Raw genomic sequence first — 60,770 nt, forward strand, 5'->3', positions numbered from 1 at the left:
GCTCATTGTATTCAGCCTGTGCCAAGTGAGGAGTTCTGGACAAGGACTGAGTACACAAGGCCGGATCCTCCAATCATAAAGAGGCCAATTGGCAGGCCAAAAGTGCATAATAGACAAAAGGATCCAGCAGAGCCAATGACGCAACAAGGAGATAAGTTGAAGAGGTCATTCAAAGTGACTTGTAGTAAGTGTGGTTCAACGGGACATAACTACAAGACATGCAAGGGCGCTCCATCTAATCCCAATTGGAAACCTATGGCAAAGAAGCCCAAGAAATGTTCCACATCTCAGTCATTGGCAGTCATCCCATTGTCACAGTCAGCCCCAAATGATAGTGTAAGTAATTTGCTTTAGGAGTAATCTGTTTGATTTCTTAACTATGCTAGGAGTATATGTGTTTACTTCAATGTTTGATTTCTTTAGGAGTTTATGTGATTTCTTAACTATGCTAGGAGTAATTATCTGTTTGCATTGTTATCTATTATGATCAGGATGCTCCATCTACTCAAGATGCTCCACCTACTCATGATGCTCCATCTGGTCATGATCATGACAAAGCTACTCAGCAATCCACACCTGCTGTAACTTACTAACTGTTCAATTGATTAATTAATGTCTACTATGTCTAATTGGTTTGACTAATTACAATGCTTTTCAACCCAGCTCTCAACACAGGGGTCAAGTGGTGTCATCCCAGGTCCTTCCAACCCTGTGGCAGCAACACAAGCAGCACTCCAAGTCAGGCCAGGACCAGCAACCAGGAGGACACCTTTTCGACCTCCACTCCAAGTACCATCCACAGCGGCCCAAAAAAGTCAAGCAACTCCACCGAAGATGAGGCCCAAGCAGAAGATATTCAGGCCACCAGCTCCGCTATGCCCTAGTCCACAACCACCTCAAAGTCAGCCAAACGCCGCTAACCCACAACAACCTCAAGTCCTACCAGGAACAAGTGCAGCAGCTACCCAGGAGACATTAGCGGCAGCAGGCACGACCACAAGCAGATTATTCAAATTCATCCCTAATCCACCTACCATTGTGCCAAAGAAGTGAAGAACTGTCTAGATTATAGTTATGCTCATTTTGGAGTTTAGGTTTCTACTTATTTCTGAACAGTTTGGCTTATGCCTTGTATTTTGTGTTTGAGGCTTACTTTTGACATCTTAAGCTTCAACAAACTACTCATTTTTTGAGACTTGTTCATTTTGGAAATATTTAGTAGACAATGGTTATGAGACTTGTTCATTTTGAGACTTGTTTATTTTGGAAAAATTTATGAGAACTGTTTAGCAATATAACATCATCTTTCTAAATTATGTATGCAACTACAGCCTTTAATTCCTCAATGTTTCCATGTTTATTTACATACTCAAAATATAAGTTCAACATACTGATATTATAACTCCAGTTCCATTTAGATTACAGGACCCATAACTTGCCAAAATGGCATATTTCAATACATAAGATGAACCTACAACATACCATTCTCTATCATGATTGTTATAGTTCATCTCTCAAGCAATAGCTACATAAAAGGCAACAACAACAGCAAATATAATTACACAAATACACAAGGCTAATGGATTTTTCTTCTTCTCCAAAGCAATAATCTTCTCCTCCAAAACAGCCATTCTATGATCCAATTCATCTTCCTTTTCCTCTTCTTCTTCTACAACTTCAACATGTTTCCCAACGAAATGTCTGCTCTCACATATGCAACAATTGCTTCCTATTTTGGCAAGATGCTCATCGACCCAAACAAAAAATTTGCAATGAGGTTCATTTCCCTGTCAAAATCACCAAAATCATCTACTGTCAGCATCCATCTCAGATCAAACCAAAGGCAGAATTTTTAAATTTACCTTATAGAATGGACAACCCAAGAAGATTCTGTTAGGGTTGCTGCTGGTCCTCGACATGTACATTATTGCATAAACTCCACAAAAGCACCTACGGGCGACGGCGTCGTTTGGATGGTCAGCATGAACACCACATGGAATTGAGCTTGAAACGGATTTTTCTTCTCTTACTCCACTAACGCTTCTTCTTGAGGTTGATGATGCCCCCTTCGTCGCCATTACCAAAATCTGAACAAGTCTTCTCCTCAACACCAGCTGCCACCATGAAGGAACGACCCATACGAATTTTAATATTAAGGCAGGATTCAAAACGGCGTCGTATTGTGTTAGAGGGACTAATGTGTCCCGTTTTCAAAACCTCCAACCCACTTACTTGCCACGTGGGCACGCTGATGAGCCATGTCAGCATAGGGGGAGCCAGCTCAGCGTTTTCCGTCCGTTCTGAGGGTGGCTCATGGACGGGGGGACTGATCGGTCTTATTTTAAGGAACGTCAGGGATTTAAATGTATTTTCCAATGCTCAAGGACGAAAATGTCCGCGGGTTAAAAGGTCAGGGACTAAATTGTCCTTTTCTCAAAATTTTATACAACTACTCATTTTGCATGAGGGTAGTGAGAAACCTTTTTTCTTTGAAAAAAAAAAGCTAAACTCATAAGAGACATACAAAATGAGATTACCCGAGTTCAAAAAAAAAAGTGTTCATAGGTATTACCCGAGTTGTTGGAGGAGGTTGGGCTTCAGCCAGTATGGTCCAAAACTTTCAGACGGTTGGAGGTATTTGCAATGACTCTGACGCCAAAGTTAACAAATTTTTTAGTAAAATGTGTGTAATTTAAAATGAAAAATTACTTAAGAGGGTATTTATAGATTAGTAAAAAAGAGTTGTTAATGGGATCTATGAAGTAGGTTGCATGTTAGCATGATTCTTCATATAGTAGGTGGTTATTTTCCATTCTGTGTGACACAAACCTAGCAACTACACTAGGATTCAAACCTGATGTGGCTTCATTTGAGACAAATATCTTTGCCATTACTTCACATGCCTCAGCCACAATTTAGAACCTGTATTTTTTTTTTGGTCAAATAAATTGCACAACTCCCAGTTTTAAGTACACAGATAGATTGGATAATCCCCAATCCAATGCAATTCTAGGACTTAAATTGGGACTTTTCAACTTTGACTTTTTGGTGGTGTTTGTAATGATTCAGTGAGATTTGTAAAGTTTTGGGCTAGTAATGTGTGGGCCCATTTCAGAACACGACATTTTCCACTAGGAGTATTCTTAGCCTGATTTGACTCGAAGACATGATTTGAATTCAATAGTTTGGATCAAATTTAGTTAGATTTTATTTGGACTTGGCCAAACTAGAAAAAAAGTTTGATCAAACTAAACACTCCATCTGATTAGGGTTAAGACTCGGATCTTTAATCCATTTCAGAGCCATTCAATATTAACTAATTCTTCCAAGAGTTTATTGATGATCAGAATTGGAAAGCAGTCTTTCAAGAGTTAATATATTGACTCTCGAAATTTATATTTAACTTGGCTTTTAAAATTTTAATTGCGTCAATCTAAAACCTGAATTTTGATTTTGTAACTCATTTTATCCCTTTAAATAATTTCCATTAATGTCTTGCTAACATGACATGCTAAAATAAATACTTAGTGTCATACTAACTTGACTTTAACTATTTACGTCAGTATGCCACATTAGTATGGCATTTTAATTTGAGGGACTAACGTAAATTATAAATTAAAATTTAAAGTCTAAAATAAGGCAAATTAAAATTTTAAAGATCAATTTGATGCTTAAAAAAATTTTCAAAGATTAATTTGAGTATTAACTCATTTTTCATAGTAAGAGTTCAAGGCTCCATAATCTACATCGAAATGCCAAGACTAGGGAGGAGAAGGCGTTGGAACTTCTTTGCATGACCGCAGTCTTTGTTAAACCATCTCTCTAACTTTGCCTATCGCATTGTGGTAGGATTTCGAATTAATACTCAATTTAGTTTTTGAAATTTGAGGTTGGATACAAATTGATTCTTAAAATTATAATTGACTCAATTTAGTCTTAAAATTTATAATAGTAACACATGTTAGCTTTTGAACTGATTTCTGTAAATAGTAGGTTAATTTTGTGCGTTAACTTGTTAGGATTTGGACTCCTTATCTAAATTCTATGTGACTAAAATCTACTAGACTTCTTAGAAGTTTGATTGGCTCCCAACATTCTCACGAAGACGGTAATAATAAGCTTAATTTAAAAATTTTGCGACTCTGGGAGTAACAATCCAGTATTTAGGACTCTAATAATTCTTGAATACATTAAATTTGGACGAGAAATCAAAATCGTGACAAATTAATGTACTAAATCAACTCGTTAAAAAAAATTAGTTCAAAGATTAATGTAAATTATGATTAAAAATTTAAAAATCTAATTTAAATCCATTAAAATTTTAAGGATAAAATTAAATCTAACTTTAAATTTTATGAACCAAATTGAGTATTAACTCCTAGATTCCACATTAACGGGTGTAGCTTTAAAACCATATGTATAATTCTACATTTCTACTAGTTTAAATGTTTAATGACCCAGAGTTCAAATCACATAATAATTCAAAGGTATAATTTATTTTAATGAATACTGCTTAATTTTTTGTAAAATGAAGTTTCGACAATGCAACTTCGATGATTTCTAAAACATAAAGCAAAATAATTGGAGATAGTCACACTTTCATTAACTATTGAACGAAAGGTAAAGGCTAATATAATAAACTCAAGAATGTAAATCTAAAGAAAAATTGAAAAAAATAATGGGTTGAAATTAAACCAAAATTCTTAAATAAAAAATAACATTAATAAACTAAGTAATGAAAAATACATTTAGATAAAGAATAACAAATTTATGAGTCAAAGTCATCCATTGGAATATAAAAAAAAATATTCTTAAAAACATAATTGAAGGCTAAACTTTTCAATACCCAAAAAAAAAAAAGTTTAAGAACCAAGTTTTCATTTAAACGAAAACTAAAATGTTATAGATACCATAATTCAAAATAAAAATAAAAAATAATGTATTTTAATTATTAAGAAAAAAATTTCATAACCAAGATTTGATACACAAAATATATATATATATATATATATATATATATATATATATATATATATATATATATATATATATATATATATAAACTTGGTCAAGATATTGACAATAAAATAAGGAAAGCCATAAAGAATAAAGCTTAAGAGACAAATATATATTTTAGTAGAAAATTAAAATGAAGAAAAATTTTGACCACCAGAACAATTATATTCAATGGTAACAAAATCTACAAAACAGATGATAAGAGCAAAAAAGTTCAAATACTATGAAATATTCAAAGAGTTAGATTAGTTAAAAATATATAAAATAATAGAAAAAATACAATTTTAATTCTTTAACATAAAAATAAATAAATAACAAAGAAACTCATATTTGACAACTAATAATAATAATTTAAAAGTACAATCCTAATTAAAAAATAAAAAACGATTATCACAATTAAAATAAAAACAAAAAACTCAAAAGCACAAAAGGCTATAACCAAGAACACTAAATGTGAGCTTAAAGACCATAAATCATAAAATAAAAATTTCAAACCATAAAGACTAAACCTAAAATCATGAAGACAAACCTAAACCACGAACATTAAACCACAAACACTAAAGACCCGACTAAAAAACAAAAATGATAAAAAAAAAATTCATAAAGATTAATAAGTCAAACATAAACTGAAAAAGAATCCATAAGTCATAAAGAAATTATGCCTCAACAATAAATAAATTAAATAAAATAATCAGAAAATATTTCTTTTGTTTTAGTTTAGTTTAATTTTATTTAATACGTAATCATTTCTTTCTTTTCAATCTTGGTTTTAATATAATAACATAATTAATTATTTATGATCAATTTTTTTCTTTTAGATTTTATTTATCACGTAATTAATTGCTTAAATAAAATTGTTTTATTAAACTATTCTTCCATCTTAACCCATGACAACAATAAAAAAGTCTCGTGACCCATAAATTTAGCCCAACAGAATACATAAATTCAAGAGCAATGCTAGGGGGCCAGCAGTTTTATTGAATTTTGGCCAGCATGTAACCAGCAGAGTAAGGTGAGCCATTGGATAAAATCTCACACTAATCTCACACCATCAAATCATCATTGATGGCTAGGTGATGGCTAACAATCACAAAAATTGCTGGCCCCCTAGACTTTTCCTAAATTCAATTATAATTTTAGGCTTTATTATTTTATCTTCTTTTTTTTTATTTTATCTTTAATTGTTCTTATCTTATCTTTATTTGTTTTTATCTTTTTTAAGTAAATGTTCTATATATATTTAGTTTTACTTTCATAATTTACAATTCAATTCAATCAATCAACAATCAATCAAAGTTTCGTATTCTTTTCTTTTCTTATTCTTTCACAATTTTATCATTTTTTTATGGCTAAAACAGATTTTTTTTTCTATTATGCTGCTGAAGAAATACTAACTAATATTGTTTCTGTTACAATAAAATAACAATGGATTGAAACTGTCGCTATAAATAATTATTGTTACAAGTTACAACACAACTTGCTACAATATTTTCAAGGCATAAACAATTTAGTTTTTACTTTAATCAGTTGATAATAAAAATGAAAAAGAAGTTTGCACCAATTAAACATTGTTCTTGATACAAATTCACATGTGAGTTTCTTCTTCTTAGATCATCATCTATACTCCTGGAAGTTAACATGACCGGTTGCTTGTGCATGCTCCACAGCTTCCTTCTGACCAACAACTCCTATTTGACATACACCACAGCGCAAGGTGAAGTTGGCGGTGTCGGTGAATCTCCTCTTCCTCTGTTGGTCCTTAACAAAATTAAGAGCAAGTCCCTCAACAGGTCTAATGCTTCTGTCTTTCTGTACGGCAAATATCGTCTGATCGAAGTCATCGGGAGCACCCTCAAAGGGCGACACAGCTAAAGCATCATAGTGGAGACCATCATAAATAAGCATCACCCTTTCTGAATAACCCATTTCCTGACCATACAAGTCACATCTTGATGTTTGGATATCATATGCAGCAATCTGGCGTCCATAATAATCCGCCAATATTGAAAGTTCAATGGCACCTCCCCATTTCTGTGTGTCAAGAATCCAGTTACAGTACTCTGCATTCGGCTTCCCAAGAAATGCTTCAGAATATTTCTGCGGATCACTTGCTACTGTTGCAGCTATAACCTGTCTCAGCTCAGCTGCTTTCGTTTGCTCACGATCCATCACATATCCAACTGCATTAAAGAGGCAACTGTTATCCGACGGAATGACCCTTCTCACAACAATACCTTCCATGCTGTAGATTGTAAATAAATATCAACCCTTCTGGGGATGCCACCGTCTTTCTCAAGTGGTATCTGCTTTCGTTTCTTTTTTAATAAAGAACTTTGATTGATTGTCGATTAATTGAATTGAATCGTAAATTATAAACGTAAAACTAAATATATATAGAATATTGGCTTAAAAAAGATAAAAACAAATAAAAATAAGATAACAACAATTAAAGATAAAATAAAGATAAAATAATAAAGTCTAAAATTATAATTGAATTTATGTATTTTATTGGGCTGAATTTGTGGATCACAAAACTTCTTTATTGTTGTCATGGTTTAAGGTGGAATAGTAGTTTAATATATTTTTTATACCATATAAGAATTTTTTGTTTACTCATGCAATTGTTAACCTTTTGTTGAGTTTAATTTGTAAGCATTCAGCCATTCATTATAAATTAATTAAGTTTCATTTATTATTATCTTACCTTTATTTGTTGACTAATTAAATCTTTTCATAAAGTTGCATTTTTTTCGCAATGTAGACAATCCTTAAATTGTATAAATAATAAAATTGATCTAAACACGATTTCAATCTAAAAAAGTAATTTCTTTAACAAAACAAAAATAACTAAATGTTTTAACAAAGCTAAGTATTAATACAGAAATTCAAAATATATTAACTAAAGCACAATAATGGAATAATGCACACTACTTTTTAGAATACAAACCAAATTAGTTTTTCTAATAAGAGTTGAAAATTTAAAATACTATTAAATATAAGGAGGTTTAAATTTATGATAAAAGACAAAATAATAGAAAATTAGAGATTTCATCGATTAACATAAAACAAAATAAATAATTGATAAACACGTGTTTCATAAGAAATTAAAGAAGATCAATGTAAATCAATTTAATAAGGGATAAGTATTGTTTTGGTCCTAATATTGAGGGTCAGAATCGAAACCGTCCCTAATATAATTTTTGATTTAGAATCATCCTTAATGTTATATTTCATTTTAAAATTGTCCTTTCTAATAAATTTTTTTTATAAATAACAAAACTACTCTTTTTTTATAAATAGTTTTTTTAATAAAAAATATATAAAATTTAAAAAAAGAAGTAAAGACATGAGAGGAGAGGGGAGACACGAGGGGGAAGGGGAAAGGGGAAAGGGACGGGGAAAGGGGGGAGGGGGACGACGCCGGCGAAGTTTGGAGCTGCCGTCGCCGTCGCGAGCTAGGGAGAGAGCCTCGGCTTCTGCACTGTTGCTCCTCACCGTCGCGTTCTCGCCACTGCTTCTCGCCGTCTCGCCGCTTCTGCTTCTTGCTTCGATCTCTGTTTCTGCTTCGTCTTCTGCTTCTTCTGGATCTACTTGAGTGCTTCTGCTTCTGCATCTTCTGCTTCGTCTTCTACTTTCTGCTTCTGCTTGAGTGCTTCTGCTTCTACATCTTCTGCTTCGTGTACTTTCTGCTTCTGTTCGAGTGCTTCTGATTTTATCATTGTTGTATGTTGATTTGTTGAATCTGAATTTGAATAATGGATTTGTTCATCATAATCCCTAATTTCCTAATTTTTATTGTTGGTTTTGTTCTTGTTTTAATTTCTGAATTGCTGTTGCTTTTTTTTTGTTTTTGGATTTATTGAATTTCTGATTTTGAGTTGTGTGTTCTTTTTTTTTTTTGTTGAATCTGTATTTTTAATTTGTTAATGGAAGAAGAATTTGTTCTTCTGGAAGAAGAAGAACAAGAAGAATGAAATGGTAAAAAAGGGTATTTTTGTTATTTAAAAAAAATTATTAGAAAGGACGATTTTAAAATGAAATGCAACATTAAGAATGATTCTAAATAAAAAGTTACTGACTCTCCCACTCCAGTCGTTGCTTTTCTTTCTGTTACTCCGAAAGTAGCTGCTTCAGCTTTAACCACTCGAATTTTCGATATTCCTTTTTATTTCTCATCAAACGAATGGCATCTTCTTCTGGAAATCTAGCTATTCTTAGCATGACATTAGGGAATTTCATTGCTATTACCCAAACAAGCATGAAACGTGGACGATTTTAATTCTGATCTTCAACGTTAGGGACCAAAATAATACTTATCCCATTTAATAACTAATCAAAATAGAATATACATGAAAAAAATTGTTTTAAAGTATATATATATATATATATATATATATAGATCAATTGGGGTTTTCATTATTGATGAATTATAAATAACAGTGTGATAATAAAACACTAAAAACACAAACACTAAACCGTAAACCTTAATTAAAAAAATTTGGAAGAATTAAACATTTGTACACCAAATATAAAAAATTTTTAAATAAACCTAAAAAAATTATAAAATACAAATATTAATAACTATATAAAATAAAAATACTGAGTCACTGAAAATTGTACTTTGGATGAATAATAATATTTTTCATATAAACATGATTTGAATGTAAAAAGTAAATTATTTCATACAATAAAAAATAACTGCATATTTTAAACCAGTTGAAAATATTAATTAAAGGATAACATATACGATATATCTCTTTTACGATATAAACCAATAGAGTTTTTTTTAATAAAAATAAAGTTAAAGAAAACAAAGTTATAATAATAAAAAGTAAACTCATAAAATACACAATAAATCCAAGATAATAAACCCTAAAAAATTAATACTAAATTATAACAATGAAACCCTAAAACATAAACCAAAATTTTTAAATCCTAAACCATCATAAACAATGAATAATAAAAAATAATTACTTAACCGTAAATCTTAAACCTAAACACAAAAATTTAAACCCTAAATTAAAAAATTATTAAAAAATAATTATACATTTTATTATATAAATTCGTAGACCATGAATCCTAAACTATAAACAATAAGCTATATATAAATCCTAAACACTAAATCATAATTATGAGAAATTAAAGTAAAACCTCACATCCTCACCAATAAAAACTAATCCTAAATTCCAAATAAACTCTAAACATTGAACTGTAGACACTAAGCTTTGAACATAAAATCTAAACCCTAACCTATAGATCCTAAGACATAAACAAAAAAATTTTAAACACTAATAAATCCTAACCCTAAATCTCAAACCGCAAATCATGGTTAGTTAAATACTCAAATCTGCTCTTTTTCTTTTTATTTTTTTCCTTTTAGATTATGCTTCTCATTCTATTTATGTAATTCTTAGTGATTTTGGTGGCAGCCTAAAAAATTACATTTCTAGGAATATAACAAAAGTCATTTTGAGACAGTAATCAAGAATTCGTATGACAATCAGCTATAGAAAACAACATTTACCGTACTAAGATGTGTCTAGCAGCATCCATTATGTTATTTGTAGTCTTGAAATCAAGAAGGAACATGAAGGAAAAAGACTTAGGTAAACTACATTTCACACCAGTGTTGTGCAAAATGAATTTCAGACAATGAACCTATAGTTGAGCTCCTTTAAAAAAATGAATGAATAAAACAAAAACCTTTAAGAGAATCAGAAATTGAAGTGAACAACAGATCATTTTGACAAAACAAAAAATTATGGCAACAACAAAAAGTAAATAGTAAATAATCAAAAAACTCAACATATTCCTATATCACAATGAACAAAAATTTATATCAACATTAGAAATCCAAATTAAACAGAAAAAAAGGACCCTAAAACAATAGAAAATTGCTTCTAAGACAATTTTGACAATAAATAGGACTCTAATTTTGACAATAAACAATAGGGTAATCTTCTTTCAAAAATAAAACAGCCATGGTTTATTAAATAAAAATTATTCCTATGTCCTAAACTCTAAACGTCCTAAATCCTAAGCACACTACATAAAATCTAAACCGTAATCTATAGATTCTAAAACCAAAACAAAAATTCTAAACACTAAATTCTAAACCTTAAATATTCTAAATTCTAAACACTAAAACATAAACCTTAAAACCTAATGCTTAAATCCTAAACTTGAAAATGCAAAAACTACAATCTTAAACCCTAGATATAAAAATCCCAAACCGAAATTCGGATCTATAATAACCCCATAAATAATAAACGATAAAACATAAAATCAAACCCCAAAATAAAAAACCATATGACTGGATCTATAATGACCCCATAAATAATAAACGATAAAACATAAAATCAAACCCCAAAATAAAAAACCATATGACTAAAACCCAAAACACTAAATCATTAAACCCAAAATCCTAAACACTAAACCATAAAATTCAAAACTATAAACTATAAACTCAGACCCCAAAATCCTAAAACCTAAATCATAGACATAAACACTAAACCTTTAATACTCAATTACTAAAGAATAAATTTATATAAGATAAAAAAATGAATTTAAATTCCAATAATATAATTAAAAGGAAAAAATTCATACTATTTTAATTTATTTCAATTTTTTAGCTACTGGATTTTAATTGTTTAAGTTTCCAAAATTTGATACTTGACTATGATTTTAATTCTGTCTATAAATAATATAGATGACATAAAAATTTAAAACCGATTAACATAAAACATCAAGATAATTAACCGATTAATGTAATGGGAAATTGATTTTTATGGATAATGAAAACATTTGTATGAACACTATTATTAAAAATATATAGAATATAATTTAAATTTAAATACAGATGAAGAATTTAATAATAGCTATCTAATGAGATAATAATAACAAAAAAAATTATATTATCAATATTTAATTTTAGCTAATTTACTTAAAAAATTGTTGAAAAATAATTATATATTTTATCACATAAATTTTAGATTGTAAACCTTAGCTTAAACTATAAACAATTAAACACTAAATTCTAAACTCTAAATCTTAACTATGTAAAAATAAAATTCCAAACCCTCACCAATAAAAACTAACCCCAAATTCTAAACTCTAAATACTAAATCCTGAATCTAAAATCTAAATAAAAAAAATTAAGCACTAAATTCTAACCCTAAACTCTAAACTGTAAATCCGATTCTAATACTCTAAGTCATAAATACTAAAATCTAAAGACTTAACACCAAATCCTAAACACTCATAAATATTAAACAATAAAAATATAGGTAGACAATGAAAATATTATGAGAGTAGAGAGAATGAAAGAACGAGAGAGAGAGCGAGAGCGAGCGTGGGTGGGAAACACAGAGAGGGGTAGATCTAGGAACCATGGCAATGATCCCAGGATTTGGAACAGAAAAGAGTATCGGCGGCTTGAGTACGAGTCCTACTCGGTACTTGTGAGCAACCTCCCTACAGACATATCAAAGAGAGAGTTATTTCATCTGTTCAATTGGACAGGACGCATTAATGACATATACTTATCCCAAAAATAGAGGAATGGAAACATATACATGTTTGCTTTCATTTGCTATACGACGAAAGGAGGGGTGTTAAAAGCTATAGCGGAAATGAATCCACTGAGACTGAGAGGGAAGAATATATTTGTCGGAGAGGCTAGATACAGAAGAAAGGCGAAACCAGCACACAAACCGCTAAGACCAGGAGGAGTTGACTTGCAACAACACACCGCTCAGAAGACGCATAAAGAGGTAGTGCCGATTGATGCTGTGCCAGATGGGCATGCTTCAAGAGCGGAGAAGGATAGAAAGGACCCACATGGCAATGGTTGGACGAAGAAGGTGAAAGTCGAAGTGGCAAAGGAAAATTTTGAATGGTTGCAGCGAAGTCTTGTTGGGGGCACGACGAAACCTTTTAATTTTGAATCCCTGAAGGAAGTTGTGGGAAAGAATCTGCCTAATCTTGTCCAGGTTAGGGAAATGGGAGCATACAAAGCTTTGCTGCCTTTTGATAGCGCTATACATGCTGAAGAAGCGTACACCTTAAACATGAACGACCTCCTACGCTTATTCCACAGTGTATGGCGATGGGAGGAGTCGGAATATACTGAAACGCGTAGGGTATGGCTTGAATGTTTTGGGGTTGCGTTACACGCATGGTCTGCGGAAACCTTCACCACGATAGAAGGCCAGTGGGGGGAAGTAGTCAGTTGTGATAGAGAGACAGAATTGTGCAACTCTTTTGCGGTAGGTCGCATCTAGATTGATACGTGTATAATGGACGCAATTCAGGAATGGATCCATATAACAGTGGGCTCAGGGGGCTTTGATGTGTTGGTAAAAGAAGTTGGACATGAGGGATGCAGCCTGAAGTGTACAGAGAAACCGGATAAAGAAGTCATCATAACCGGTGAAAAAAATGATAACGACATAGTCACAAGCGTAGGAGTGGATATGGTGCAGCAGCTTCAAGCAGCACCGGCACATGAGGTCGCTCACGACGAGGACATGATCATACAGGTTCACCAGGAAGAGGAAGGAGACAAGGGTAGGGTGGTAAATCCAATAACAAATTTGAATGAATGGTTTAATGATAGTAATTATCAAAATCGTTTGAATTTCGGAACAGATCACTTAGCCAAAGGTGAGAATCAAGGGCTGGCTAATTTAGGGGGAGGGACAGTTATAAGTGATACGGCTGACTCAGAAATGACATTGTCGTATGATTATAATGGGCCAAATGGGGGAGGCAATAAGGGAAAACAAAAACAGGTTTGCCAAAACCTATATTGGGCCTGCAAAAATAATAACATGAAAGAAGGAAACCAATTCCTACTGGGCCTAGACTCTAATGTGGATAGTGATGGGGATAATGGGCTTCTAGAGAGACCAGGTCGAGCTAGACGCGAGTCGCTGACCAGCAGAGTCGAGGAGGAGCGCAGCCATCAAAACAACGCTACTGCTCTTCTCGATGATGAGGACGCTGTGCCTGATGGGACTGGCCTAGTGGAAGCTCGCCGATATGCAGGTGAAGGAAGCCGACTGCGCTAGGACGGCAAACCCCACACGCGAACTCGTGAAAGCGATAAGGTTGGGGCGACTGGGAACGTCTCTGCCTCAGCACTTATTGGTGGGGCGGGGAGTCTTGGAGGAGGCTCTTCAGATGCGGGCGACGGCGTGATAGGACTGACGTGGATGGGACAATTTCATACTGCCGATTTCAAAAGCGTGGGTGCGGCGGGAGAGGATATGAGGGCTGGTCATAGCCCCAAAGGTATGAAAGCGGACTCGACTGTGGCCGAGACACCGCATGCCTACCCTGATGTGAGTCTGGGTAGTGGAGGCCTGATTCATTCTCAACGTGCTTTGAGGAAGGATTCCATGCAGGATGAGGGGCGCTCTGGAGGGAATGAGTTTGGGGATGAGGAAGGTGGGAATGCGGCAGAGGATGGTAGCACACAGAGCTTAAAGCTGAATGAACAGATGATGGAGAACCGAAGGACATGGGAGTTGGCAAAGGAGTCGGGCGTTCTGCTGGTCGACGAGGAAGATGACATTATGGCAATACTCCAATCGCAGAACAAAGAAATTGAACGCAAAAGGAAGTTGGCAAAGCAGAAGGAAAAGCTGAGACGTTGCAGGCCTATACATAAAAACAGGTGTGTAAAGAAAATTTTAAATGATATTTAGCTCTTGGAATGTTAGGGGATTACGGGGTGATGGCAAAGTAAGAATGGTGAAGGAGTTAAAGAAAAAATATAGATTAGATATGTTGAGTTTGATTGAGACTAAAAAATAGGTTGTGACCAAATTTGATGTTGTAAGACTTTGGGGGCAAGATGGTGCAGGTTGGGACTTTGTAGGGTCGGATGGGACAGCGGGTGGACTATTGTTGATATGGGATGAATCGGTGTTTAAAAAGAATAACTGTTATAAGGGGGAGAGATGGTTGTGTGTGGAAGGGGTCCTGGTAAGAAATAATTACAATTGTGCTATTTTCTTAGTCTATGGGGCACATAATAAGGAGGCGAAGCTTCAAGTGTGGGAAGAGTTGAGTTATATGGCTGGGTTATGTCAGGTTCTTAGCTGCTACATGGGAGATTTTAATGAAATAATGCATGTGGAAGAAAGGCAAGGTACTGATGTTCTACCTAGGTCGCAGAAGAGTTCAGGAGTTGGATACAGGATATGCATCTAGTGGATCTACCGCTAACAGATCACAAGTTCATATGGTTTAGGGGACGTTCGTGCAGTTGGATAGATAGAGCTCTGGTTAGCGTGGAGTGGTTGAAAGAGTTCCCAGAGACTAGGATATACGGTGGACCAAGGGGTTTATCAGATCACTGTCCAGTGATATTGGAGCACACGAGAAAGAGGGTAGGGCCACGGCCGTTCCGAAGCCTAGATTCATGGTTTACATCTGAGAGTTTCCTTAGCTTTGTGAAGGAGGAGTGGAGAGGCTTGGGAGAGATGCAGTTCACAGACAAATTGAAGGCGTTGACGATCCCGCTAGGGAATTGGCACAAGACTAACTTTGGGGATATGGACAAGAAGATTACGAGGTTTGAGGAAGAAATTAAGAAGATTGATGACTTGGTAAGCAATGGGGTGTATGATGGGACGATGAAGGCTAGAAGAAAGGCGCTGGTTACCTGTTGTGAGAGGTGGCATGTCAGGAAAGAAGTCCATTGGAAATAGATGTCCCGGTCTCGACAAGAAAAAGAGATGGACAAAAATACAAGATACTTCCACAACTTGGCGTCAGCGAGACGGCAAAATAACAGGATCGATACACTATTAATCAACAGCAGGCTGGTAAGGAATCAAGCTAGAATAAAGATTGCTATTAATGTAACACCCTAACTACCAAAGCTCACGCTTCCGGCTGCGCAACTCTGATAGCTCGGACATTACGACAACGCTTATACTATTTAATACTAAAATATGAACCTGTTTAAAACTTTAAACCGCAATACCGCTCCAAAAATTACTTTCGTTCGATAACATACACCCATAGATATCATACAACTTACAAAAGCTCATCAAGAGTACATCCATATATATATACATACATATATATAAATAATACTACAAACATTACCCAATACAATTCCTATCCCTCTTATAGAATATATCAAGATAAAGGCGATGGTACAAAAATAATAATCTAAAGCCATACAGAGCATCTCAACAACAATTAAATAAACTCTTCGTGACTTCTGCGCCCATATCCTGAAAGGGGAAAAATGTAGGGGGTGAGAACATCATCCTCGAAAGGGTTCTCAGTAGGGGGTTTTTGGAAATTACTGTAATAGGATACGTGAAGATAAATCGTACCAGTGATTAATAACCGTCTTATGCCTCTTTTCAAAAACAACGGTTTTAAATAAAAGTAAAGTCGGAAATCTTTTCTGAAAGAGGAACCGTTCAATTCTCAAAAACATCAAAGCCTTTCAAAAAGGTTTATCTATACTGCACCAAAATAGCCATTCATATTTTATTCCAAACCAGAAACACAAAACCAAAATCAACCATCGGTCCATCTCATTCAACCACGGCTCTAGGCCCAAACAATCCAACCACAACCAATCCACCACAATCCAACAGAGTTCCAGATGCAAACATAAACAAACAGTTATTGCAAGTAGAACAATTAGCAGTTAATCACATAGGCAAACCAAGTACAATATGCACACCCAAACAATGTCACATAGATGCATATGATGCATGCCTGTCCCTAGTGGCTGATGATATCATCTGTCGGTTATAGAGCCAACCCGACAAGTCCTGGTAGCTAACCATTGGACTGTCCCTCTGTCGCGCATCCCCAACTTGAGTTGTACTCATCATAAACTTGATCATAATCATGATCCATATCCATCACCTTCACTGGTGAATATTTACGGGGGCGAGCTCATCCGGGACTTTCACAGTGCCCGGCCACACTTACGACATAGGGTCAAAAGAGCTTCGAGTCTCAACCTGGAGCACGTGGTGGCTAGCCACTGCTTTCTCCCAGGGAAACTCTTATCTCCAATAGTGGAAGTACAAATCACAATTATCAATAATTCAGCATATACATGCATTAATTCTCATCCATGGATCAACATCCATATCTGCCATCCGGCTCACGGTTCAGTCCAGAACCAGCCAATATTCATATCATACACAGCCATTCCGGCTCACGGTTCAATCCAGAACCAACCAATATTTATAATCATACACAGCCATTCCGGCTCACAACAAAACAACACTTCCACATTCAATATCATCAATTCATAAAATCGACATTTAAGCCATAAATCACTTTTTCTCAAATCATCTCACTTTGAAATCAAGTTTCAACTCTTTTCAGCCTTGGCTTTGAAGATCTCATTTTAAAATCATCTCAGGCTCATAAGCCAAATTTACTCGAAGTAAGTTCCCTTTTTAAAACCAAGCCACTCTCGGCATTCTCTTTCCAAAACTTCCAAAACCATGGCAAGTTAAGGATTTATTTCAAAGCATTCAAAATTACCCATCCAACAATGGGATTTTATAACAAAAGTTTCTCGGCAGAGTCCCAAGTCTTTAGGGAAGGTCAACCTATATCAATTCCTTAAAATTCATTGAAACTCTTAAAATCAAAGATTCTCGGTTCAAGTAAATAAAACTGAATTTACTATAAAACCGGCCATACAAAATCACAAGTTCCAACCCAGTCCAAAAATCAACTCATTTGAAACGAAACCGGTTCATTTGAATCAAACCACTTTCAGGTTTCTTTTTAGAACCCATTTTTCTAACTCTTCCAAAATGCCTCAAACTTAATTACTCAATCAAAAGTCTAGATTCCTTTGAAATCACTAAAAGCTCCTTTTTATATTGAAGTCAATACTAGAGCATCATTCTTTCCTTCAGTGATTCAAACGGTAAAAATAGTTCATTTCTAAATAAGTCGAACTCAAGGCATAAAGCTAACTAAATAAATTAAGCTTGAAAACATCAATATTCTCTTAATAAACCAAATAATACAACTTCTCAAATCCAACCCTTTTTAAATAACTTTTCAAACAAGACTAGGATCTTGTAGAAATTTCGGCAGCACCTCCCCTAAAACTTGGACTTTTGCCACCCGGTTTAGGTCCCAACTAAACCGTTTCTCATTCCTTTTCAACAGCTCAAAACCAAAAATCAATTCAAAAGCAAGCTAAATCCAACAGCCGCCTCAGTGGCATATCTCAAGGAAACCATTTCAAAATCAACTCAATATCAACCGATTTAACTTATTTCTAAAGCTTTAAAGAAATAGCTCAATAACATATCATTTGTCCAAAACCAAGTCAATTAAAATAAACAGGCTGAACTCAAAAGTACATTCGACTTTTCACATCATTGAAATAATTAGCTCAATCCAACCAATCCTCAACGGTTTAAACTCAGATTTCAAATCTTTAAAGAATCAACTTTAAAACATTACATTTCACAGAGCCGCACAACAATTCAGCCAAACCAACATCCATAATCATTCGAGTCAATCAAATAATACATAAGGCAATTACAATCACAAAATACACAATATCTCACATCAGTATCCATATGTAATAATTCCAATACATAAAACATAGTTTTTGGAAAGCGCCCCTACCTCAAAATGCAATTCCATAACCCAACGTCTCTCAGAGTCCTTTTCGCCTCAGCTCGAAATCATAATCAAAATCTTGGCTCCGTGTGTTTTTCTTAATATAAGAAATAGCCTCAGCACCACGTATAAGCTCAGCTACTACTTCCTAACACATCAATATCGCAGAAATCTTAAAACTCATAACTGAAAACAAATGGCGAGGATTTCTGAGATAAAACACTTACTGAAATAAAAGGAATGACACGGCAGCCTCCGCAACACTTATGCGACACGAAATCACCGAAACTCAAACCTACATTACCAAGCCTCAAGGTCTTTAGCCAAACATAACCGAACGCTAAAGCAGGGGTTTTCGAAACGCGAAATACTTACTATACTAACAAGAGAAGCAGCTACGACTTCGAATTGCCCCAACAAAAGATCCGTGAGCGGCCAGAAGCTCCGGTGGCCCAACAGCAGCTTTAATTCCGATGCACAAATACCGGGGCTCAACCTTGTGTAACCAACGTCTCAGAATTTCTAACGGATTATAATAGAGTACTCAATTGAAGGGGTTTCGGAAGCAAAATGCTTACCAAGAAAGACTGGTTCCGGCGGCCATGATACTGCTCCCGGCAGCCAAAGGTGCGGCGGCCATGACAACAACGGCAACTGAGCTCCAACAGTGGCAGAAACCCTCCTACTTACCCATTCTGGTCTCCTTCTCCCCAGCAGCAACAAGGCAGTGGCGGAGCCTTCACAGCGGCGGTGGCAGCTCAGCAACAGCAGAGGGGTGGCAGAACCTCCTACCACCATCGCGCCTCATCTTCCACGTAACCTCCTTCTCTCTCCTCGAAGCTCGACGGCGGCAGCAGTCCAACGCAACGGCGACAGCACACAGCGGCGCAGCTCCGCGCGGTGGTTCGCGCTCCTCCTCGCGCGACCTTCCTTCCTTCTCGTGCTCCCTTCGCGCATGAGCTCTCCCTCTCGTCGTCGCGATTCTCTTCAGGTGATGGAACGGGGTGATGGGTGGCAGAACCACGACTGGGTAGGAACGACGACATGGCTTTGGCAGCGACGCTCCTCGTGGTTCCGGCGACAAGGAGGACGGCGTCTCCCTCCCTCTAAGCCCTTCGTCTCTCAGACCTCCCTTTAACTTCTCTTCTTTCTCATTGCAGCATTGCTGCTGCTTCTGATTGTGTTGTGTTTGTGTGAATGGAAGGAGGAAGGCAAGCAGGTTGAGTGCGGCGGCTGGGTTGGGAAGGATTAGGATTTCATGTCTGTGATAGGGGTGTTCAAAACCGATCCGGACCAAACTAAACCGCAGAACCGAACCGAAGAAACTGAAAACCGAATTAACCGAAAACCGAACAAACCGAAAAAAACAATGTTTTACTATTTTTTTGCGGTTTGGTTTGGTTTTCGGTTCTTGCCACTAAAACCCTAACCGAACCGAACCGAACCGGTTCTTTCCAAAACCCTAAAAAATAAAAACTACCTAGCCGGCTAGCCCACCCCCCAGACCCCCACCTCCCCCCCAAACGCGTTAGTGCGTTACCTTGCTGCGCAGTCCCTCCCCAAAATCCCCAAATCCCTAACCCCCAAATCCCAGATCGGAGCCAGCCGCCTGAGCCACCAGCCCACCACATCTCGCCCTCTGGGTAGCACACCTACTCACCCAGACCCAGCCACGGAGCCAGCCTGAGCCACCCAGTCACCCACTGAACCAAAAGCCACAGGGGACCCCTAGCAGACAGCACCGATCTCGCCACCTCCGACCTCGCCACCTCCACCTAGCAGCATTTCTGGGTTCTGTAGGGTCACCCACGATCAAGACAGCACCGATCTCGCCAGGCGCCACCTCCGACCTCGCCAGTCGCCACCTCCGATCAAGTGCATATGGAGCCCAAGCCATCTATTCAGGTAAACTTTACTGATGTTTTGTTGGTTATTGATTTGAACTTCAGTTGCTGCTGCCTACTTGCTGGTTTCTGTCCCCCAAATGTTTTGCTTGCTGATTTACTGGTTTAGGGTTTTGTTCAGTTTATTGCTTGTTTATTGATTTAAACTTCAGTAGACTCTGTGAGTTTGCTGAGGGTGAAAGGGGGTAGGGTCTGCTACTGCGGCTGTGTGTGTGAGTAAAAGGAATCGGGTCGGGTACGGGTCATTGGGTTAGGGTTTCCTCATTTTGAAAATTAAGGTTAGGGACATTTTAGTAATTTCAAATAAAAGTAGGGATAACATAGTAATTAGGAACAAATTTTAATCCAACAAAATTAATGTATAAAAATACTATTTGCGCATCAATTTTTACAAATTATTTTCAATAAAATGTCCAAATAAAATAATTAGAAATAATATACTTAATTTCTTCATTTTCCAAAATAGTAGTATTAATATTTAAAATATTACTTATCTAATCCAAATCATATAAAATCCTTATTATTTTATAACTATCAACTTTATAATTTAAATATAAAAAATAATTCAATAATTATAAAATTGGATAATAATCAAAACTCGTCTCAAATTCAATAAATCAAAACTTGCCTTAGTTATCTTTAATAAAATAATTTCTGAAATTAAGGCTATAAATAACTATATGATTTGAGACTTGATCATAATAAGACTTTTCAAAGGTTTTGGGTCTTACAATTAAGGGTTACTACAAGGAGCTATATCACCAGGATAAGCCACCTATGATGAGCTTCAGAGATGGTCTGGTAAACAGGTTAGAGCATGAAGATTATGTAACTCTGGAGCGCTGTCGACAGCTGAGGAGATCAGAGAAGTTGTGTGGGATTGTGAGTCATCTAAGGCACCAGGATGCGATGGGTACAACATGAATTTTGTCAAGAAGTGTTGGGGTGAGATTGGGCCTGAACTCACGACTGCAGTGTTAGGGTTCTTTCAGACGTCAAGGCTGCCGGCAAACTCTAACATCACTTGGGTGGCGCTGGCACCAAAGTTTATTGGAGCTAAAGAGATTAAAGACCTGCGACCTATCAGCATGGTTGGATGCGTTTACATGGTTATCTCCAAGGTTTTGGTTTGGAGGATGAGACTTGTGATGCCAGCTTTGGTAGGAGAAACCCAAAGTGCGTTCGTAAGGGGTAGGAAAATCCATGACAGGGCACTCATCGCATGTGAAACGATAAACTGGCTCAAAATGAGGAAAAAGGAGGCGGCAGTAATCAAGTTAGATTTCCAAAAGGCATATGACAGAGTCAGGTGGAGCTTTGTGGACATAGTGCTGCAAAAGATGGGGTTTGGTAATAAATGGAGAGCGTGGGTGATGGAGTGTATTTCCACAGCTTCTATGTCGATTTTGATAAATGGGTCGCCATCTAAGCCATTCAAGATGGAAAGAGGCCTGAGACAAGGTGATTTGCTATCTCCGTTTTTATTTGTACTGGTTGTGGATGTTTTACATCGATTGGTGGGTGAGGCAGTCAGGAATGGGCGTATATTACCTCTGGCAATTGGCAGAGATCGTATAGTGTTATCCCACCTTCAGTTTGCGGATGACACAATTTTGTTCTGTCCACCAGAGGCGGACACTATCAAGAATATAGGCGACTATTGAGGTGCTTTGAGTTGATGTCAGGTCTCAGCATTAATTTTGACAAATCGAGCTTGATTATGATAAATTGTGAAGAACAGTGGACTCAGAATATGTGCCAGCTGTTGGGGTGTAAGGGTGAGTCCCTTCTAGTCAAATACCTGGGTATTCCCTTAGGTGCAAATCCAAGGTTAGTGAAGACCTAGAAGCCTATAATAGACAAAGTGGAGGAGAAGTTAAGTATGTGGAAGACTAAAATCCTGAATAAAGCTGGAAGGTTGGTGCTGATTAAATCAGTATTAAACAGTTTGCCTGTGTATTATTTGAGTCTGTTTAAGCTGTCGAAAACTGTTGCTGAGAAATTGATCTCATTGCAAAGAAGGTTCTTGTGGAGTAAAGATGATGGCAGCAATGGGATGGCATTGGTAAAATGGGACGTGGTGCAGGCCCCGAAAAAACTAGGCTGACTGGGGGTTGGGGATGCTATGGTTCGAAATACGGCTATGTTGTTTAAGTGGTGGTGGCGATTTGCGAAGGAGGATTGCCCGTTGTGGAAGAAGGTGGTTTGTTCCTGTTATGATCTGAATCCTCATGAGTTGTTGTCAACCCAAGTGCTACCTACCAGGGGAGGACCATGGAAGGATATATGCCAGCTACAAATAACCAATGATCATATAAGGGGTAAGATGGTTACAGGGCTGTCTATGGAGGTTGGTGATGGGCAGCATTCGCGGTTTTGGGAGGATACGTGGCTGCTTGGTGGGCCTCTAAAAGACCGATTTTCCAGACTTTTCTCTGTTTCAAACCAATGTGGGTCTGTTATAGGGGACTGTGGGTTTTGGGATGGGCTAGACTGGATTTGGAATTTTCAGTGGAGGAGAGAGCTCTTTCAATGAGAGTTGGGACTGCTGGGTCAACTACATGAGGCACTAAGACCTGTGCATCTAGTTCTTAACAGATAGGATAGGGTAGTATGGAAATATGATAGCCAAGGAGTTTATTCAACTAACTCATTTGTTCAGGTTTTGCAGGAGGCAACACTCCGGAAGGAGGTGACAAGCTACAGCTTCACAAAGACCATCTGGAAAGGATTGGTTCCGCCTAGAGTAGAATTATTTGCATGGTTTGTCCTGGTAGGTCGGGTGAATACAAAAGAATGGTTAAGCCGGCTAGGAATTATTAACCAGGAAGATAACGTCTGTGTGCTATGTAATAAACATGTGAAACTTGTGCCCCATTTGTTTCTATGCTGTGAATTTGTTTGGCAGGTCTGGAGTGCTTGGTTATCAAAGATTGAACAACAATGATCTATTCCAGGGACAATAAGGGAACACTTTCTGAGTTGGACGGAGGGGTCAAGGAGGAGGGAGGATAGAGAGAAACGATTGAGATGCTTCTGTATGGTGGTTTGGAATATATGGCTGGAGAGGAATAGAAGGATTTTCCAGAATAAAAGTAAAGGTGTTGAAAAAATCACTAATATGACAGTGTTGAGTTACAACGAGTGGAGATGTAATGTGGACCCCTTTAGTTGTTGATGGCAATGCCAGAGATGACAAGGGGACTTCTTTTGATGGTACTGTGTTATTATATTTGTTTGTTTATTTGTTTCTATTAGACTGCTCCACTGTACTGTGTTGAGCTTCTTGCGTTAAAAAAAAATTCCTTAATATTCATATAGCATTATTATTAATCTAAAATAAAAGTTATAAACAAATATAAAATATGAGCAAACTAAAGTAACTGATTTGTGTATTAATTTAGTAATTCTAACCATTATCTTTTATTTTTCAAACATGAAGGTTAAAATAATTTTTTTTTGTGTAATTTAATACAAATCATTCATCTCAGTTTGTGAACCCTAAACTTTATATGATTAAGATAAACACCCTAAACACTAAACCCAAGGTGACTCTTATTTTTTTATTATTAAGCTTCTTATGTCTAAAAAACAAATTTCTTCTATCAATTCATGAATATCGCTAATCAATTTTAAGTTTTAACTTCTAACCTTAGTGGCATCACCTGGTGAACCTTTGGAAAATGCAAGCTCAACCTGGTCCAACATGGAGGGATACACACAAGTAAGTGCAATTTTATCAAAATGATAATTACTTTGAACTAATTTAAGATGATTCCTTATAGACTAGAAAATTAGAAACAAAAAATTTCAACATATTCATAATCACAAGTTCATCATAAGAAAATTTCCATAGCATTTTCATAATTTAGTGTATTGATCAAGTAAAGTTTGTTAATTAATAGTTTTCATTTAGAGGCTCTTACCCAATCCATCAAATCTATGTCAGATTATACGGATGTGAACTTGCATTGCTTAAGACAACTTTCATGTTTATGTCTGTTTATGAAAGTAGCTTTCCAATGTTCACAAACATAGAAAAACAGAATTTGGAGATACATATTACAAAACTCCGTATCATATAAGATTATTAGCTCCATTGAGTTTCACGATGTTAAACATCTTGTTCTTGTTCATTTTATCCATAGTCAAAACTCAACTCTAAAAAACCATAAACATCTTTTCTTAGACCTACCTCTTTCCTTTTATTTTGTTACTATAGCAGGAAGACCCGTGCAAACTGCACGGGATTACCATTTTATGAACATACCTAAAAACTGAATTATTCAATAATGATCTCCCCAAATCAATAGCAAATAGTCCAAATCATTAAATTGCACAGTAATTCAAATATGATGGCACAATTGAGCTCGAAAGGAAATTTACTCACAAATACCTCAATAACACAACAAAATACTTCCTCAAGAGTCCTGCATTCTGCACTCTGATATCAACCTAATAACAATGAAACAAACTATTAAAAAATTATACAGGAAATTATAAAACTTAAAATTAACCAAAATAAAAAACTCTAACGATGTTGAAACACAAAATACTGGAACCCAACAGCTAATAAGTGTCCACCCAAACCTTAACTACCAATAGAGATGTTGAAGACCCATTCAACATGAAATTGAACATGAAATTGTTCAGTAAGCTAGGTAAGCAATAACCAAAATCAGTAGCAAATTAACAAACAGCAGTATTGACATGTACAACATCAAATCAGTGGCAAATAGTCCAAATCAATCAGTTGCACATTAATTAAAAAATGATGGCATAATTGAGCTAAAAAGAAAACTTAGTCACCAATACCTCAATAACACAACAAAAAATTTTCCCAAGACCTTTGCACTCTGCACTCTTGTCTCAACCTAATAACAATGAAACAAACTATTAAAAAACTAAGTAGGAAATTATAAAACTCAAAATTAACCAAAATAAAAAACTCCAACAATTTCCAAACAGAAAAAATAAAATAGAAATATCATAAAACATGAAGAATCAAAATAGTGATTTAAAATAAAAAACCTCTTCCAAACAGAGACAAGAAAGAATAAGAAAAAAACGAAAGAAGGGATACCACCTCTTCTGTGACATATAGTTCTTGTGCGAGCTGAAAAAAGGGACCAGAACCCCTCGCCGATCGACTACTGTTGACATCCCTTGAATCCGTGGCGCCATCGAGATCCAAAACAACCCCAACGAATTAACTTCCATCTTCAGTGGAAAAACAGAATCGCCAAGGAGTCAATCGACTACCATTGACAGCCCTTGAATTGCTGGCGCCATCGAGATCCAAAACAACCCCAACGAATTAACTTCCATCTTCATTGCAAAAACGGAATCGCCAAGGAGTCCGAGCGGCCGAGCGAGAGACTAACGCTCCATGAGGTTGTGGATACCACGGACAGAAGAAGCGTCGCCGGTGATAGAGAAACCATTGGACGAAGAGGAGGAAGGATAAGAAACAACAGAGATAAAACGAAAGAGAAAAAAAACACAAGAAAGATCCCGGAGCTCGATACACCGATCCGGACAAACAGAGAAAGAAGAGGCAAACAAACGTTAATCTGGGGAATAGAGAGGAGCGGAGTTGGAGTTTCAATGAGAGAGAAGAAGAAGATAGAGAAAAGGCAAGAGATAACATTTCATAGAAGAAGAAGATAGGGAAGAGTCAAACAAACGTTAATCTGGAGAATACAGAGGAGCGGAATTGGGGTTTCAATGAGGGAGAAGAAGATAGGAAAAAGGCAAGAGATAACATGTCACAGAACAACCCATCGTGAGCTGTCTGCGGGGCCCACAGAAAATGAAAAATTTCCTATTTTAAAAAAAATTCAAAATTCTCACAAAATGCCATGTCGGAAATGATTCCACGGGAATACTATTGGTATATATATATATTAAGAGTTTTGTTAGGCAGACAATAATTTTTCTAAACAATGTGAATAATAAGCTTTAGAATTGACCCAAATAAAGTAAATTAAAAAAGTACTCTACTTCCAAATTACTTTCATTGTCTACCCATACTTTTCCATAACATTAGAATAATCATCCGCACACCTAGTGAATTGAACATCCGACATATTTATTGTTCACATTATTTAGTATTTTCATTGTCTACCTATACTTTTCCATATATTAAAACTCCAAAGAAAAAAAATCCTAAACCATAAATTTAAAAATCTAAAGAGAAAAGTCCTAAACCATAAATTTACAAAGTCACTTTTATTGTTTTCTTCGTGCATCCAAATTTAAAATAATTAGATATATTCTCTAAATAAATAATATTTAAAAAGCATAATTGAGCATAATAATCACATTTAATTTTCATTAGTTCTTGGATAACTTAAAGTTCTTAATTTAGCGTAATTTTCTTGGGAAACATATTGCAAGAAAACAATTATTGTAGGATATAATGTATGACACAGTTATGTAAATCTCGTGTTTTGTAAGCTCTAAATAAAATGGCTATTTAATTTCGTGCAATTGCAACCATGAAATACTAGAAAAATAAACAATTATAAATAATAAACAAGTAACCCAGAGAGAGTGAATAAAGAAATCTCTTCATACCAAGTTTCATCAATCACTAAATCCAATCGAAGTATTGATTACAATTTAACCAAGCCAGTTAATACCCCTCTTTTCATTTTTAAAACAGCGAACGGCCCGACCTTCCTGCATAATACAAAGAAAAGCGTTAAACATCACATGCAATCACCGATAATAACAACAAAAAATATTTGATAACAAAAGAAAATCAGCCAAAAGCAGTCATAATTTATCTTATTTAACATTTATTAATTGTTGCGATAATAATAAATGTTAAATAAAACAAGCTTTTACTGGTTTTTTTTACCTTCCTAGTATATCGAATAACAACATATAACGTTAAAATAGTATATATTAGAGGATTCAAATAGCAAAAACACTTAATAAAAACAACCCAAAGCGTATGGAAGCAGGCTAGGGCAGAAAAACAAAAACCCCTGCGTAATTTAATCTCTTTGATCAATTTGGTTGCTTGAAATAATAAAGCAATATAAGAAAATTAAAATGTTAAGTAGCTGTGTAATATTTAGGTATCCATAGCTGAAATTGAAATATCAGAGAAACTAAAAAGGACTAAATAATGAAGTATAAATAGATAATTATCTTTGTCAGTCCAAAAATCACCCAGCTTGACAGATCCATTTGCATCCACCAATAAATTTGAATATTTAATATCCCTTTGGATTAGGAAAACATAATTAGAATATAGTTAGAGAGACTGCTTCAGTGCTTCATGATAATTAAATAACTAAACTAGAGAATATGAATGTAAAACTCAAAGTGAGATCAACCTCGGTTATATATAAAAAGAAAATTGATAGAAAATTTCTAATGTAACCCCTGCAATAATGAAGAAACTTAAAATAATAAATATGAATAATTATTTTAGAAATATAATATTCCAAGGTAAAATGAAAAATCATTATCCTAAAACGATAATGCGAGTCTTAACTTTAGTGGATACAATTATTTATATACCAAGGTCATGAAATATTTTAAAAAAATATATTTAAACAAAGACTAAATTTAAAATTACAAATACAAAGTTTTATTTCCTAACTTAATAAATTGTTTTGGAAACCAGCCACTTAAGTAGTACCTTTTTTGCAATGCGCTAGGCGGTATAAGTATAACAATTTCATAGTATTTTTTGTTCTACATTAGTTTCTAATGCATAAAACAAATATATATCTATATAATAAATTAAATAAATACCTGTATACAGTAATTCATTTAAAACATGTGCGTTGTATAAAAATTATTTAAAAATTGTATTTTGTTTATTAATTATTGTATATGAACGATAATAATCTTATATACACTATTAACTATTTAAAAGGGTAAAACACACAAATAACATAAATATAACTTAATATTATAGAATTGTCCCAAGTAAAAAATAGTTACATGCATGTCTAAATTCAGATTCAATTCTATATAAAGAAATATATTTTTTTCGATTTAATGACGACCAAACAAGTACTTAATTATTAAGCTAACGTATGTGTATTTGATATAATTAGTTTTTAACCTGATTAGAAGTTATTTAACAAAAAAAATTGTATCAAAAGTTTTAAATTTATATTTATTATAAAATCAAAATAAGTAACTATTTTTGTATGTTTATCCGTAATAGATTTATCTCATCAAAAAATAAATAGTTAAATAAAATATTTTAATCATAAATTTTGAAATACCAACAAAAATTTTTAAAGTTCACATTCCCTAATCAAATCATATTTTTTTAAATAGTTTAAAATACTATTTGTATGTTTGATATTAAATAAAAAAGCAAATATATATTTAAAACTGAAACTCAGGTATTTTACAATCCTGGAGTTCTAAAACTACTCATTAAATGTAAGTAGATTATATTAAAAATATAATAATGTGTTTTTGCACCCTATTCTAATAGTACTATCTATTTATTTAAATAAATATCTTTTAATTATTTAAATTTCTAATTAAATATACAATGTAAATTTTATTAACAAAAAAGTATTAAATTAATTTAAATTTTAATATTATTCACAAAATATTTAAAATCTTAAAAATTAGATTATATAGTTAAATTGAATACTATTATCAGAGTATAAAAAAATTAAAATTATCAAAAGTATTACATTTATCTATCATTCTTATAATAGATAATTTTTTAAATAATTAAATATACTGGCATCGGAGTACAAATAAAATTAACTTTTTGCAAATATTACGAATATTGAAAACAGCTTGAGATAATGCAATCTAACTAAATTTCATGATCTAATTTCATTACCTATTACAAATATTACTAACTCACATAACTAAACACATAATAATAATCTCACTTCATGTTGTTTTAAATATACAAGTTAACACATTTTTAAGAAGTCATTCTATTGTACTCCACTGTACTTTTTTCTTTTGTTGTATTTATAGTACTCTTAGTTATAGAGAAATTGATTAGAAATTTCTGAGTTAAAATTCTGTTCTAAACTAATAATAAATCCCACAATAACTCTCTTGGTTGGAATTTCATTCTTGAAGTTGATAAAAAATTTAATAAAATACAACAGTCAAATAAACAAAATAAACATCAAGTAATAATGTATTGCACTCATAGGGAGTTAAGGAATTATATTAAGGTGAGAGCACTGCAATGTGAATTTGTGAGGTTAGAAACTAGAGAGAGAAATGCATACGCGAAAGCGTCAATCTTAAAATGCATTATAAAAGAAGTGCGGGAACTTTGCGCGCCTTTATTATATACATATATTTTCACTCTTTATATTTCCAATTTATTGTTTTTACTATAAATAAAAGATTAGTTTTTTTAATTTTGCGAAATAAGATTGATTTTGAATTTATATTGATAGGATTTAAATTTTACTTTTTTTTTCATCTTTGACTTTTTTTTGGTAATTATAGTCATCAAGCTAAGGTTCACCAAATTAATTGTCATTTGAAAATAATATAGTTTAATTATAAGGATACATATTAATATTATTAATTATAAAATCATAAAAAATTTATAAACTTAAGTTAATAATATATTTTATATATTTATTAAAAAATATTTTAAAAATAAAAAATATATAATAATAATTTTAATATGTATTTTTAAAATACATATTAGTTAACTTAAATCTCATTACTAAATAAGCATCGACTAATTCAGAAAGAAACTGATAGAATTGTTTTTAAACCTTTGTATGTTAAGGATATAATTAACAATTTAGTTATAACAAATAAAACTATTACATAAAATTGTAAAATATTGTGAAATATAAACTAATAAATAAATATTTGATTATAAACTTGATTCTATTATATGTATTATCCATTAATAAATAAATTATTTCAAATTTTGATATAAATAGTAATTTCACTCATTTGAAACTCATTTATATACCATTAGTATTTTCAAATTAAATTATATTAATTTTTTTAACAGGATGCTACACATAACACATCTATGTAACCATGTAACCAAGTTGGCCTAACACCAAAACAACGCAATACCATTAAATGAAAGGTGAAATACACGTGCCCAACACACACGAAATCACTCTTGCCTAACGTTTTTTCTCTTCTTCTCTTCTCCCCCACGCTCATGCTCGTTTACGCATGGAGCTTCTTCTTCGCCTTCTTTTTTGCGTTCCTCCTCCTTCTCCTCCTTTTTGGCGTTCCTTCTTTTTCTTCACGTGTTTTCTCCTCATCGTCATTCTTTTGTTGTTGTTGCTGCTGTATTTTTTTATCTTTTCCTTCTTCTCTCGGGTGAAGAAGCAGTAGCAGAAGAATTTTGAATAGTGCAGAATGAACTGAACACAGTACTCCTCATAGTGAACCGAACAAAGTACTCATAGTGGACCAAAAACAGACAATGAGAATTTACACAGCAGCAATGTAAAACATCAGTCTCAGCAATTTTTATTAACCAACCCTAATCCTAACAACTCAAGAACAATTGAACAAACTAAATATAATGAACTACAAACAGTGATTGCACAGACCTAATGTAACTAACTAACTAACTAATTCACTAAGCAAGCAAGACCTAATCCACTATTCACGCCAGATTCTCTAACAACCTAATGTAACTAACTAATCTAACCTAATTGAAATTAGCTAAACAAAACTAACTAAACAATATTAATTAACTAATTGCAATAACAGAGTGAATTAAACAGAGAGAAAGAAGACCTGGGAAGCACAGGGGTGGTAATGAGATAGAGAGAAAATGATGGTTCGGCCTTAGTAGCGACGATGGTGCGCCGGTAGAGAGGCGGCGGCAGTGGGTCGCCGAGAAGGTTGTTGTAGACGAACGGTGGGTGGAAGGAGGGTGAGAAGAGAGAGAGAGATTAATGGGAGTAAGGGAGTGAGAAAGGGAAGACTACTCAAAAGAGAGGAAGGAGGAGGTTGCCGGCGTTGATGGTGGCTGACGGAGGCGCAGCTATGCGGCGGTGATGGAGGAAGGAGCCGAGGAAGAAGAATGGAAGGGAAAAAGGACGAAGGAAGAAGAAAAGGGTAGAGAAATTTAAGAGATTGGAGGAGGTTACAAAAATGGCGTCGTTTTCGTTGCGGGGATTTATATGTCGTGTTTCGAAATAATCACTGCCACATGGCCTCCGTAACGGCCAAGTCAGCGCTACTTCTGCGAGGTCAGACTTTTCCGTCCAGTCCAAACGCCTGAACTCAATGGAAGGATTGAAATGTCTACATTTTTCGGAGATGAGGGACTTAAATGTATTTTTCATTTGTTGATGACGAAAATGTCCGCAAAAAAAGGTCAGGGACCTATTTATCTTTTACTCAAAAATAAATATCTTATTCCCGGTAATTGAAGATGATTTGAAGCTGTTTGAAAGGAGGTTGATGTAATCACTTGAAATCAGCCATACCACTATTATTTCTTCTGCCAACTTAGCTCACCTCACTTTTGGCCAAAAACAGAAACAGATTAAATATAAATAAATAATTTTCTATAATTTAAAAAAAATATAAAATAAATTTGTGCTTAAGAAAGATCTCAGATCTATCCATTCTCTTCATGGCGTCACCAACTTTCTGTCAGCTGCTTTTTTTTTACTGTCGGCAGTAACACCACTCACCACTGCGGCTGTTATTTCTCCTTACATCTGATTTATGTAAAGTTTAAAAAAATGCATTTAATTTTAAACTAATCAAACTTTTAAAAAATAAGACTAAAAAATTCTCTTTCCTAATATAATGTCAATAAATCATGCAACAACATCTATGCATCCTACACAGAAAAAATATTTACGAAACATATTTACTAATATTAATCACCACACACCCCATCAGAGTATCTTTGAGTAGCTAGTGCCTCTATTTGTTCTGCTCGTTTATATAAATAAAAATATGATAAACATCAAGAAAAGTTCCATTTGTCGTACATAGAAGCAAGGGAAATAGAAAAAATAAAAAATAAAAAATTTCTCAAAGTTTTTCAACAACAACCAAGTCTGAGTCTATGTTGATATCCCAAGTTACTTATTACAACTGAATTGCTAGAATAAATTAAGTGATTAATTAAACAAGCTAATTGCTTTTTAAATAAAGAACTTAATCACAAAATCCTCAAAGATCTTCGTTAATAGTCTACCAAGTAGTATAATCATATGTTAGGCTGATCGAAATAACTTGTCTCAGGGGTTTTTCCTAAAACAATGAGGGGATATATAATGTTGATTACAAAAGAGAACCATATAAATTTTAAAAATATATTGGAAGTATATATAAATTTCAATTTAATTAAACCAAAACCCTTTTTAGTTCTTATCAACGGTTTTAAATGATAGAGTATATATTCTCCTAATTTATTAAATGATAAAAAAATATCAGCAATTGACATTTTAATCAAAAGGGATGCATTAGACTTAAAAAATTCTAAAAACCAAAAAAGGTCTAGGTAAGAACTGCATGCACCTTACTCAAACCACTACTATACCAACTCAAAAGCTTTAAAGAGTAATAAAATGAGTTTTAAGAAGTCAATTTGCAAGTAAAACAGAATTTTTTTTCAAGAAAATTCATTTGAATAAAGTCATAACATATTAACATACGAAGGTATAAGAATTATTTTAGAAAATATTATACCATAAATCCATAATTGACAACTTCTTGACCTTAGCTTTAGCTGTCAAAGCAGCAACATTCTTATTTTCCTGTAAGAACCTCATAACAATCCTTGCCAAAATTCAAGGGATGCTTTTGGTGCTGAAACACTCCTTCCTCTCATACCCTCCCTGCCAAAATCAATTATCCGATTAACTTTTTCTATTTCGAGTAACTTAAGATTATTCTTTTTCTCAACTTCATTTTTTTCCACTATCAAAAAGATACAAACTTCTTTCAAAAGTTATTAAATTTTTAAATTATAGTTGTCAACTATTTATCTTTTAGTGATTTATAGTTGAAAAGACAAAAAATGTTTGTTATTAAAACAAAAGAGCACTGATCTTTTAGTAGAAATTTAGATGCTAACTAATGAAGTGCGTTGTCATAATTCATAGATTCATCAATTGAAATGTTTGAAAATTTCTCTCCCTATATTATCTGTTAATTCTTGAAGGGCACATTCATTTATAATAAATTATCATTGGTATGTTTCCAAGAGATGAAGCTTCGTGCAAAAAAAAAAAAAAAATTGTAAGAGACAAAAGTTCAAATTATTTAAGAAGATTATAATCTCTCTCTATATATATAAAAGAAGTATTTTAAATATTCTAGTGTTTTAACTTTTAAGTATATTATTGCTTCTAACTATTAATTTTAAATAGAAAATTTATATATAATTAAAAATAAGGACTAAAATTATAAAAGCAGTTGAAATACTATAATACTTAAAATATTTTTTATACTCTGATATCTTTATAAAGAAAGTATCACCCCTCTTAACACATTGAAAGGTCTCTCATCTAGATTTGAGGCTAACATTATCGAAATAGAAATTTCGCCCCTCTAAAGCTCATGGGACAAAAGACAGAATAATACATCAAAATAAACAAAACATAGATGAGGAAGTGAAAAATTAGATTATTGATAGTTTCACAATTTTTGTAGGTTGGTTTTATTTTATAACTGATAAGTCTAAATATAATTTAATAATGTTATTAAATTAGTATGTAGTATATTAAGAAATGTTGTCTTGAGCAATGTAAATAAATTAGGTAAAATGTAAATTTAATAACGTGTTAAAATAATATCAAAAATTATATTTGAGTAAATAGATTATCTTAAAACCAAGGTTGCGAGAATCGGACCGGTCAATAAACTGGTGAGGTCACTGATTCAATAGCTCATTGGTTCGACCGGGGTTCAACCGGTTTAATTAAATATTAAATAAAATCATTAAAAAACTTAAAATAATCTTAAGTATATAAATATTCAATAATTTCTAATTTAATAAAATTTAAAATTTCACATAATAAATTATCCATTACTTAATATTAGAGGTTCACAAACAACTTCAAACATCAAAGTTTATAACTAAAAAAAAAAAACGCACATAATGACAAACCCATAATGTTCTACATTCAAAAGAAATAATTACTAGCAAGCTTTCAACTAATCAAAGGTGCAACTCATCAAAAATCATAATTATCATTAAGTGTTCCAACATCTCCATCATAAACAGGTAATCCAAAGCTACCATCATCAGAAGTACCACCAAAAGAAGCTGCATTTGAAGAATCAGCAACATTAGGCAAATCCACATCAGATTTACCTCTAGATGAACCAGTTTGAGAATCTTGAACAGCATTATCTTGTGGCTGTAGGTTACTTTGTGATTGTTCCATTTGTAACAATCAGAAAATCAAAGACCAGAAAATAATTTCAGAAAACCATGAACAAATAAATAATTCATCATGAATCAGCAAACATATTCATCATGAAGCAGCAAACATATTCAGAAGCAGCAAAACATATTTAAAATCATGAATAAATAAATAATTCATCATGAAGCAGCAAACAAAAATCATAAAGCAGCAAACATATTCAGAAGCAACAAAACATATTCAAAATCATGAATAAATAACCTCAGAAAATCAAAATAAAAAATCATGAAGCAGCAAAATAAATCGAAATCAGTAATTCAAGCAGGCAGCAAATAAATCGAAATCACAAATTCAAGAAGGCAGCAAAATAAATTGAAATCAGTAAATCAAGCAGGCAGCAAATAAATCGAAATCACAAATTCAAGAAGGCAGCAAAATAAATCGAAATCAGTAAAAAATCAAGCACAGAACTCATAATCAGAACTCAGAAGGCAGCAAGTTCAGAAGGAGGCGAGATCAGAAAATCAAAATCAAGAAGCATAGAACTCATAAATCATAATCAGAACTCAGAAGGCAGCAACTTCAAGCATAGAACCTCAGAAGCAGGAAGAACCCAGAAGACAGCAAATAAATCAAGAACAAAGTCTTACCGGTGGCGAGTGAGGACGCGGTGTCGGCGACGCCCCAACGAGTAGGCGAGCTCGGCGACGGCAATGAGGAGGCGGGCTCGGCGAGAAGCAGGACGCGGTGGTGGTTGTGGCCCTCAACGTCGGCGCTGCTGTGGATGGGTGTGGTTGGCTCGGTGGCTGCTTGCTTGGGTGGCTCGGTGGTGAATCTGGAGCTTGGTGGGTGAATGCACTGGAAAGGGAAAACTGTAAAGTGGAATGGAAACTGATTAGGGTTGCTATGGGTTACGCGATCTCCCTTTTTTTAAAAAAAAAAAAGCCAAAACGACGTCGTTTAGCATCTCATATTACAAATCATAAAACTGTCAAAAAACCAAACGGTTCTTTCGGTTCACCAGTTAATTACCGGTTTGATCGATTTTTTTACCGATGATTTTCAACGTTATTCGAACCGGTTAGATGACCGATTTCCGATTATTCCAGTTGAACTGGCCAGTTCGATTCGGTTTTCAGAACCATGCTTAAAACAGTGTTTATGTGATAGCACATTTTAGATGTAAGGTCTATATGTTTTGTATGCGAAAAAATTTAACACCACAAAAATGATCATTTCAAAAAACCCACAACGTAAAACATACATTTTAACATTTGTTTTAAGACATGCTTGTCTAACAAGTATTTGGTTTCAGGCTTTCAGCTAAGAAAAAAAATTCCAACTTAACTTAATGAGATAAAAGTTAGTTGTTGACTTGTTGTACATTCTTCTAATTAATAACTAACTTTTGTGTTATCAACGGAGTTTTGCATTAAAAGATGCCTTGATGCCCTATAAACTATAATCATAAAAGAAAAAGATTGGAATTAACGTTTTCCAATCAATAATCAATCAATATTTTTTTCATTATTACAAAAATATTTAAAAGACAAAAAAAAGTAGTCCAAAACTGAAGTTATTTAATTTTATCATCTTTAATTATCGATTACACTATTTGTATTTATTTATTACTGCTAAAAGAATCAAGTAATATTAGATTTAATAAGTAAAAAATTAAAAATATTATATATATAAAATTATAGATATTAAGTTAAGTAAGATAATTTTAGTTTATTGTCTTATTGTATTGTTATGATTCTACTATTTTCAAAAATTTAAGTTGATAGAAAGAGGCAATATGAATGGTTATATCTCCAACATTTTTCCTCACCAACAATCGAAGTTTAGATTTTTCGGACATAAAGCTCTGATATCATATCATAAAACTACTCATATCAAAAACCTAATATGATAAAAGAAGGTAATATAAATAGTTATTATATTTCTAATAACATGTATCCAATTTGTTGGTTGATTTTTGTTAAAGAAAAGTTAATTCTATAATAAAATTGTATGATAAATTAAATCTAATAAATCATTAGAATTTTATTTTATTCTTAAAAAATATTTGAGAATAGAACTCATTTATTTGTGCAACTATCATTATTTGTTAATAGAGTGAAATTTAGGCTTTGAAAAATAATAATGCTATATGAACAATCATGCTTGTACAACTATTCTTGGCAGGAGAAAGAAACGCAGATCATGAGTTTGGTTCTTCCTTTGGTTGGCAGATGAGTATTCAATTCTTGAACTTATAATAAAATGGAAAAAAAAAAAGTGAGAGTAATTTGTTCTAGCAGCTTTGACAGCAATGATGAATCACATAAAGGTATATTGATTGCAATTGGTGATTCGAGAACAAAAAATTATAGTCTAAAATACATTATCCAGCACATTTGACATATGCATTGGCCTTCTTGTTCTTTCTATTTTTTGCTATTTGCTTTTCCTTCGTTATCCACAAAAGATTTTCCTATAATCGTTATATACATCTATCTGGATTCATTCATCAAAGACAACAATAATAAAATAGTGAATAGTGCCTTTCTGAAAGCCGTGTTAGCATTTGGCAAGGAAAATTCATCAAAATTACTTTATTTTGGCAAATGACTAATGGTATAAGTAATAGGGTTCATTTCTTCAGAGTTATTTTTTGTGTTTATTAAGGTTAATTACGATAATTATTTGTAAAATAACCAAATCTCTAAATTAGATTGTTATGTTCAGTTGGATGTAGTAATATCTTAATTTTTTTTTTGAAATATTGCTCCAAAATAAAATTAAAAATTGTTATTCTTAAAATCTCTAGTTTTTTCACAAATAAAATAAAAATATAAAACATTTCGTATTTGTTTTAAAATGAAAATGTTAGATCCATAATTTTTTTTTAATAGAGTAAATGCTCATTTTGATTCTTAACTATTTATTTGATACATCAAACGTATCTAACATTTTAAAAAGATATACCAACTCTTATCCAAAACAATCGTTAGACGTGTTGCACCATAAATCAATAAAACATGGCGATGATGAATTTTTTTTTGAAACTTTCAATCTTAAGATTATCAATATTAAATTGTTCGTTGGTCGGGTTCCGAACAGGTCGGGTGGACAGAAGATGCTAGGGTGAGGACGCCTTGACTTGGGTCGCGCTGCTTTACGGGTAGTCGAGTAGCCGAGCACTTGTATTGTAGAGATGATGGGGGGTGCCACCTGCAAAGACACTCCGACGCTCAAGTCAGCAATGTGCAGGCGAGCAGAATGAAGAGTTGAAAAGATCTGACGTACCTCGGGGGAAGAGCCAATCTTCCCCTTTTATACATGTCAGTAGTGGGCCCCGTGTGAGGTCAGGCCCAATTCTCCAAGGACGCTGCCCCGCAGCCGTGTGTGAGTCGTGCAGGACGCGTGTCCGGGTCGGTTGGAGTGCAGGCATCCGGGTCGGGTAGAACTCGGGTCAGTTCGACCCGTGTGGACCTTGGGCCGGGCCGTAACAGTGCCCCCACGCGCCAATGGTGGTCGTGGGAGCTACCAATGGCGTGTAGTTTCACATGTCGTCTGGTCGGCCGCTCGTGGGGAGGATGCGCTCCCAACGCGCGTGCCCCTTGGTTTGCGTAGGCAACCGTTTCGTCGTTCCGTTTTTCGTGCCGAGCATTGAATGCTCATAATGGGGTGGGAAAAAACCTCGTTTGAAAAGACTATTCTGCCCCCAGGCGTTTTCGCGCTTTGGGGGAGCAGTTTTTAAACAGTCGGTTTTGTTCTTCTGTGTTTTATCACACTTCCCATTTCTTTTCTTCTTTTTCCCTGTTACAAGATCTCAGAGCATTATTGTGGCACCTTCGTTCATCTATCCTGCATTTTCCCAGACTTGCAACTCCATCTCCTTTCCATCAATTTAGGTAACTTTCTAATCAACCTCCCTTTTATGCATTATTTCTGTATGCTTGTTATTTGGTCTTTTGACGTTACTGCGTAGCCTTTAAGTTGCGAGTAGATGTGTTAGGGGGGAAAGTACCATTCCAGGGTAGGCTTTTTATCGTTCTTTTAGCCATTTAGTCTTGTTTGGCCTTAGTCGGGAAGTCGTGGGGGTGGTGTTTGTGTTCGGCCTGAGCAACCGATCTCTTAGACTAACTGGATGGTACCCCCATGTAGGTATGGCTCGAACGGTCTCCCGGGCATCCGTTAACCCTGCGGCGTACGACCAATATGCTTGGGTCGTCTCTGATATAAGGGATTCACCCAATCAAATGGGCGAGGAGGAGCTCACCGAGTTCCGACAAGCCGGGTATTTGTGCGGCGGGACCGACGAGGAGGCCAATTACGATGTCTTCGTCCCGGCTCCTCACGAGCGATTGTACGAAATCAACTTCCAACCCCGCCAGGTCGCCGACTGGATTTGGTTCTACAAAGCCATGTTCACTCAAGTCGGAGTTCGCATTCCGTTCTCAGCCTTTCAAATGGCGCTTTTAAACCGAATTTCCGTGTCACCGTCGCAGTTGCATCCGAACAGTTGGGCTTCGATCCGCTGTTTCGAGATGGTCTGTGAATATCTCGAACTGCCGGTGTCCGTGGATGTTTTCCTCTTTTTCTTCACCCTCACAAACCCTTCCAAGGAGGGGAAACATAGAAAAGGGTTCATGTCCTTCCGGGCTGCCCAGGGTCGGAAGATTTTCGGTTTGTTCGAAGATTCTTACCATGGGTTTAAGGACAAGTATTTTAAGGTCCGCCCGGCCAAAGATCGTCACCCCTTTTGGTTGTCTTTGGAGGGGGTACGGCTCATCCCGACTTATTGGAGCTTCGGGGCAGGGGCCAATAGTTTTATTAAGGTAAATTATAGAAGCATGTCGGCAGTAGATAAGCAGATTGCCGAGGTGCTAAACGCAGTTTTTGGGAAGAACCCAGTAAATCCCCATCTCCTCATGGGTGACCGGGAGTCCGGCCGTAATTATATTTGTGAGAAGCTTTTCACTTTTCCCTTTGTCTTTTTCCCTTTTGTTGATATTGCGTGACGATTAACCGACCTCCTTTGTTTTCCTGCAGTGGATATGTCTGCGTCGGTGACGGGTCTTCCCGACTTGTTTCAGACTTTCCTTGGCGGCGGTGATGAGGAGGAGGATAATGACCAATCTGCTGCTGAGACGTCTACAGTTCCCCCAGAGGACAATACTACTTCAGGGCAGGAGGTCGTGGTTGGGGGAACTGGTGCCTCGACCCAAGCTGCCCAGGTCGAGGTCGAGAAAACGGTTCATGCCTCTCCTCCTCGCGAAGTGGTAGGCCAAGGGGGTTCGACGTCTGCCCCTGACGATGACGTGGAGGTGGTCCCCACCCCTAAAAGGAAAAGGAAGGCGTCTTCTAGTCCCGAGGGGGTCCTCACCGTCATGGAGAGGAATTTCGATGCAAGCAACTTTATAGATACCCAACTGATCCCTGGCACCGAGGAGTACTTCCACGAGTCATCCCTTGCCGGGCAAGCGAGGTGGATGTACCGAACACTTCTGCGGGGTGCTGTGATAGCCCGGAAGGCTGAGTTTGAGCTGTCCGGGATGGAGTCCCTTCGCAGGAGGTTGGAAGCTAGTGGGAAGGCCAACAATGAATTAAAAAGTGAAGTGGAAACTCTCCGGGAGCAGTTGACTCAATCTTCGGAAAAGTTGGATGCCGCCGAGAAGAAAGCCACCACCGCTGAGCAGAAAGCTACCGCCGCTGAACAGAAGTTAACAGCTGCCGAGAAGAAACAGAAAGAGTCGGACGCGACGATTGAACGTTTGGTCGAGCGTGAGATGGCTCTGGAAGGTCAGGTCGGCGCGGCGCAAAAGCGTGTGGCCGAAGTTGAGGAAGAGAAGCGGGCCGTGGAGGCCGAACTGTCGACATGGAAGGCGAAGTACAAGGACGTCGTCAAACAGGGCAGGGGTGCGATCCTGGCTACCGAGGAAGCCCTTAAAGCTCAAATTAAGATTGTTGCCCCTGAGGTCGACACGTCGGCGATCGGTGTCCGCAAGGTTATCCATGACGGCAAGGTTGTCGATGCCCCCATGAAATGATCCTTCTGTTTACAGTTCCTGTTTAGCCGCTTTGTTTTGACTTGTAAACTTTTTTAGTTTTTTGCCGTTTTTGGCTTGTGAACTATTTGATGTTAGCCGTTTTAATTTTGGCTTGTGAACAATGACCTTTTTTGGTCGCTTGCTCGTGTTGTCGCGGTAAACCTTTTCTTATTTGTCTGAGTGCGTTGTCGTTTCTAACCGTTTTGGTTTATAGTTGTCGTTTATTCGTCTGATCGTGTTATTGTTCCTATTAACCGTTTTTGGTTTGAAGTCGTTTAGACCGGCGGCCCGTGGCCTTTCGTGTAGTTATTTGTTACAACGGTGGTAGATGACTTCCCGGGGTGATCAGTCCCGGGTCGCATGTCGTTGTTAGTCATGACGGGATGTTTTATCTGAAAAGTGGAGATAAAATATGGTGGAGAATTTGCACAAGTATATCTTATTCGGTAACCACATAAAGGACTTGAAAGTTACTATAAGTGACAAATTGACTACTTAGCTAGATTAGCCGGCATGTCGTTCCGTCCTCTAGGGGTAGAATCTTCTAAGGTTGTCCGCGTTCCATGTCCTCGGGACCTCCTTGCCATCGAGCCTTTCTAACTTAAAGGCTCCTTTTCCCATCACCTTTTTGACTCTGTAGGGACCTTCCCAGTTTGCCGCTAGCTTGCCCTCTCCGGGGGTCGGCGGGCCGATATCATTCCGCCTTAGGACGAGGTCGTCAGGCTCAAATTCCCTCTTGAGCACTTTGGTGTTGTATCGCAGAGCTATTCTTTGTTTTAGTGCCGTTTCCGTCAAATGGGCCATTTCCCGGGCTTCATCTATCAGGTCCTTTTCTACAGTTTCCTCCACTCCTTTCAAAAGCAATCGCGGACTCGGTTCACCGATCTCTACGGGTATTACCGCATCCACCCCGTACGTTAACCGAAAAGGTGTTTCCTTGGTGGAGGATTGCTCGGTTGTTCGGTAAGACCAGAGGACCGACGCTAGCTCGTCGGCCCAAGCACCCTTCTTGTTGTCCAACCTCTTTTTCAACCCTGAAAGGATAACCTTGTTGGCGGACTCCACTTGTCCATTCGTCTGCGGGTGTTCTACCGAAGAGAACCTTTGCCTTATACCCAGGCCGCTGAGAAATTCCGTGAACTTCTTGTCAGTGAACTGTGTGCCATTGTCCGAGATGACGACTTCTGGTATCCCGAATCGTGTTATCACCTGCCTCCACATGAATTTTCTGCAATTGGCCGAGGATATGCTAGCCAGTGGTTCGGCTTCTATCCATTTGGTATAGTAATCAATCGCTACTATGAGATATTTGACCTGCCCAGGGCCGACCGGGAAGGGCCCTAAGAGGTCGACTCCCCACTGAGCGAACGGCCAGGAGATCGTTAGCAAACTTAACTCAGAGGCCGGTGCCTTGGCAAAGTTGGCGTTCTGTTGGCACTTTATGCACTTTTTGACAAACTCTTTGGAATCTGCCATCATCGACGGCCAGTAGTACCCAGCTCGGATTAACTTCCTTGCTAGGGCTTTGCCTCCGATGTGGTGCCCACAGCAGCCCTCATGGACTTCCTTGAGGACATAGTCCGTCCGGTCGGGGTGTAGGCACTTCAGTAGGGGTTGGCTAAGCCCCTTTCTGAACAGCTGTCCTTGGATGACGGCGTATTTTGCCGCTTCTCTTCTTAATTTTGCCGCATCCTTTTCATCACCAGGGACTTGGCCGTGTTCTAGGAAGTTGGTGATGGGGTCTAGCCATGAAGAACTTAGGGTTGTTATGTGTAGTGCAATTGCTGGTTCCCTTGTCATGCCTTGGATGAGAGACCGGTTCCCCTCCCCTGGCTTCGTGCTGGCCAATTTTGATAGGAGGTCTGCCCGTGTGTTCCTTTCTCTGGGTACATGCTGGACCGTGACCTCTTCGAACTTTTGGCTCAAGCTTTTAACCTTTTCCAAGTACTTCTGCAACAAGGGGTCCTTGGCTTGGTAGCTGCCGTTTACTTGGGAAGTGACGACTTGGGAATCGCTGCATACTTCCAGTCTTCTTGCGCCGACCTCCGCCGCTAGGGTCAAGCCTCCTATGAAGGCTTCGTATTCCGCTTGGTTGTTTGAGATGGGAAATTCGAATCTAACCGACTGTTCGTATACAACCCCAATCGGGCTTTCCAGGATGATCCCGGCACCTCCGAAGGTCTGGTTGGGGGCTCCGTCCACATAGAGCTTCCACCGTGTACCCATGTCTTCGCCTGGATCTCCCGTTACTTCAACCAAGACATCCGCCATGGCCTGCGCCTTGATGGCTTGCCGGGGCTCGTACCGTATGTCATATTGAGAGAGTTCGATGGACCAAGTCATCATTCTTCCCGCTAGGTCGGGTTTTTGGAGAACTTGCCGGATCCCCTGGTCCGTTCTGACGACCACTTGGTGACTTTGGAAGTATTGTTTTAACCTTCTCGAGGAAGTTAGGAGTGCCAAGGCTAGCTTTTCCAACTTGCTATATCTTAATTCTGCTCCTTGTAGGGCCCTGCTTATGAAGTAGACTGGTTGTTGGGCTTTCCCGTCCTCCCGTATCAGTACTGCGGCTAGGGCTTCGCTTGTTATAGCGAGGTATAGGTATAGTGGTTCCCCGTCCCTTGGCTTCCCGAGAACGGGAGGTGCCGCCAGGATTTCCTTGAAGTGTTGAAAGGCTTCTTCGCACGCGGGTGTCCACTCAAACGTCATCCCTTTCTTCATGAGGTTAAAAAATGGCAGGGCCTTTGTCGCCGAGGCTCCGAGAAACCGGGAAAGTGATGTCAATCGCCCTGCCAACCTCTGGACGTCCTTGATATAGCCCGGGCTCTTCATCTGAAGTATTGCCTGGCATTTCTCTGGGTTAGCTTCTACCCCTCTCTGAGTTATCATAAATCCCAGGAACTTGCCGGCTTCCATGGCGAAGGCGCACTTGAGGGGGTTCAGCCTCATACCGTGTTGACGGAGGGACGCAAATACACTTGCCAGGTCGTTTAGGAGGTCGTCAGGTCGTGTTGTTTTTGCCAGGATGTCGTCCACGTAAACTTCAACCGTTTTCCCTATGAGGTCGTGGAATATCCTGTTCATCAGCCTTTGATATGTCGCCCCCGCATTTTTCAAGCCGAATGGCATTACCTTATAGCAGAAAGTTCCTCCTGGCGTTATGAACGCCGTTTTGTCTTCGTCTGGTCGGTGCATCGGTATCTGATTGTAACCGGAGTAGGCGTCCATGAAACTCAAATACCGGTATCCCGCCGCGGCGTCGACGAGTGCATCTATGTTGGGGAGGGGGAAGCAATCTTTGGGGCATGCTTTGTTAAGGTCAGAGTAGTCCACGCACATTCTCCACCTGCCATTGTGTTTTTTCACCAGTACCACATTTGAGAGCCACGTCGAGTAGTCCACTTCCCGTATGAAGCCTGCTTCTAGGAGGCCGGCCGTTTGCTTGGCTACCTCCTCCGCTCTTTCCGCCGACATCTTTCTCCTCCGTTGAGCCACTGGGCGTGCTTCTGGCTTGACGGCTAGGTGATGTGAGATGATTTGTGGATCTATGCCCGGCATATCGGCTGGTGTCCATGCGAACAAGTCCCTGTTGGCCCTTATCATTTCAATCAAAGGCTCCTTCAGCTCATGTGGGAGGTTCTTGTTAACGAATGTGAACTTTTCCCCTTCGTCACCGATGCTAAATTTCTCCAGGTCCCCTTCTGGTTCCGGCCTCGGCTTGTCCTCTACTCTGGCATCAAGGTCGGCTAGGAATACGCCAGATGCTTCCTTGGACTTTTTTCTGAGGGAAAGGCTGGCGTTGTCACAAGTGACCGCTGTCTCGAGGTCTCCTCTTATGGTCCCTATGGATCCATCATCGGTGACAAACTTCATAACTAGCAGCTTGGTGTTGATTATGGCTTCAAAATCATTGATTGTTTTTCTTCCCAAGATGATGTTGTAGGCTGTGGAGTCTCGGAGGATTACGAACTCGGCCATCGCCGACCTTCGGCCTTGCATCTGTCCCAGCGAGATTGGTAGGGAAATGAATCCGTCTGGTTTGATGAAGTGGTCGCCTAACCCGATAACCCCGTGCTGGTGAGTCGTCAGGTCGGCATCCTTTAGCCCCAGTGCGTCGAACACGTTGCGGAACATGATGTTTGAATCAGCTCCTGTGTCGACAAGGATCCGTTTGACGAGGCCGGTTCCCACTCTGGCCGTTATGACCATGGGGGGGTTTTCCGGGGCGTCGCTGAACCATTGGTCTTCTGGGCCGAAAGAAATGGACGGAGGTTTTTTGGTACTCTGCACCGGTGGAGATGAGATCGCCAGAACCTTGGCGTCTTTCTTGTGTGCCGACCGGGACTTTGGTGCAGTGTTTTTTGCCGTTACCACGTTTATCACAGTGAGGCCATGGTCTCTGTCTTCGGGCTCCTGTCGCCGCTTGGCCGAGCGTGTCTTGTCTTCCTCGTCTTGGTCACGATAGCGCCTTCTCGGCTCCCTGATGAGATGGGAGAACGCTGCTAGCTTTCCTTCCCTTATCGCCTGTTCTAATGCATCCTTGAGGTCGAAACAGTCCTGTGTTTGATGGCCATATCCCTTATGGTAATCACAATAAAGATTCTTGTTTCCACCCGTGCGGTCCTTAAGTGGTCGGGGCTTCGGAAGAATTCCCTTCTCAGCTATTTGTTGATAGACTTCCACGATGGGGAGGGTGAGTGGAGTGTAGTTAGTAAACTTCCCGACTCGAGGGAACGGCCTAGGTGCTTTGTTTGATGCCTCCTCCCTAGCTTTTTCTTTTGCTCTCTCCCCGTCGCCACCGGACTGCCGAGCCTGGCCGTAACCGGACTGCCGCTTATTGGCGGCCACGACTCGGCTGACTTCCTCGTCGTTTATGTACTCTTTGGCCACCGTTTGGATTTCATGCATCGTCCAAACCGGCTTCGTGGTAAGGTGTTTTCGGATGTTCTCGTTGAGGAGGCCGTTCGTCAGGCAGAGACTGGCCACCGAGTCGGTTAAGCCGTCGATTTCCAAGCATTCGTCGTTGAACCGATCTAAGTACCTCCTGGTCGGCTCTCCCTGTCTCTGGGTTACCCCGAGAAGGTTGATAGGATGCTTGGCCTTTGCTATCCGCGTTGTGAATTGAGCCAGGAAGGCGCGGCTGATGTCTGAGAAATTGTAGATGGAACCTTGAGGGAGGCCGTTAAACCATCTGATCGCCGGTCCTGCTAGGGTTACCGGGAAGGCGCGGCATCTTACTTCGTCGCCTACCCCCTCTAGATTCATTCTGGCTTCGAAGGCCGTGAGATGTTCTAGAGGGTCTTGGGTCCCGTCATACCTCATGTCCGTTGGTTTGTCGAAGTGTTTCGGCAACCGGACCTCGAGGATGGATCGGTGGAACGGGGTGACACCCATTATGACGGGTTGCCGTGTTCTCTCGGATCTCCCTTCCCCGTCCTCGTGACCTCTTGCTGTTCGGCGGGTCTGTCTGCCTCGGGAGTATATGATCCTGTCGTTTCGCCTTCTTATTACGGGTGATTCCTCCCGCGTGCTCTCCGCTTCCGTCCGGGAAGCGGATGTACGCCGCTGGCGGCTTCGGTGAGAGTCTTCTTCCTCGCTCCCGGGAGATGGGGTAAAGCTGGGATCGGTAGACCGTCTATCCCGCTCCCGGTCGGCTAGCTGTCGCTCTAAGTTCTGGACTCTGTGGCGTAGCTCCTGCATTATTATGGCGCTATCGCCACCCGTTCCCCGAAGGGTCGTGTCCTCGTGCGCTGTTGGGGGGACCTCCGCCGCCCCCTCAGTGAAGCGACGGAGGCCGCCCCCTCCGCTCCGGCTGCTCGAGCTTGGTCACCGGGACCCAGCACGACTTCCATTTAGGCAGGAGGTCCCCACAGACGGCGCCAATGTTCGTTGGTCGGGTTCCGAACAGGTCGGGTGGACAGAAGATGCTAGGGTGAGGACGCCTTGACTTGGGTCGCGCTGCTTTACGGGTAGTCGAGTAGCCGAGCACTTGTATTGTAGAGATGATGGGGGGTGCCACCTGCAAAGACACTCCGACGCTCAAGTCAGCAATGTGCAGGCGAGCAGAATGAAGAGTTGAAAAGATCTGACGTACCTCGGGGGAAGAGCCAATCTTCCCCTTTTATACATGTCAGTAGTGGGCCCCGTGTGAGGTCAGGCCCAATTCTCCAAGGACGCTGCCCCGCAGCCGTGTGTGAGTCGTGCAGGACGCGTGTCCGGGTCGGTTGGAGTGCAGGCATCCGGGTCGGGTAGAACTCGGGTCAGTTCAACCCGTGTGGACCTTTGGCCGTAACATAAATTATTACAAAAGAATTTAAGAGAAAAATATTTGCTAAACCACAATGCATGGAAGGATTGTGATCTTAATTTTAATTTGTTGTTTTTTATCCTAATATGTTTGGGATTTTATGCAAAGATGGGTACAAAGTAACATAGGCGGTCGCCTCCACACAGATATATTTTTTTCTTAAAAAAAAATAGAATCCGGATATACGTAATATCTCATAAAAGAAATATATTCACATGATGTATTTATAAATCATAAAAGTTATGTTTAGTACTCAATTATAATTTATGAGAACAAACTTTATTGTTCTTTATAGTATCCAAAACACCCAAATTTAAAAGATCAAATAATACTTTAATTTTTAATGTTTGTCCAAAATTTCGATTATATAATACTTGTTAATAGAAATAAGAGACTAAACTAGAGAAAGAATTTGCGTATTATTGAATTGTGTTCAAAATACAATATACAAAGGGTATATATAGTCGCTAGAAGAATCAAAGTAATAAAAGTATAGAATTCTATAATTAATATACAGATATGCTATATAAATATAAATGACACTAATTGATCTAAAATGATTCTAATAATTCTCTAACATACCCCTCAAACTCAAGTGGGAGCTAAGGATATCATCTTGAGTTTGGATAATAGAGTTCGAAAATGAGTCGGATGATGAACTTTCGTGAAAATATCAGCAGTTTGATCCAGTGTTCCAACAGCGATGCGACGAACAGCATCAATAAGGATACGTTGCCAAACAAAGTGACAATCAATCTCAATGTGTTTGGTGCATTCATGAAACATATCATTATCGACAATCTAAATAGCACTGCGGTTATCACAAAAAACATTAGCAGAGGACGACTGAGGAACACCCAAATCTTCGAGAAGCCAACGAATCAAGACAACCTAGGCAGTGGTGTCAGCAAGAGCACGATACTTAGCTTCTCTGCTTGATCGAGCAGTGAGCGTTTGCTTCGTAGCACGCCAAGAAACAAATAGTAACTAGTAGTAGAACGACGATCAGTGGGATCACCAGCCCAATCAGCATCGGAGTATGCCTGAAGGGATAAAGATGAATGGGCAGAAAAATAAAGGCCATGAAATAGGGTGTCTTTGATGTAGCTAAGAATGCGATGAATTGCCGCATAGTGAGTAGTACGAGGAGCTGACAAGAATTGGCTAAGTACATGAATTGGATAGGCGATGTCTGGTCGGGTGACAGTTAAGTAGACGTGACCTCTAACTAACTGTTGATAGATAGTAGGATTATCCAAAACAGTGCCATCCAAAGGGGTGAATCGAATATTAGGCTCAAGGGGAGTAGACTCAGTGCGACTATCGGTAATCCCGGCGCAAGCAAGAAGATCTGAATTATATTTAGCCTGAGAGAGATAGATGCCATCATCTGTGGATATGACCTCGAGACCAAGAAAATAGCTGAGAGAATCAAGATCTTTCATCTCAAAGGTACGGTGAAGGGAGGCTTTGAGATCAGAGATACCATCAACATCATCTCCAGTAATGATCATGTCATCAACATACAAAAGTAGAAGAACAACTCCACGTTCACTTTTACGAATAAAAAGCACATTCTCATAAGGGCTGCAAGTGAAACCGAGATTGCAGATAGTGGTACTGAACTTGTCAAACCATTCGCGAGGAGCTTGCTTAAGACCATAAAGTACCTTGCGAATGAGACAAACTTTTCTAGAAGGACAAGGACAACCTAGAGGTGGTTTCATATATACCTTCTTTTTCAAATCTCATTAAGAAATGCATTCTTCACGTCCATCTGACTAAGAGACCAGTTTTTATAGCAACAATGGCAAGAAGAGTTCGAACAGATGTGGGACGAGCAACAGGAGCAAAAGTCTCTTCATAGTCAATACCAAAGTCTTGCGTACAACCTTGAGCAACTAAGCATGTCTTATAACGGTCAATAGAGCCATTAGAGCGAGCCTTGATCTTGTATACCCATCTACTGCCCACAACTTCCTGATTAGAAGGAGGATCAACCAAATCCCAAGTGTGTGCTTTTTCAAGTACCTGTATTTCTTTCTGCATTGCTTGTTGCCAATTTGGATTTGTGGAGGCTTCTATGAATGACTTAAGTTTATGTTGATGAAGTATAGTATAAAAGCAATGATAATCAAGAAGATGAAAAGGTGGATTTCTTGTCCTAGAAGAACAAGTGGAAGGAGGAGGCATGGCGGTAGGAGCAGGATCGTCGTCCGGTCTGGAATAATCAGGAGATGGAGAAGGCGAAAGAGTAGGAGGCTGTATAGAGTGACCCGAGATAGAACATGTAGAATCATCACTAGGAAAAAGGTCAACATTGGGGTTAGTGAAAAAAGGTGACTGTGTAGGAGGAATGGACTCAAAGGAGGAAAATCAAGAAAACATGTGATGCTCCCAGAAGACAACATGACGAGATATACGAATATGTTTAGAAAGAGGATCCCAATAATGATAACCCTTGTGTTTAGTGCCATAACCAAGAAAACAACACATGCGAGCCTGAGGTTCAAGTTTACTATGTTCATGAGAATGAAGAAAAATGAAATAGACACAACCGAAAACTCGAAGAGAACTTTAATCTGGAGAGGTATGATAAAGACGATCAAATGGAGTAAAGTTATCAAGAATAGAAGAAAGAAGTCTATTGATAACATGAACAGCAGTAAGAATAGCTTCACCCCAAGTACGTAATCTTTTATTATCATGCCTAGCTACCCATAATTCCCACTTTTGTATCACATACTCATGTATCAACTTTTCTTTTAATTTGTGTCACATATGCATTGATCTTTTATTAACTTAACATTGGGGTAATTTTGTCCCCTTATTTATTTATTTATATTATATATTTTTTCTTTTTTTTCTCTCTTTTTTTTTCTTTTTTTTGTCCCCGGCAACGGCGCCATTTTGACGTCGGGACTTTTGCTAGTAAAGAATTTTATAAAGTCGCGTTGTAAGTATAGATTCTGAACCAACAGAAATCCCTTCGTACAAACATTTTTGGTTGTCACAAGTAACAAACCCCTAAATAAATTGATAACCGAAGTATTTAAACCTCGGGTCGTCTTCTCAAGGAATTGCAGGAAGGTGTGTTCTTATTATTGGTTATGAGTTTTGTAAATTGGGGGTTTTGAGAATGAGGAACAAGTATGATAAATGACAAACAAAATAAATAAATGACTGTAAAATAAACTCTTGGCAAGGTATGAGAAATTGGAAGTCCTATCCTCGTTATCCTTATCAATGATGATGAAAATTGAATCTTAATTCTACTTAGTTAACCTTTGCTGGTGCGAAGGAAGGTCAAGTGGCTAATTAGTTTGATCTTCAAATCCTAGTTAATTCCTAGAAAAAGATTGGGATTATAGAAGTTCAAGCTAATTAGCAAAGATAGCGATTATCGATCACGCTGAGTTTGATAACTCAAGAGTTACTGATTTCTTAACCAAAGCCAGGAATATAGAAAGCTAAATTAAAATCATAAATATCTAGAATACCTCAAATAACATTCATTCAAAGCAGTCAAATCTAACATAAAAAATATTCATAAGCCAATTGGGCAACATAAATCAAACATAAATAAAAACATTAAAGTATCTCAAAGTAGAAGAGAGGTCAAAATAAAGGAATATTGGACCTGATATGAAGAGTTGAATTAAATTCTTAATTTCTAAAAAAATCCTAATTTTTAAATCCTAAGAGAGAGGAGAGAACCTCTCTCTCTAAAAACTACATCTAAAACTATAAAAAGTGTATTATGAATGAATGATTATGAATGGATGCATTCTCCCACTTTATAGCCTCTAATATGTGCTTTCTGGGCCAAAAACTGGGTCAGAAACAACCCAGAAATCGCTAATTTCGAAATCTGGTACGTACAGGTCGCGGGAAAGTGACGCAGAAGCGTCGTCCATGCGTTTGCGTGGAATGAGATTCACAGATGCGACGCATCCGCGTGGAGCGTGCGTTCGCGTCGCCTATCTGTACGGCCACTATGGCGAATTATATATCAAATCGAAGCCCCGGATGTTAGCTTTCCAACGCAAGTAAAACCACATTATTTAGACCTCTGTAGCTCAAGTTATGATCGTTTTAGTGCGATAGGATCAGGCTGACAGCTTTGCAGTTCCTTCAACTTCTTGTATTCCTTCTACTTTTGCATGCTTCCTTTCCATCCTCTGAACCATTCCTGCCCTGTAATCTCTGAAAACACTTAACACACATATCAAGGCATCTAATGGTAATAAGAGAGGATTACTATTAGCAAATATAAGGCCAAAGAAGTATATTTTCAATCATAGCACAAAATCAGGAAGGAGAATGTAAACCCATGTATTTAGTATGAATAAGTGTATGAAAGATCTATAAAATCCACTCAATTAAGCACAAGATAAACCATAAAATAGTAGTTTATCAGTACGCTCAGGACACGAAGAAGAAAGAAGCAGTGCACGAACAGAGTCAAGAATGTGATAGTATTTGCGTTCAGCTCAGCCATTTCGTTAAGACATACCAGAAAAAGAAAACTCAGACAAAGTACCCTGTTCTTCAAGAAAGGTTAAAAGTTTGGAATCACGATATTCCATAGCATTATCGCGTCAAAAAACCTTAATGACCTTGGAAAACTGAGTCTTAATCATAGTGGCAAAGTTAATATAAATCTGAGCTAACTCATGGCGATTAGTCATCAAATAAACCCAAATAAAGCGTGAATAATCATCAATGAAAATGACAAAGTATCGAGCTCCTCCCATAGAAGCGGTAGGAACGGGGCCTCAAACATCAGAGTGGATAAGATCAAAAGGAGAGCAAGCAAGAGAGGAATTATTGTGAAAAGATAAAGCAGGTTGTTTGGCAGTTTGACAAGAAATGCAATCAAAAGACTCATTAGGAACCTGACCCAAAACACCTGAGATACAAGAGGACGCAATTTTCCTAAGGAGCTATGGGCAAGACGTTGATGCCATAAGTGAAGGGTAGATGGAGAAGAAGCAGCACAGAGATTTGACATAGGAGGAATATGAAGATTCTTGAGTTCAAACAACTATCCGACCTTACGTCCAGTCCCGATGATTTATCCCGTCCGACGATCCTGTACATGACAACCAGAAATAGAAAAGGTGACATCAAAACCCATATCAACAAGTTGACCAACAGAAATAAGATTAAAGTTCAATTTGAGAATATAATAAATATCAGGGAGATTAAGAGTTGACTGGGAGATAGAACCCGTGTGTGTTGCGTGTAAGAGGGAACCATTAGCAGTATTGATAGAAGGTGCATTTGTAGTGGTAGACAGAGACAAGAAAAGATTACACAATGGAGACATGTGATTAAAGCAACTCGAGTCAAAATACCATTTAGAATTACCTGGAGGAGTCAAAAAAGCAGCAAGGGTATTACCAGAAAGGGAGAGAAGATGCTGAAGAAGAGACGCAATATCAGATAGAGAGACAGAAGACGGGTTAAGAGGAACAAAGGTGGTAGATTCAGTAGTAGCAGCAACAGCAGAAGCAGGCTGATGAGTGGGATTTGTGCTGGTCTATAATTCCTCAATTGAAATTAAGTGTTTCGTTGGTAGCATAGTCTAAACCGACAATCAAATCCCATCGATCGAAGTTTAATTTTCAAATACAAATAACCGAGAGTAATTAAACCTCGGGTCATCTTCCCTAGAAACTAGTGACAATAAATGCAAAATTTCGGTTGTGAAAATCAAGGGGGTTTTCAATAATGAAGTAAGCAATTAAGAAATAAAAGAACGATCCAAAATTGCAATTAATAAACTAATAAAGGAATTAAAAAACTATCTATGTAATATGGACAAGTACGACTCAAAATTGATGGAAATGTGGTTCAAAACATAAATGGAACCTTGACTTGGGATGAGTTATGGAATCCCTTCCTTTCCATAACCACAACTATGATAATTATGATGGATTAATCTCACCTAGTCAACCCTTAACATCGAAGAGTAAGTCAAGTGAGCATAATTGTTATTATTCCACAAATCCTAGCTAACTTACTAATTACCTTAGTAAGAAGCCAGCATTAGTGGAAATAATAGCAACTAACAACCCAAGAATTATCACTAAATGTCATACATTATAGCTCTAGTATTCCATATACTCATTTTTCCCAAGGCAAGGGGTGAAAATTTACCCCGGAATCAAAATTGGCATTTCATCAAACACATGGTAGGCATAATCATAAAACATGGCAAAATTAGAAAAATGCTTGAAACTATGAACCAAAAATGATCAAAATCAACAAAGGCAACTTAATAAACATGTAAAAACCATCAAACATCAAATTCATTAACTCAAACTCAAAATTGCAAAACTATGTATATATTGACAAAGGAAATTAAAGTGTAAGAAAATGTAGAACAAGTAGTGCAATAAAAGAGAAAATTAAGAAATACTTACAATGGAAATAGATAGAATCCATGATCAAAATTGGAAAATGAAAAGTTGAATTATAAACCCTAACTAAACCCTAAGGAAATTGAGAGAAAAACCTAAACTAAACTATCCTAAAACTATCCTAAGCGTGTTGTATGAATGTATGGTATGAGTGTGTGTTGCTAGCCTCTCCCTTATATGCTTCATCACTTCAAAAATGGGTTTGGAAACCCTAAAAATTGCGAACTACGTGACTTTTTAATGAAGTCACGCGCTGGTACCTATGCGTACGCACACTTTCTGATTTTTCCTCTTGTGCGTACACACAGATGTATGCGTACGCACACTTGCTGGTTTCGTCAGTCGTGCGTATGTATAGTATGTTGAGCGTACGTACAGTATGTTGTGCATACGCACACTTGGCTGTGTGCTTCTCCTTTGACTTCTTCATGTTTTCTCCCAATTGCATGCTTCTCTTCTACTCTTATCAATCCATTCCAACCTATTACGCCTGAAATCACTCATCAAAACCATCAAGGCATCAAATGGAATGAAAGTGGAATAAAATTGATTAAAATCGGCACAAAATAACATGTTTTCACAATTGGACATAATTTAGAGAGAAAACACAAAAGCATGGTATTTAGGTGAATAAATATGGGTTTATATGATGAAATCCACTCAAATCAAACCAAAATTTATCAACAAATATGGATTTATCACAGGCACAGTCTTAGAGAAGTTGGGACGAGAATGATACTTGAGTTGATCAGGACGTGCTGGGCGAGTGGGACAGGTAGTAATCAAATGTCTCGGGAGCTTGCAATAATGGCAAAACAACTGTGAACAATGGTAGCTAATGTGACCTTTTTGGTGGCATGTGCGACATTCAACAGAAAGACAGTTGGAGAAGAGGTGTCCGGAATGATTGCAGTTTTGACAGAATTTACCCTTTCTCTTTGTGACAGCAAAAACATCTAACTTTTCTATAATAGTAGTCACAGAAATCAAAGAGAGGAGAGAAAATTGCAATTTCAGAGCAGAAAATGAGAAATCAGAATGCAGAATCGGAAAGAGCTCACCAAAAAACCTTAGGGAAGGTCCCACTGTCTGTCACGTCAGCAGCTACGTCAGATGCCACATCAGCCAAGAAGGACATGTGGCAGCATCTAAAAGGAGGAAGGAAAACACGTCAATGACACGTGGCAGCGTCTGGATGGAGGAAGGAAGCATGTGGGTCAGCCAATCGGACCAGATTGGGTCCAGGCGCGGGTCGTTCGGTCGGCACGGAGCAATGGCGGGGCGACACGTGGATGGCATTAGGCCGTTGGATCGAAGGTCCAATCTAACGGCTCAAAATGAATCTGGAAAGGAGAGGAACCTGGTGGCGGCAGCGTCTTGCGGTGGTACATGGAAGCGCGTCTGGCGACGGATGATGGCGATTTTGGTTGCGTTGGAATCACGGCGATAAGACAAACATGGTGGTAACGGAGGTGACGAACCAAAGTTTCGAAAAGTGATCGAAAAATGAGGCCAAAGGACACTGTCGGAAAAGAAAAACAACAGGGCTATGATCTAATTTTCATGAAAAAAAACTTATGCTCTTGATATCATGTTAGAAACAAGAAACTAAATTGGAGAAAGAATTTGTATATTATTGAGTTGTGTTCAAAGTACAATGTACAAGAAGTATATATAACTGTTAAAAGAATGAAAGTAATAAAAGCATAAAATTTTATAATTAATATATAGATATGCTATATAAATATAAATGATACTAATTAATCTAAAATGATTCTAATAATTCTCTAACAATACTCAATTATAATATTTTTATGGTAATGATACTTTTTAAAAAAAAAAGCATGTTAAGTACTTTTAATATTTGTCCAAATTTCAATTTTATCCCAAAGTTTAAAAACCTCAATAATTCCCCCCTAATAATATTTGTGAATAGTTTTAATGTTATCTCTTCATCATTTTTCTTAACAGTTATGTTGCATTTATGACAGCCATGACCATTTAATAATAATAATAATAATAATAATAATAATATTATTATTATTATTATTATTATTATTATTATTATTATTATTATTATTATTATTTGCCTTCTAACGTGCACTAAAGAGATTTGTAAATGTGGTTCACGATCATTTTTGTTTTGTTATTATTGTTTAATATTATTGGGATTTCTGAAGTTCTCAAGAGTCAAGACCATTGATTAAGAAAATTAATGAGTGTTGAAATTGGTATTCTAACAAATCAATATTACTTTGAAAATAATTTTTTAAAAAATTGGTTGCATCTTATGAGGGTAATTATAGTTATTTGTCTAAGTCGTACTGCCGAAAAAAAAATTTAAAATTGATCAGAAAAGTTATGAGATTTTGATGATTGGTTCAAATTTTTAGAATGAGTAAATAAACAAAAATAAACTATATGAAAAACTATTTTCTCAAAAAAAAAAAAAAAATCATCAACACAAGTATACAACTCTCACCAACCCCTAATTTTATTTAAGAAATTCGTAATCTAACCTGCTATAACAAGTCAATCAGCAAAACGCGAAAAGTGGGTCATAGTTCTTGATTATCTCAATTTTTTGTGTGTCTAGATTATCTCGATTAATACGGTCTAAATAGGTTTAACACAAGGAACATGAAAAGTTAGTTAGAATTAATAATAATATAAATAATTTAGATAAATATTTAAATTTATCATCTATAAAGAATCAAAATTTAAATTGTTTATCTCAAAGGATAAAGTATATTTTCCTTTTAATGTTATCATTTACCAAAAAAAGTATTGAAATGGCTGCTGCAGGTGTCTCTACTCTTTGAAAACATTGTCAAAGCTGTTTGTAGTCACTATTTTTCTGTGTGATTTATTTCTCTCTCTTCCCAAGCTCGCCGACGCTTCATTGACAATGACGACTCTTGAATGATGGCGTTTTCTTCTTCTTCTTCTCCCTTTCTTTTTCCTTTGAGTTTTTTCTTTCTTCTTTTCGCGCTCCTTTTCTCTGTTTGTGAGTGTGTGTCAGTGAATGAAGTTATTGATGATGATTTTGAGTTTGGATAATGAGTTGTTTGGGTTGTGTAGACGGTGAAAGTGGCAGTAAAAATGTGTGGGTGGTGATTCTTGTTAACGAGTGATGGTGATGGTAGTAACTGAAGAGAAGATAAGATGATAGAAGATTAGATTAATAATGAGGTTGAGATTATATTAGAATTTTTAAATAGACCAGAATTAAAATTAGGATTTTCATTAGGGGTAAAATTGAAAGAAAAATTGATTAATTATTGACCGTTGAAAAATTGTCAGTAAAAATAAAATTGAAACTTATTTGAAGTGTTAAAAATAAAATTAAATCAAATTAAACGTTAAGAATAATTTTTAAAAAATTAAAAAATATTTGTGACAAAAAGTATAATTTACTCTATCTTAAATTAATGGCTTACTCAAACATGACATATATAAACAAGATCAATTACATAAAATTTTATTGATTCAAAGTATAAAAGAATAAAAATGAAGTGCAAAAAAATAGAAAAAAAGAAAGCTGAATCTTAAAACGCCATGTCTCTTGTGGCTAGGCTTTTGGTGGTTGTTAGTGATTACATTTTGGCTGACTAGTAGAAAGTTGACACATGAAGGTACTTATTAGTGGGGTTAAATTGTTAAACCATCTCCATCTAAAAATAACACAACCCTAATAAAAGAAAATTCAAAGATCGTCTATTAGATTTGTTGTCCTCAAAATGAATCATTTTAATTTTTAACATTGTTAGAATTTCAGAACTCGAGTTTTTCGTCGCAATTGAATCTGACCCAGCATAAAAAAAATTTTAACTACTAGTTTGCCACAACCTAAACCTCTTAACGATACCATAATATTGAAGGCGCAATCTTCGGATCCGCGATTGAATCTCCACCTTTGATCGACATCGATCGCAAAGTTCTATGATACTGCCAAATTGTAAACAGAAAAATCAAAGCGACAACTGTACTTTAAACATCTACCATAGCATGACCTGAACACTCCAATGTGTCTTTGAACTGTGATAGTAGTGGCTTCATGAGATCATTCTTTCAGTTGCTATAGTGTTCATTGTTGGAAATTTTCAAAATTTCTTAATTCTAAGACTATCCATGTTAAATCAGTAAAAAAGAGATACTTGAGACTGCGAAAGTGTACCTAAATTTATGAGTATAATTGAGAGAGTTTGGTTCTTTAATATTCGTCAATCAAAACTTTCTATATCCCTCATAGGGCTGAACTGCAACTCCTCTGATGGAAAAAAAAAGTTACAGAGCGGCTTTGATGTTTTAGGAACCAAAATTATGAAATTATTATTTATATTTGAGTGTGACACCCATTAAATTCTAAAGTTTAAATAAAATAGTATCTCTATTTTATTCTCATTTAATTCCAAAACAAAAGTAATAATGACTTATTTAATTCATCATTTATGACAATAAATAAGATTACCGTCATAAGCATTTAATGTGAAATAGTTTAATTTGTGATTATAATTAATATATGTATTGTCCATAAATGGATTAGAAAATAATAATTTTCTAACAATCTCCCACTTGGCTATACATATATATTTTTCTGAGATAATTACATTTTATAAATTTTATGCGCGCATCTGAATGCTATTTCCTTGATTACTTTAACAATCTGATCCGTCTCATATATCAATTATGAAATTACTGCAGCTTTTATCACAATAGCATCGCGACGAAACTACGATAATTACCATACTAATATACTCCACAACGTAGATCAAATTTGGATGAGAAAATTCAGAAATTATATGCCTATTTTTAACTGGTCCAACTTTAATACCTTTATGAGATCATGAAGTCGAAGTGAAAACAAACTAAATACTTTATTTCTGCAGAAATATTTATATTCATAAATTTGTCTAAATCATATGAGCATCCAAATGCACACTCTCACTTAAATAATATATCACAAAAGGTTATGGCATTCATATGAAAAGTATCCACACAAAAGACTTTGGGTGTTTATTTCTTATAAATCAAATATACATGTACTTATGGAGTTTGTGCTAATTTGTTCATTAGACACTTAAACACTCTAAACTCTCTTATTTAATAACAATTTAAAAATATTAGATTACTAATACATTATCACAAAATACCTCAAGTGATCTTTTAAATATATATCCATAATTTATGATACGTATTTGTAGTCACCTAATTGGATGCCTTTAAAAGGTGTTTTATGTTCAAATGCTCTAGTGGAAAGAGTAATAAGTATCTTATCAATACTTTTTCAAAGAACTCTTCTAATGAACATATAAATATACCTACAATCATCAAAATTACTTTAACATTCAACAAAGTCAGAATTTAAACACCAAATGATCTCTAACTTTAGTTTCTAATTTCATATGTGTGAACATGTAATGTTTTGCTACAACAAAACTTATTTATCTACTATTTAGTGATCTATTTTTATCTGAGTCAAATATCTGCAAAAGATACTAATAAAATATACAATAACTGTAAGTATACAAATTTGTTATCCATCATACTACTGTTAAAGTATAATAAACCTTATATACTTTTGAACTTTATAACTTTTTTGAGGCACCTAATGAGATTGTACTTGTCTCCCTTAGAGTTGAGTATATAATTTTATTTATAGTTCTGCATATAAGAATAGTGAAAATATATTTACTCCCACTGAACTGATATAAGTCATCAACTACATTTATCTCAAAAAGCTATATGAGATAATAATTTGATAAAATATACGTTATCCAAAGTAGAAAATCTCTCTTTTTTTTCTAATTTTTAAAAACAAAATTTATTTAAAAATAGAGTAATATTGGAAGATATAACTTTAAAGCAAAATAATATATTCACACAAACTAATACATATCATATGAATAAAATTTAGATAATAGTGGCTTTATCTGTAAAATTGGTTAATTAATGACTAATTAATCCATAAATTAAAATGTATTCTAGAAAATAAGAAATGAGATTTTTATGGTCTAATATGATAGAGAAAATTAAAATGAGAATTTTGACACCAATTTTAGAGAAATCGGCCCAAGGTTGGACCGAACGGGCCAAACCGGACCAACCGGACCTAGGGGTGTTCATGGTTTGGTTAATCCAAAAATCAAACCAGTTTTTTGGTTAACCAAATTGGTTTTACATAATGAAACCAGTTATTAACCGGTTAGTGAAATTCAAAATCGGTTTTTAACCAGTTATTAAAGTAAAAACTGGTTTTTAAAAAATAACCGGTTTTTATACTAAAAAATTAGTTTTTATACCATAAAATTGGTTTTTACATGTAAAAATTTATTTTTACACAAAAATTAATATTTTTACATACAAAAATCCAAATTTTTAAACTTTTTTTTAATTTAATTTTCTTAATCTAAATTTTTTTTCTTTCTAAATGATACGAGTAACATTTGTAAATAATGAAATCCCTCCTATTTGGTGTTCTGTCCAATGGTTAGCTACCGGGACATGTCGGGTTGGCTTTGTAATCGACAGATGAGACTCATCAGCCACTAGGACAGGCATGCATCATATGCATCTATATGTCTTGTTTGGATTGCCTAAGTGATTGCATAACTAAATGCTACTTGATTATCTGTTCTATTTGAATCCTATTTGTGATTTCTCTGTTTGTAATAATTGTGTTTGTTGCATTTGGTTCCATTGGTGGTTGGAAGGTTTGGAGGAGGTGGAAGTGGGAGTTTTAGATAGTTCTGAAGACCTTTAGCTAGTTGCCTATTTTCTCTTTATGGTTTAGTTATGTTTTAAGCTTTAACTATCTGTTGGAAGTTCTAGGATTGCCTTCGGCTTTCTGATGCGTGAGCATTTTTTTCTATCTTTTCCTAGTGAATTTGCATCTAATTTTTTGAGTTTAATAAAGAATTAATTATCTTTTAGCCAATATGGATGCTACTTTGAGTCTTTTACAATTTTGTTTATTTTAGGTAGCATTCAACTGGATTTGATGGAGTTTCTGCAGCTCAAGAATCAAAAGAGATGGCAGCGAGGAGCGACGCGTACGCGTGATTTGGAGCTTTCCACGGCGACGCGTGCGCGTG

The 60,770-nt window shown here is 36.6% G+C and overlaps 2 protein-coding genes and 1 long non-coding RNA gene across 23 annotated transcripts in view; 1 reads left to right on the plus strand and 2 right to left on the minus strand.

The window, feature by feature from the left end:
- The window catches only part of LOC112710668 (uncharacterized), a 2,180-nt gene extending 932 nt beyond the window's left edge, over nucleotides 1-1,248 (plus strand). Inside the window, exons 1-3 of the mRNA XM_072201875.1 lie at nucleotides 1-336; nucleotides 492-581; nucleotides 664-1,248. The exon at nucleotides 1-336 is cut by the window's left edge and continues 932 nt beyond it. Of these exons, the coding sequence (XP_072057976.1) occupies nucleotides 1-336; nucleotides 492-581; nucleotides 664-1,053 (816 nt within the window). The 3' untranslated portion in view covers nucleotides 1,054-1,248. The remainder of the gene's footprint in view (nucleotides 337-491; nucleotides 582-663) is intronic.
- A 5,038-nt stretch (nucleotides 1,249-6,286) lies between these two features.
- On the minus strand, nucleotides 6,287-26,427 carry LOC112710669 (OVARIAN TUMOR DOMAIN-containing deubiquitinating enzyme 2). 21 transcript variants are annotated; one of them, XR_011865548.1, is made up of 7 exons: nucleotides 25,648-25,836; nucleotides 25,377-25,435; nucleotides 24,958-25,016; nucleotides 24,213-24,257; nucleotides 18,885-18,952; nucleotides 18,664-18,805; nucleotides 15,990-16,268 (listed from the first exon to the last, which is right to left on the minus strand). XR_011865548.1 is itself a non-coding variant. In XM_025763004.3 (6 exons), the coding sequence occupies exon 6, from the start codon at nucleotides 7,183-7,185 to the stop codon at nucleotides 6,631-6,633; it is 555 nt and encodes a 184-aa protein (XP_025618789.1). In that variant the 5' UTR covers nucleotides 7,186-7,196; nucleotides 18,664-18,805; nucleotides 24,213-24,257; nucleotides 24,958-25,016; nucleotides 25,377-25,435; nucleotides 25,648-26,427; the 3' UTR covers nucleotides 6,287-6,630. The 21 variants fall into 21 exon arrangements, 11 of the variants coding, with proteins under 11 accessions (XP_025618789.1, XP_072058843.1, XP_072058845.1 ...); XR_011865551.1 differs by having other exon boundaries at nucleotides 24,952-25,016; XM_025763004.3 differs by lacking the exons at nucleotides 15,990-16,268; nucleotides 18,885-18,952 and adding an exon at nucleotides 6,287-7,196 and having other exon boundaries at nucleotides 25,648-26,427.
- Nucleotides 26,428-53,654: 27,227 nt separating this feature from the next.
- LOC140174955 (uncharacterized) lies at nucleotides 53,655-57,337 on the minus strand. The gene is made up of 3 exons (XR_011865107.1): nucleotides 56,453-57,337; nucleotides 54,416-55,198; nucleotides 53,655-54,166 (listed from the first exon to the last, which is right to left on the minus strand). It is a non-coding gene; the product is annotated as an uncharacterized lncRNA (long non-coding RNA).
- Nucleotides 57,338-60,770: the final 3,433 nt, after the last annotated feature.

The sequence above is a fragment of the Arachis hypogaea genome, chromosome 9, assembly GCF_003086295.3.
Source record: "Arachis hypogaea cultivar Tifrunner chromosome 9, arahy.Tifrunner.gnm2.J5K5, whole genome shotgun sequence".
Classification (NCBI taxonomy): Eukaryota; Viridiplantae; Streptophyta; class Magnoliopsida; order Fabales; family Fabaceae; genus Arachis; species Arachis hypogaea.

Excerpts from the sequence above, each read along its gene's own strand:
- LOC112710669 (XM_072202741.1), bottom strand. The coding sequence starts at position 7,257 with ATGGAAGGTATTGTTGTGAGAAGGGTCATTCCGTCGGATAACAGTTGC.